Source organism: Athene noctua, chromosome 1 (assembly GCF_965140245.1).
Source record: "Athene noctua chromosome 1, bAthNoc1.hap1.1, whole genome shotgun sequence".
Lineage (NCBI taxonomy): Eukaryota > Metazoa > Chordata > Aves > Strigiformes > Strigidae > Athene > Athene noctua.
In genome coordinates, this window is record NC_134037.1 from 96261342 (window position 1) to 96333430 (window position 72089).

Consider the following 72089-nt stretch of genomic DNA (forward strand, 5'->3'; position numbering starts at 1 on the left):
TAGCGTGGCCAGCAGGGACAGGGAAGGGATCTGACCCCTGTCCTCGGCACTGGTGAGGCCGCACCTCGATTCCTGTGTTCAGTTTTGGGCCCCTCACTACAAAAAGGACATTGAATGACTCGAGCGTGTCCAGAGAAGGACAACAGAGCTGGTGCAGGGTCTGGAGCACAGGTCGTACGGGGAGCGGCTGAGGGAACTGGGGGTGTTTAGTCTGGAGAAGAGGAGGCTGAGGGGAGACCTCATCGCCCTCTACAGCTGCCTGAAAGGAGGTTGCAGAGAGCTGGGGATGAGTCTCTTTAACCAAGTAGTAAGTGACAGGACAAGAGGGAATGGCCTCAAGTTGCACCAGAGAAGGGTTAGACTGGATATTAGGAAGTATTGCTTTACAGAATGGGTTGTTAGGTGTTGGAATGGGCTGCCCAGGGCAGAGTCCCCATCCCTGGAGGTGTTTAAAAGAGTAGAGTCAACATAGCACTGGGGGATATGGTATATTGGGAACTGTCAGTGTGAGGTTAATGATTGGACTGATCTTCAAGGTCTTTTTCAACCTAGATGATTCTGTGAATAAAAAGGGTATTCAAAGTAATGCAAAACATACTCCATTATGACTAGTATTTATTAAAAATGCAGTGGACAAAACAAAAAAGCAAGCCTCCAAAAAGTAGTCATTTCCTCAACATATATTACACCATTGCCCACCCAGCACCACTGAAACAAACAGTGCTATCAGCTCATTTCATTGGCAAGATGTTCTGTTGACCTGTGCTTGGTTTATTATCTATAAATGTGCATAGTTTCAAGACTGGATAATGTAACATGAGCATAAAATGGCACCGAAGTCTGTTTGCCCAAAGCTTCCAGCCACTCTCAACTCAAGGAAGTTGTGAAATGTGCGTAAGTAGTGAAATGTGCGTAGCAGTCATGCATGTGCTCTGTAGTCTCTTGTATGGTCTCATGTCCTTAGAGTGAGCTTTACAGCATGACAGCAAACTTCTCAGAAGCCAAAGAATCATATGCCTCAAAGCATCATTTTATTACTACTCATTTTATTAGTACTGAGTAGGTCTAGTTTCCTTTTTGTTTCCAAAACTAGTTAGAGACTGGCTGAAGGCAGGGAGGGCACGGTGTGTTGTGGGTGGTGGTGGGAATTAAGTGCTTCTGTAAATCAGTTAAATTTAGCAGGTTACACATGCTTCCTTTTCCTGGCAATTTGTTTTCATGCTGAGCTAGGAAAACTTTTGCCCTGCAGGCACAGCAGCTCCACAGATGACCATGGTCTCTCATATATGCAGGGTCAGGGTGGTGGTTGGCGCTCAGTACAGCAGTGCTAGATACATTCCTGGGAAGGAGCAGGAGTGCCCCTACTTACAGACAGATCAGGGGTATCAAGGGAATGGGGACTAGCCACTGAATGTAGGTGTACAAATGTTTATGGAGCTTGGGCAACAAGCTTTCCAGACTCCTTCCTCTTTCAGCTGTAGCTACTGTGTGGCATTGTATGTGCTGTATATCACAGTAACAATGAATAAACAATCAAATTTATTCACCTGCAATGGAAAAGGTAGCTAGTGTATGAGATTTGTAAAGGATCTGGAGTAAAACCTATTGCCTCCTCATCTTAGATCTGTGCTTGCTTTAAGTGAGCAGGATGTGTGTGACTGTTTTGTGCTTTACTGATGCTCACAGTAATCTAACCTTATTTAATGAAACACAGCTACTTGCAAAGTTTAAGATGCTTTTTTGGTAGCCTTTTTGACATTATTAGAGCTGTCTTCAACTCTCTGTGCGTACGGAGAGGGAGCACCCTGAATCATATGCAACTTCACATTAGCCATAAGCATTAGAAAACAAGTAAACCAAAGTTGAAAACACCCTGTTAGGAGAATTTAATTTAACCCTTGAAAAGGGCCCATCAGTATTAATAACAATGTTGAGTAATTTCTTACCTAGGATAGTCAATTATCAAAGCTATTTAATGCTACATGACAGTGGCCGCTGGTATATTTATGGGGACATGTTAAGTGCTCTGAGGCCAGAAGAATTCATGAAGTGAATTAGAGAAATATACAGGAGAACACTCTGGCTGAGGCAACAGCAACTAACTTACTCTTCCAAGTGGCTACTAGTCCTTAAAGTTTGTTTTATCTGTCAGGACTACACAGGTTGCTGGTTTCTAGGAGCTGCACTCCAGGATTAAAAAACTGAGAGTCTTCTGGGAGCTTGGTGTGACATCTATTTCTAAAGTCAGGGAGAGCTGACACCTACTTCCATGCATGGCATAATTAAGCCCTTAAGCATGCAGACACAGGGGCTCAATGTATTTGAGTGCTAAGGTCAAAATGCTGGAACATGCTTCTAACATTGCTGATCTGAAAGATACCTTTTACAAAGTAATTCTTCCAAACCCAGAAATCCTCTGTTTCTACATCATGTTTTACCCAGCACTCAAGGCAGAGAACTGGGCAGCTGCCATCTTTTTGTTCTTTTGAAACTTCCGTGGGTATTTCCCACTTGTAGGCAAGGGAAGCAGTAGCAATGCAAAGGGACAGGAGCTGCCCCTCTGACCCTGGCTGTTCCACAGTTATAATCTCTTGCTATATGGCAAGGTTCCCGAGCTGTGTTCTTCTCACCATCACCTTCTAAATTCAACTAAGGAGGTCAGTGGGACAGATGGACAGACAACTCTGAAATCTTAATCCTTGACTTAAAAGTAGTTGCCAAATAACAGCACTTTCAGCACTTGCTTCTTTTCCAGAGCTCTTTGTTGCATGGTGTGATGACAGCAGCTGTGAATATTTCACAACAAGAAGAAAAAAAACCCAAACACATCTGTGGTATAACTAAGAATCTTTGCTCAAGCTCATGGTGAGAACACTGAAATGAAGGTACTGGTAGAATGGATAAGTCTGTCCTCAAAAACACATATGGTTATCAAGAGGGATGAGTGCCTCCACTGTTCACCCAGCAGTAAGCTGACAGGGTAAGGCAAAACTGGAGTCATAGGGTTGTTGGACGATATACCTGCTGAGGTCTCCAAGCCTGAGGAAAAGTAGTTCTGCAAGAAGCTGAACCGGAGCAGTGGTCACCTGGAGGGCTGGAGGTGTCTGCATGTGATCTAGACCCTTGAGAAGTCTCCCCTCTGCCCGCCTGTCTTACTAAGCAACTTCACCTCTTCAATCACAATGTCATGAGTAACTGCTTTGCACATGTCATACACAGTCAGGGCAGCCAGGCTGGCAGCTGTTAGAGCTTCCATCTCCACACCTGTCCTCCCCCAGGTCTGACAGGAGCTGCGAATCACCACTGCATATCTGGTCTCATCCAGGCTCAAAGACACTTCAACATGGTTCAGGGGGATGTTGTGACACAACGGAATCAACTGGCTGGTCAGCTTGGCTCCCTGAATTCCTGCAATCTGGGCTACTGCCAGCACATCCCCTTTCTTCACCTGGTTCTGCCTCACCATCCCAAATGCCTTCTCACCCAGACAGACCACAGCACCAGCAACAGCACTTCTTCTTGAATCTGGCTTCCCTCCAACATCAACCATTGTGGCCCGCCCCTCCTCATCAGTGTGAGTCAAGTTGTCAGAGGCACGAGGTACCTTGGTGCAAGATCCCAAATCCCTGGTGCAGAATTCAGATCCTGGACTTGCCTCTTTGGACTGACAGTCCACAGAAACTTGGCCAACAGGAGAAGCCTCAAGGCACTTTGTGTCAAATGTGGAGCTTGGGTCCTTCTGGAAGACACAGCAGCCTCTAAGCTGTGTTTGTAGAATTCCTGTCATTATATGGCACTGTTGCTCTGGGTGAGATCCTGGCAGGAAAAGTTGTCCTGTAAGCTTATTTTTCATTAATGCTTTCCCCATTTGTTTGGGTAAATTTGCTCTCAAAGTCAGCCAATGGCTAAATGTGTGGCTGCACTCTCTTGAATTTGGGGGGTTCTGTAGGGCATCTTGGCATAGTGAGAATGACATCAATGCAGGCTCTGGGGGGGAAAAAAAAAAAAAGTAACATGAGAATACATCTTAGTAACTGGAAAGCTAAACTAAGTCTGAGAACCCTGTCATAGCACTGTTTGGGACTTCTGGTATTGCAAAAACCTCAACAGGCCTGCAAACATCCGCTTTTCTCCTCAAGCTCCTTCTCTCCTCTCTCATCAGTTCCCTGCATTTGCTGGTTTGTTATTATAAACCCCAAGACTCAAAACACTTAGTTTAAGGTCCCTGACAAGAAGAAACAACTTGCTTTCAAAATGTATCAACACTTACTGAGAAACACCAGCCAAGAAAACCTACACAAATATCAGTTCTGAAGAACAGCAAGTCACAGCACCTCAGCACCCATTAGACCGTGCCAGCACCAGTCTTCTTTTGAAATCCTGGCGGGGTTAATAGGAAATTCTTGCACTCAGATTCTCAACTCTGCCTTTCCAAACACCTTCCTCCCAGCACAGGCAGCTGCCCTTCCTGCTTTCATCTCCTTCTACAGGGAAGGGTCATGCCAGCACTTGAGGACAGCGGGGACCAGAAGCACCACATCTGCAACTGCACTGTCTACCAGCTCAGAGGGTGGCTCTGTAATGAGTAGTACTGCCAGCTCTTACTGCGTTAATGACAGCTGAAGTTTAAGCTCTGGAAAAACCACGCTCCCCTCACTGACAGATAGATTTTAAACCTACTCAGAAGTATGTTCCAAGTCAAGCTGGCAGAGTTCCCAGCTGGCAGAGAGGTAGTAAGCCCTCCTGCCCCTTTTCACCATTTAATCCCTTGGTTTTGGCATTTGCACAGGAGTCTCTTTCACATAAAAGTGATTTGTTTTGTAAGTAAGGAGAAAGCAGTATAGAGGTAAGTAGCTAAGCCCTAGTTTAATAGCCTCATTGATAAGCATTTTTCTCTTTTTTTCTGAAGCTCCTTCTCTCTGCTCTGAGAAACTTGGAATTAGGTTTTGCTCAACAACCTCCTCTGGTAGCTCTCATGTTCAGGGACTCCCTTACTCATGAGTTTTCAGACTGTCCACAGATGAATCAAAGTAGATTCCTGGCCCCTCTATACCTCACGGAGCTACAGGTATGACCCTGAACTGTAACAGACACAGTGTGGACACGCCCCATTGGTTGTGGCCACCCTCCCCCCTTTTTTAAAAACAAACCAACCAATCTCTTCCTTGTTAATCCTAGCCTCTGCTATAACAAGGCTGATGCACTTACCACCTTTTCATCCAATTTACCATCCAAACATTGATCTGAAAGTGCCCATTACTGAAGCTTAAATCAACCATAGTTTTCATGTTGGTTTTTTTTTTTTTAAATCCTTGCAATAATCTAAATTCAGGCAAAGGCTAATGGACTATCCACTAAAATTAAGATTCCTGCAAGTTTAGTGGTAATGTGTTTACCCTCAGAGGAACAAGATTAAATAGTCATAAATGCTTTGAGTGCAACATCACTCTGCTTTAAAAGAGCACAGACAATTATGCTTATTTCTCCTTTCTTTCCCTCTCTCTTTATATTCCTTTCAAAATCCAGGAACTCAAAGTACTCTGTTCTTCTGGATTCCTTGATTAGTTTTAAACCTGAAGGTAAACCCTTGGCAAGATGTCATATCGTCAGGAGAAGCTGGACTGCAGAGGCAGACAAGTACTTACTTCCACAGAGTACACACACATGGGTGGGAGCAGGGAAGAGAAGTATTGTTTGCTCAAGTAGAATGAATGGTAAGTAAAAAGACAGCAACAGACAGTAACGCATGCAAAGCATCTTTGCTTTTCCTAACCATGTACATTTTCTTCAAGTTGTACCTAGCCCTTTCCATCTTCACCCAAATCGTTCATATAGCAGTCAAAAAATATATTAATGTTTTTCTACAGCATGATATGTAGCACTGAAACCATCTGACAAACTGCATTTCCTTATATTCTAATACTGCACTTGAAGTTTGTGTTAGCTTTCAAGAAGCACAATCTTGGCAGGGGGGGTGTGGGGGAAGAAGGTAGGAGATACTTAAATTAAGGAGGAAATTCCCATAACTGAAGTGAATCCATAAGGAGAATAACCTGCCAAAAAAGGAGTATTTTGATTAAGGGAAATAGGATACAAACAAAAAGTATCAGACAACAGCAGTTCAGGGAAGAAGCCAGGTTTGGTTTACTTGGACTAGCAAAACCAATTAGTGATTTCCACAGCATTCATTAAGTTTCATTAAATTAATTCCATACAGACACCCCCCCACTGACTGCTTGCACGCCAGCATTATTTGAAGTTTGTAAGTAATTTGAAACACAATTAGGAAATCTCCTAATGATTCCCCATGTGTTACAGTGGGATACTCTCCACTCATCTCCAGTCTCTCCACTGATGCAGTGACTGCCAGCAGTGAGTCTCGAAGGGACATAGAACAGCATGGGGAGGATCTGGACAGGCTGCCTCTTTGACTGTATGTCTGACAATGTTAAAACACTTTTCAGAAGGAACTTGGATAGATCTGATCTGTAGACATCCCAACATTGCTATGAATGCTAACTCTGAAGAGTGAAGATTATTTCAAAGGCATCTTGAAAAATTATGTAGGTCCCAGTAAGCTGTCAAGCATTTAATATAGTATTTTTCATCTTAAAAAACCCCAAAATTTTTCCTCATGCAGCAAGTCAATACACACTTTAAACAAAGGATCTTCTTCCCAAACAATGCAGCAGTGGCCAAATACAAAAGAGTTGAGAGAGACAATCTTGCACCACTGAAACCATTCACTTTAAAACTCAACATGGAAAATGATGGCCCTTTAAAGGGGGGGCATCAAGTGAGAAATATTCCTAGTGAAAACCTATATTAAAAGACCTCTGTAGATCCTATTTCCTAATAAAGGTAACAGAAGTACAAGCACTAGGATCTTGGTTTAAAAAAGAGCAATTATTATATTACCTGTAGCAAAGACCTGCAAATTCATGCATGTTACCCTCACCCTCCCCAAGGGCACGTTTTAAAATCTGTGTTTTAAGCTGCACAGCAGCTAACCTGCTCCAGAGTATTAACAGGAGGATGAGAGTTTGGGTTTGAAACATAATGTTCATCTCTTCCACCCTTGCTACATTTCCCCCCCCACACCCCCCTTGTTGATAAGAAACAACTGAAGAACTTCCAAAATGCTTTTTTCTTCCTTGCGCTTAAGAAATGCTTGCAAGAGTTAGCATTGTGAGATTAATTGGAAGATAGCTATCTTACGAAACAGGAAAACATAGGCATGGAGGAGGTAAAAACCACACTGGAGGAGATGTGAAAAATCAGTAAGAGAACCCCAACAGTACCACGCTGCTCAAGAACAGAGCTTCAAGCAAAAGGGAGAGTTAGCAAACACCTTCAACAGACAGAACAAGAAGAAAGGCTCCTTGGATCCACAGGGCTGGTCAGAAATCAGACACTACAGTTATGTTCTGAGACTTTGCAGCAATAAGAGGACATTTTGAAAGAAGGAAGCCCCAAGTTTCAGATTCTTCAGTAAAGTAGTGAAGTGAGAAAACTTGCATTTCTGTCAGGTTACTGGCTCTATATATTATAAAAAAAGTTGAATATCTTAATCCAGAGATAAAAGTCTATCCTGCATTCTTTATGTTTATATGGCAACTTGATCAATTTCACAAAACGCCCCCCAAACTGCCTTGTCCCTTACTACACTACTCTTGTTAAGTACAAAGGAAGCAGACAGGAAATAAGATAGGAAAGCTAGTGATCCCTTTGGAAAATGTAATGAACTTTCAAAATTGGAGAAAACAAAACCAGTGCTGTCAATCAGAGGACTGGGTAAGGCTTGGTAGGGGCATTAAACCTTTCCTCTTCTTCCACTTCAGCATGTTAACCACAGCTGCCTTTTAAGAAACCCGCTTCTTTGTCTAAACTTAGGTTGGTTAAACTGGAACCAAACATGAATTAGACTTAAAAGCCCACTCTGCTCCCGCAAAGAAAGAAACCAAACAAAATTATTTTGTTTATTACGTACTGATTTGTCACCCACCAATCAGGATCATTGGCCGGTTTTTCATCTGGGAAATGTTAAACATGCCTAGAAATAAAATAAGGAACACATAAAAATCCTAGCTTTTTAGGTTTTAAGTCATGCATCTGGTTTATAGATTTAGTTTTCTGCTCTTTACAGTGCAACCTGCATGCTAGGAAAACCAAGACTCAATAAAGACTGAGCAAGCTGGAGAAGGGGGAATCTAGCATGGTATTATTTAAAACCACAGCTGACACAGACTTCAAGCATCCAGCTGCTATAGGTCTATCACACTGTAGAACCCTTTCCCAGAAGGCTTTCCATAATCTGAATTACAGTCTACCTACTACAGAATTCAAACAACTTGGGACTATCTTGTTTCTTAACAATAGCATTTAAATGTATTACTTCTACAGGTAATCTGTTAACAGTGTTTCAGTTCAAAGAAATCCTATCACAGAAGGCCCCAGGGACAATACTGGGATTAACGCAAATCAGATGACAATGTCAGGTAAATGCTGCTGATGGCAAAATGCCTTTACTAGAGGGGAAAACACTCTTCTCCACCCTCCCACCCCTCCCCACCCACACTCTCCCAAATCAGAAATTCAGAAATGAGCAGCCTAAAAGAAAAGGAACCAATCCCTCCACCCCTTCCCATATGTTTATAAGGCACTATTTTATCTGGGTCAGACCAATGTACTTTGCAAATTAATCTATGCTCAGATTTAAAAGCTTCCTTTAAATTTGTTCTACATCATAAAAGAGAGGGCAAAAACAACTGTCAGTAATCTGGTAGAATGTGCAAGAGAACAAAAAGGCCAAAGCATATTTTTAGTGTAAAGGGGACTATTCAATGATCATAAAAGCCAGTTCATGTACAAGAGGTCAGCATTCCCAGCTGCAGTCAGGTTACAAAAATATGGTTAGGTTCAGATGTCTCTGAAATATAGTTTGTATCAACATAAATTCAGAAAGACTAATACAGCCGGAGGATGAGACTGCGTCATCATGGACTTTGTGTTATGACTTTAGGCAGAGCACTAGATGAGTGGCTATGAATTTCTGCATACAAGAGATCTGTTGCTTCTAAAAACATCTTAATGCAGTAGTTGGACTGACAGCTCAATTTTAGCTTTAGTGCTTATTTTACAGCAAACCGATTTTAAGACGACAGAGATCCAGTACTACTCCATCAATTTTTGCTTAGCTTTGCTCACATTGTTATGGTGAGCAGTGGTATTTGCATCTCTCTAAAGACAAATGTCAGTCTGAAAGATTTCTAGATGGTCACTGTGGAAGGTTTGAAGACTCAAACCAGACAGCCAGATTTTGGAGGAACTGCAGGGCTGGTATGTTACCCGCTTTCTACCAGACAAAACTATTATCAGATGGAAAAATGCTTTCCTTAGTTCAGCTTCATTCAAGATTCTTTTCCTTCTGGCAAGTCAATGCCTCCCACAGCAGTACCACGCCATTGTTTTCTCTAGTCATTGCTGTTTTTTCTCAGATACAACAAACATACCAGCATGCTGTTTCTTTTTTCTGCCCACTGCTTCTCCAATGATTTGAACCAACTCTTCCTCTGAGGCACCCGTCCGTAGGTGATCTCTCAAGGACACTTCTGAATTCCCAAAAAGGCACACCTGCAGCCAACCCAGAAAAATGAAAAAAAAAAGGAGAAATAATAAAATAAATGCCCTTACAAGTATTTCGTACTAACCTCAGAGTAAGAGTTCTGAAAAGGCCTATCCTATTGAAGAAAGAGAACGTTTATGGAAACTGTTTTCTTTATCTCTCTTCATGTACACACACAGCCTGGGACATTTATGTAACCTAAGCTCATTGGGCCTTCAGGCTGCCTCAGTCATCTGACATTAGACAGCAGCACAGCTGTTGTCAATATCAGGTGACAATGCGCAAGTGCCAATTTTTAATTGAAAACTTTAATTTTTCCCCCAGAAACTGCCAGTTTCAACGTGGCAGGAAATGGTTATCCCTCCCCTTTCTACAGCCGTTGAGCAAATGTACAGGCTTCTCTTGAAGGGGAAGAGTTGCAAGAAGATGTTTGGTGGAACAAGACCGGATCCTTGTGGAATACAAAAGCCAAGCCCTTACAGATGCTTGGATCCTTTTTTAATGGGAAATCATCTGCTTGTCACATGTTTAAGATGATTTTGAATCAAAGATTAAAATAAATGTTTATATTTACTGGGCTTGCAACCATGTTTTACGACTGAAGTTAACTCTGTTAGCAAAACAGAGAAACCAAAAAAAAAAAAAGGTGATGTAACATCTCCCTAACAGCCCAACAAGCTTGAACAAGAATACATACAGCATAAACAAACAGGAGTTAGCTGGTAATAATTATGGGTCTTTCCATCCTACTTTACATCCCAGCTACTTTTAAGGGAAGAATTTCAACACTGCTTTCACTGCATGAAAGCAAAAGGAATCCTGTCTCACTACCAACCTTTAGGTTCCCATCAGCTGTTATCCTTAGCCGATTGCAGGATCCACAGAAGTGCTCTGACATGGAGGTGATAAAGCTGATCTGTCCCTGGAAATGTGGCACCTTATAACTCTAAAGAAATTCAGAGAGGAGAGGAAGAAAAAACAAAAAAGTCAGACTCCTCATTTTTAAAGCTCTACTTGCCCAAAGACCAGAAGACATTTTAACAGATCTTCTTCAGTCCTAAGGTCACACAAAAGAAAAAAAAGGCAATATCAACTTTGTCAGGGGTTTCAGACTATTCTGCCCTGTTCCTGAAATTTCACAAATTTGTTAATGTTTGCTCTTGTAGTTATCAACTGGCAGGTGATGTCAGTAGACATGTTCTTAACTCGGGCAGCCATGACCCAACAAAAGTTTCAAAAGCTGTAAATACAGGATATAAGCCTGCCATCCTTTATATCTGACCAAGGCATCTAGTAAACACACTATATTTCTAAAGGTAAAGACTACAACCAATGTTTAAGTGTCAAACCACATGCAGGCAGCTTGACCAAAATACCAGTTACTACACTGAGTATATTTTACTTTGCTTGTCAAATATACATGCTGAACTTGGGAGAATTTGGGGATTTAGGGCTGGGGAAGATTGGGGACATATTTCACATGTTCTTTGCCAAACCCCACCTTGGCTGTGCTGGAAGTTTCACAGGGCAATTTCTCCAAATCAGGCCATCGTTGTTTAACTGTATCTAACATTTCTTTGTAGCTCACCATCTTCTTGAAGTTCCATTTATTGCCTAGAATTAACAAAACCAGTGTAACTTTAGACTGTGGTTTTTGAGTTAGCAGAGATGTCCACAAATCTCAGCTTTCCCTGCAGGTGTTACAGCCCCAACTAATCCTGCTACCAGTCCTTTCTCTAGTTTATCCAACGAAGACAGACAAACTTCAAAAGACACAACATAAAACTTAAGGCAATTCCTGATTCTCCAAAAGAGCTCACCAAAATTCCAGAGGCAAACCCACAAGGTGAATAACCACCATCTAGATTCACCTGTCTCCAAGGCACACTCCATGCCATGAAGGATCTCAAAGCAGGACTGCTTACCATCAAAGGGCATGTATTCTATGAACCGCACATCAAGGGGCAGATCCTTTGTGAAATCCACAAAGCCCAGCAGTTCATCCTCATTGAAGCCTCGCATCACCACACAGTTTACCTGCAGGAAGAGCAGACACCTGAAATTAGTAAGCAGAGTATGACTTTCTTCCCTCTTACACAACATTTCATAGTCCTTGCAGAAGGCAAGGTAGGTAGAAAGAACTTTATTTTTTTAAAAATAAAAGATAATGAATTGGCAGGATTGCAATAGTATAGACAATCATTTCTGTCAAACTTGCCTGTAAGTTTTACATCCAACCTAACTAAAGTTGATAAAGTTGCCTTCCTAAATGGAAAACCAATAAAAGCTAGGTAACAAAGGCATCGTCTTACCCATCTAAGGTATGACAGTTTTTACTGTCTAAAATGACAGCTCCACTCCCTAGTCCTAGTTGTATGCCTTCTGTAAAAGTAATGGCAGGGTACCTTCTATAGCACTCTTCATGGCAGATCCTAAGCAAATTCCCCAGACCAGGAAGTGTTCACAGCGCACTCCATAACCATAGGCTGCAGGATGATTAGCTCTTCCTTTTTCCACAAAGAGGTTAAAATTGAGTTTGTCCACACATTCTTCATGAACAATATTTACCTTGGAGCCTGAGGTCATGTGTACTTTATCTAAGAACAACAAGATAGCTGTGCAGTTGCTAAAACACTCCCTGTTAGTAAGGCAGATGTCGATGTCCGAATATCATGCATCTTTAGATCTTTCAGGAAAGCCTATAACCTAGTTTAACTTCCAAGTGTTTTTCATAGCTCTATAGCCTAAACCACTCACACATAATAGATCTTCCAAAACATTGGTGAAACTGAAGAGAACCACAGCTGCAGAACTGCAAACAGCTGAGTTAGGGTGAAGTTTCATGTTACAGTTAAGTTGGTCTATCTGTACTGCCAAAGGAGGACTCCCTTTCCCTTCCACACTGGCACTCATGAGAGATAAACTAGGAGAAAATTAATGTCTTTCTGCAGGGTAGTTTTCTGCCTGTTAGCTCCCTTGCCCAAGTTCACAGCTGGGTCAAACAAACACCAAATCAACAGAGGAGGGGAAGAGGCAAGTACCAAGCAGGACCACCCTGTAGCCTGCAGCTAGGCAACCAACAGGCTATGTGGCAGTATGAACCTGTACCTTCAGCTGTGCAAGGAGAATTTCCCTCATGATGTGATCTTCAATCTGCTAAAATTGTTTTTCAGTTTTACCAAAAATTATTCACAGGGGAGAATAACAAATTGCTCATCAGGTGGACTGTACCTTTTATCACAATTTATGGTAAAACACAACAATTTCAGAGTAAATAAACACTGGCTTTACCTTAACAGGACGGTAGCCAAGTTCAGTGGCTTTGTGGATTCCTTCCATTACCTTATGAAAGCCTAAGATACAAAAAAAAAAAATTTAAAAATCACATTCCTTGTTTAAAAACAGAATGCAAAAGGTTATTAGGTAACAAGACAAAAAGATAACAAATAAAACCCGATCCGATTCAGTAGACACAGCTGAAAGTAAGAAGAGCTGCAACTTCAACTCTACACACACCTCCCTCACAGGCTGTCACTGTTACTGTGGTCAGGTCACTGAGACCAATATTTTAACTGGTATTTGGGTAGTCAAAAGTACTGGTATGCTTTTCTACATCTTTGGACATCCACATGTCATTAGCATATGATTCTCTAGTTGCCCATATTTCAGCTTTGCTTTGTGTTATGTTCTTCTTAAAGGATGTGGAAAACACTTGGGAACTGCATCTAGATGCAACGATGAAAGAATAATAAATTCATGTTTATTTGATAATAATGGCACACATATCTTTGCTACAATGGCAGAATCTCACTGTTCTGAGTCAGATGGCAAAAATGCTAAGTGAACTTTAAAAGGATCTTTTTGAAGTGCATGTGGAGGGTTAGGAACAGACAAAAGCACCTTGATTCCCTGTTCATCCCTGGCTATAGATGTAAGTGGCTTCCCAAAGCTACTGACTATCCATTAGTTTGAAGATCACAGGCAGCATTTTACAGGATCATAATTTTTATGACTAAACATGTGAACTTGGTGAGCACAACACTGTGGGGATTACAGCATTTAACAATTCAGTAGGCTTTGACCCTTGAAAACAAATAAAAGATGTCAAAAACTCCAGTGACTTCCAAGGAATGAAGTGCCCAACCTCACCCTACCATTTAGTGTGGCCTATACTCAGCTGCTCCCAGACACAGAGATACAGTTAATTTAGGGCAAGTATCTTCACCCCTACATGCACCTCTTAAATTTGGAAGAAAAATAAAGCAACAATGCAATTTTGGAATTCCAAAGGCCTTTAGGAAAGCCCCTTAATCATCTCATTCAAACCACACCTTCTGTCAACTTTAAACAAAGTTAAGACCTTTCATCAAGATATCAATTTTAGATTTGACATATTATTCCATCCCTGCCACACTCACCAGCTGGCAGAGAAATAAGGTGGTAGGAGCAAGAAAGAGACAGTAAACTACCAAGCCCTGGGTACACATTTTGTGGTGAATGGCTGTGCTCAGCTGCTAGCACCATGTTTGTGACTGTCTCTCCTACCCTTTCATGTACTAGACTAAATTCCCTTCCTGTTCTGCACACTAAACTCAGGTACAAGAGACAAAACACTGTATGAGACTGAGCTCCCTCTTCCAAAGCTGTAGTCTTTAACAGCAAATACTTTACACATGCTAGCAAAAAAGCACAGTATCCTCCAGAAAATTTGTGCTGACAACCCCTGTGCTGTTCCTAGTCATACATTTTTCTGTGTAGGTCCATCAACCCTCCTTTTCCTATCTCTTTATCTACTGGAAACTCAGATTCTCTACTGCAGAGATCATACCTTCATTAATCTGCAGGTACTTTACCAGAAATAAGCAGTAACTCAGTAATATTCTGTGTGTATTTAATATTGGATGTGTTCAAGATCAGAAAAAAAAAAAAGCAAAACAAGAGGAGACATAAAACTTTCCCTTGACTGCTTTCTGTCTGCAAAAGGCACTGTAACGCATAGACACAGGAAAGCAGGAGATGCTGTTTTATAAACTGGTCCTAAAGCTAGTCCTGGCTGCAAAAAGAGAGGTGAAGAGCAAGCAGAAGACAGTGAAAGAACTCTTGCAAGCAACTGTTTGAAGTTATGATTTGTCACGCTTCTCCTTCACCACCTACTTGTTTTGCATGTGCCCAGGATGTTTGCAGCACCGGTGATAGATTTTATTCCAATTAAGTAAGTTTGCAGAATGAATGTGGCAACAGAGATAATGATACACTTCTGTAAGCATATCCTAGAGCCACAAACTGAATCAAAAAGCTCTGCAACAGCTCAGAAAACCTTATGTGCAACTTCAGAATTTCAGAAAGGTAGAACTGAACTTAACTAAAAAGGTCAGGAAGCAATGACTAGCAAGCAGCAGACCAAAAACTCTGCATGTTTGAGTACTCACATGCTTGGGCTCAGCTCACTGTATAGGTATGGAACAGGACTACAGTTTGCAGTGAGTGTATCTAACCCAGTGGCCTTCCTAGTTCTGCCTCTTAACCTCCTGCGGCACTACCATAAGAGTGTGCTTTAGAACAGCTATCAAAAATCTCTGCAAACAAAAAAAAAGTAAGCTATTTTGATTAAGAACAACCATGAGCACTAAAATATTTTGGGGCCAGGGTGATTATTGAAAATAAAAATTTGTTACAGAAAAAAATCTGTAACTGCATTTCACATTTTGATGTTAATGGTTGTCTGTTTTTTCTATATGAAAAGCTGTTAAGAGTTCATTTGTATTGACATACTTAGTGAAACATGGCTTCTAGATCAAAGTCCTTGTGTGGTTATGAAGCAACAAAAAGAATAAAACCAAAACATTTCAAAATATTAGAGCAGAAATGAATACTAGATGTCATTGTGTAAGGAAGTATTGTCGAGGCTCAGAAGTTCTCTAAGTTTTTGTCTGACATTTCAAAATGACAACGCTTCTCCTCTTCCACCCAATGAAAAATTTCAATATTTTCATAATTTTAGATTTCTTCTGAAATCATAACTTCAGCCAACTTTAAAGCACAGAGAAACTTAGACACATCCAGAACAATCCTATGTGGGACAACACCTGCCAACACTTAATCCTTACAAGAAGAAAGGCTTCAAGCCTATGTTTAATGATACAATTACAATATTATCTCATTTCCTTTGTACTGAACAAAAAAAAAAAGGGACAGGCTGTGAAAAAGGTTAGACTAGCTATCTGCAAGAAAGTATTTTTCATTTTTTCATCCCTTAGAATGTTGTAGATGGGGAGAAGTAGAATTATTACTGTCTTCTAATGTGCTTTCATAAATCAGTGAAATCTCTAATCATCTCACGGTCATTCCCTCTGTCACAACCATTTGGAAATAAAAGCAGGTGTAATGCAGGTCACCTGCACCAAAGACAAAATTCCAGCCTTTTCTTAAAACCCTAGAATGACTTTCCAGAGGAGCAGAAAAATTGATTCCAAGTTTCTTAAGTTCCTGGTTAATTCCATAATCAGATGCCACCTTTACTTTCCACAGAAGTTACCAGCCTGTAGGAGTCTGAGACCAGGAATCCCTCTCACCTTAACAGAGCTATATCTTGTCGCCTCTGGAACTGCCACAGGAGACAGGGTAGCACAGTAGGGCAGGCACTTTATTCTCTGCTCATTCCATACTTGGAAATCTCCTATTAAATAAAAAACCCTCAAAAACAATAAAAAGGTATTTTTACATAATTTCAGCCCTTAATAAAAGAAAAAAAACCAAAACAAAACAACTCAGCATTACTGTTTTACCTGATCTCCACTTGAAAAAAAATTATCTATGATTTGGAGACTTTATTCTCCTCCTCAAAAATACTGAGTCATAGAAACTTCCCTATTCATTCTCTACGCTATTCAGCTAAGCAATTTCTCTCTTTGCGGATAAAGACCTCTTTTTCTTTAAAGGACAAAGAGGTTAAGAGAACATTTATATAAATAAAAGTTACCCTCATCCCCCAGTAACTTTTAGTTTACTTTAGAAGCAGTACATTCCTAACAGCTTCCAATCAGATACGAAGAGCTGTGGCCATAAAAATGCGGGAAGCTGGAGGATCAGGTTTGCCCCTTCAGTAGCAAAGGGCTTGTTTCCAGTGAATGCCACAAACCAGGTAACAGTCAAATGCAGAGAGCAGAAGGAAAGAGCATAGTCAACACCTGCTTGTCATTAGATACTCCCAGATACTTCTCTGGGAGCCAACTGTGCCATGACACAGATTAATGCAATAGCCTATGCTGGAAGGATAATGCTCCAGTCAGATTTATGATAGGAACAGATTTCTGCACCATGATGTAGAAACCTGAAGAGATGCTCTCAGAGAGACCATAGACAAGATCACCTTTCTGCACCTAGCAGCAGAACTTCGATTTGATAGCAAAGTGATTCAAATGTTGAAATTACTTCTCACAGCATCCCAGGTTTTCACATCCCTTGTCCTATATTTATCTTACGTTGTTGCACCATCTAGTGGCTACTTGGAGGTTTTGGCTGAATTAGAAGTTCACAGGCTGTCAAAGTTACATCACTGGACAGAAATAAAATGATACAAGATCAAATCAGTTTTAGGTTGGGAGAAAGCCCAACCCTGAAGCTGAACTTCATGATAAGTTTTAGGATTCATTTAAACAAGAATCTGTAATACTGGGTACGTCCAAGCATTTTTGAAACTGTTTGGAATTACTAGCTCAATCGGAGAGAAGTTACAAAGCTAGCACCCCTCCTTACATGACCTCAGTCACAGTTTATGTTTATTCCTATTAAGTAATAGTGGAGGTAGGGAATGTCACTAGTCACAAGTGAGACCACTGCTAGCATGTCCCAGATATAAATTCCAGAAACTGTCGCTATTCGTGACAAGAAGTTCAGTCCTTCTGGCATCTTAGTCCCTGGCTGCTATAGCAAGAACATCTAGTTTTTGAACAGTATTAAAGAAGAGCAGCACATGAGACCAACACAAGATTTGGAGAGTTCTCTTGATATCCATGACTAAGCAGTGAACTGTCAGTTACTGGCAGCTAATGACTGTAGTCACAGTCCCACTGACTGTGGCGAGCTGAACACCTTCAATTCCGCCAGCTCCAACTAAAGGGGCTCTACCTGCATTACGGTTGTAGGAAGAAGGAAAAAGTCACTATCAAATAAGCTAGTATAGACTACTTTTCCTAGCCTCAAAAGGGTAATAATTCACTCCTTTACCAAAGTAACTGAGTGTGAAAGACATATCGAACAACTCACAACATTACTGCAAGTATTAACACAGTTGCCTTAGAAGATAGGCCTGTACCTTTCCTCCGGACAATGAACTCAAATTTAGCTGGGACCAAAGTATCCAGGCTAATGTTAATGGCATTCAGTCCTGCCTCCTTCAGTCGGGGCAGCAATCTGGCTAAGTTGATCCCATTGGTTGTGACAGCAATGGTTTTCAGCCCTTCTAGCTTGTGCAGTTGACCTAGGAAAATAAAGAGAACACTTTAAAAGAAGTAATTCAACTGTAAGTTACACAGAAAACCCAAAAGATTTATAAAACAAACAAAAAATATCACTGAGGGTGTGAGGAAAACATGGATACTTCAGTGCTTCAGCGTTCTTCCAGCTGTATTGATTTAAGAGACCCATTTTAGCACAAATGCATTTCAAAAGGTATAAAAGACAATAGTTTACTGCAAGCAAAATCGATTACAAAGAACACTGAAAATGCACACTGGCTTTTTCTCCATTTTTTAAGAGTAAATAGCTACTTTATTGTTGGAAGAAGGCCTCTGATTTTGTTTACCTTCCCTTCCTCAATCTAGCTTTGCAAACTGAATTCTATGTTCTGCAATTATATGCAGCAAGCCATCCCTTTCAGACAGGACACCCGAACTAGCTGCGTTTATCTAGCAACACTTGTCCTACCAAAACTGTTTACCAAAAACCAATTCAAATCCAGATGTAGCTGTCAGCAGTAGCGACTTTAAACTGCTGAAATAAATACCACATATACTCCTAACTAAACAGAAAAAGGTTAACACATTAGAGCATTATAGAGAATTCAAGGCAACAACATCGAAGGGACAAAACACTTGCACTTGACAACTGAAGTATTTCCATTACCCACAGCTGTAGCCCAGCCAATTGAAGAGGGCTTACGCAAGACACTAAAAAATAATTAACAAAAGAAAACCATGTAAGAAGCAGTTAATATCATGAGATTAAGATTTAGAAAATAGCTGTCGCCTCATAAGCCAAATGCAGAAATCCTCAGCATACCAGATCTCCAGAGGGCAAGCTTTCAAACTTCCAGTTATCCGTATAATAACAAATAGGAAAAAACCCTCAAACTATTTGCAGAAGCAGATAGATCCATGGCAAAGTAATTTTCTTATTTTGCCTCCTCCCTTCTTTCATAGCCTCCACCCTAACTAGTTGAGAAATATTTGAAGAACCCTTAATGTTGAGGCAGTTTTAATGACAGGACAAATATTTCATAGCCTTTTCTTCTGTCCCTATTTTACCCCTGTTTGTTCCTGTTGATAAGGGCTTTACTTCTGCTTTATCTCATTTCCCAGCTATTCTCAAAATATTCACCCTAAGATGGGCCCAAAACTCCAGAATGGGAGAAGCTGGGTCACACCAAAGATGCTGAAGTTTACAGCAGCAGCGTTTTACAACAGGATTCAAGAGCCCTGGAAAGACATTTGGAACCTGAGGTTGTAACAAAAAAGCAATCTTTACTAAGAACTAGATTTTTCTGGCATTCACCTCTCAAAATAGTCCCCACTGACCAGGAATAACCTCTTCCTAGAGGATGAATGCTATTGGCCCAAGTTTGCCTAATATTATTTAACACTAGCTACCACTAGCAGCCTTGTCTTTGTGATAAGATACACACTGCAGCCAGAGGATAGCGCAGGAACACCATTACTTTTATACAGCCTTGGAACACACAAAATGCTCAACCTCCTAACAACAAAGGAAAAAAAGTCTCACTGCCATACAGGCTTCGTTGCTAGAAACGTAAATGCATAAAGGTGTTAAATAAAACAAAAACCATGCTCCACCCTAAAATAGCAACATTTACAAAAGTAGGACCAACTGATTAGGCCAGTTAGTGCCGGCAGCAGCTGTTACCAACACATCTTCTTCCTCATCAGACAGGATGAGATACAAGATGAGGTACTGGAAAGACAGTAATATGTGCAACTGCCTGTAATAACAAATTGGATAGAAGCCAACTGTGAGAAATCAGAGATGGAGACTTAACACTAATACCAACAAGTTAAAAAGGATAAGTTAGTACACTTTGCCTTATTTGTGAAAACTAAGAAGTAGAACGTTTGCAGCTGCTTAGTTTCTTGACTTATTGACCTCTAGATTCAAGAGGGATTAAAAGACATTTCATGACTTTTTAACTCACCTTGTACCTGTAGTATGTGTTTGCTGACCTTTGGACACTGCTTTAGCAACAATAAGCACAAGCAAAGGCAACTGATAAAACTAAGTAGAAAAGGAAACAGAACAGATTCTATAATTTGATAACATGAAGTCAAAAGGTTACGTGTCAGGCTCAAGCCATCAAGTAAATCCTTTTACATTTACTTTTTCCTTTAGGATCAGGAGCATCTTCTTAAATAGAGAAGTTTCTTACATATTTCCCTCCAATCATTTTCTCAATTGCCCTTCTTCTGATTGAGCCCAGAAGAGGTATGTTTATCTCCTAATACATGAGTTAACAAGTCTACCCTGCATCAAAATGTGTATGTTGCCATATAAAATCATCCAACCATCTGTCCCCCACCCCATGGACAATTGTCAATGAAGATGTGTACTTCTCAGACTATTAATAATACACAGCTATCACACAGTTTATATCTAGTGCTAATTTAAACTTCGAGCATCCCAGAGGAGATGGATTCTATATTCCACTATCAGCTGCTTCAGAAAAGTCTCAAACATATGTTTTCAGCAGTCCCTGGGACGTAATTTAGCTTTCAGCAAGTGTTAGTTGCCAAGTCATAGTTTATGTATGTGCATACGTTAAAAGAAGATTTGAAATAATAATCTAAAGAACTGTAGCAGGTCTCTGAATAGCATGTCTCCTACAGTAGCTTCAAATCACATTTGTTCATTAAAACAACAAAAATGTTTGAACTTGTGTATTAGAAAAATACAGTAATAGTAATCCACCATTACTATTTTTGAGCTCTATTGGTATTTCACAGACCATTTATGGTTAAGAGAAAGGTTTGCTGAAAACAAAACTAACAGATTTCAACCCTGTTCAGCACCTGAGATACTGTAACCAGCTTCTATAAACCATCTAGAAATCCAGATTAACTCTATCCCAGCCCAAACCAGTACATTGTTATAAAATGTCTTCGGTAAAGATGCCCAACTCAAATTCTGCAGAAGACATTTTTGGACTTGTTTTCTCTTCAGTGAGTTTTCCTATAGTTGTTATATGTTATCTATTTAGTTTGGGGACTTTCATCTTGATCCAAAACTTGTACACCATAGACTAACACCAAAGTCTGGGAAGACAGAAAGTGTTTATAGACTTAATTTGACAATTTTTCTATATGTCTTATAAAAAAATCAGCCATGACAGAATGAACTAATGCAACAGGACAATCATATTAACATCTATTACCTTTACCCCAAGATCACTACTCTGTTGTCACCCATTAAAATGATTACTATGAATCTGTCAAAGTTCAGCTGTGAACAAGAACACAAACAGAATAATAAAAGCCCAGTGGTTCAGAAAGATCTCTTTCAGCCACAGAACTAAACCTCTGAGAACTCTTATCCCTGCAGTAAAACAAACAACAGAAAAGCTTTCTATCCTTCCAATATCAATACTTAAGAACTGCAGCAATGTAATGATTATTTTCCAGTGACCTGGCTTCTCAACTTACACCCTCAACATCAGAGTAGCTGTGTTGAGTATAAAAAGCCATCAGCTACTGCTGATAAATCAAAAAGGTGCATACACTAGGAAAGTTCTGCACTGAACTGACAACACTTGATTTCAACTCATTTTCATACTGTATGCTGAACTGTAAAGCTTTATTTAAAATTTATTTTAAATGTTTTACAAATCTGCCTCCCTTTCAGTTGCCATAAGCCAGCTAAAAATAATTATACCTATTTTTAGTAGAAGTGGGGAATGCTTTCTTGAAAGGCACATAGTGCTCTCAATCCTAAATAAAAAATAACCTATCATGCATGGGCAAAACGGCCCAGAGAATGCTATTTCAGAGTTCCAAAAAGATGTAGCGCGGTTTCAGGACTCCTAACAGTCAGGGAGACCCAGACAAACCATTTCACACTAGCCATACCTTTTCCAGCAATAAACAGGTCAGTTCTACCTACTACACAGCTCTGATGATTCCTTTTGAAAAGGCCTTCCAATCCTGAACAAAAGAGAGCAGGAGCAGAGTCCACTAGCTTTCTGCACCAAAGCTCACTGTGTCTGCAGGCAGTTACTCTACTTTCAAGACCTTCAACTACTGTATTTCGTATCTTCATATCTTCAGTACTTATAAGAGTATATCTTTCGTATCTTCAGTACTTATAAGAGTATATGTGCAGAAACAGACAAGTTCAGCTGCCTACACCACACCACAGTGCACCCACCCACATAGCCTTAATCTAATACATTGCCACTACACAAAGCTACTGTAATGTCCATAACATACCAGACTTTGGACAGGGCAAAAAACCACCTGACTCAAGAAAAAAAAACAGCCACAGTCAGTCAACACAATACTAATCAAAGGAGATGTCTAAAAACTACCCAGTAATTTATCTTCCACTGAAGTAATTGTCTTCATCAGTAACTGCAAAAACATATGCATTTCCACCATTCATTATTAAACACAGAGAAGCAAGTGACATCTGTTATCAAGAAAACTAAGCAAACCCACAAAAACAAACGCCCCTCCAAAATCCAAAAGAAAACCTGGGGTTTTTGTAAGCATGTATCAACTGTTCCTCCCCAGCAAGGACCTGGTCAAATCAATTTTTGATTTTTCACCCCAAGGCTGCATTATTGCAAGCTATTCTAGTAGATATTGAATATGAAGACAATACTAATTTCAGCTGTTGTAATATGAAGAGACATTTCCACCAAGCAGGAGAGCAGAACTGGAAGTTTTCTGAAAGGAACTATCTTGCATTTCATGATGCTGGGAAAAAGCACCATCATTTAACATATTATTCTTCACGTTGCTGGACTGTATTAGCCAATAGTTAGAAGTGTAGTTCTTGGATCAATATATAGCAAGTCACTCTGAAACACACTGTATTGGGAACAACTTACCCACAATATCCACCACATCGGGACGGATAAGTGGCTCTCCTCCTGTCAGTCGGATCTTCTCTACACCTTCTTTCATAAACAGTCTGGCTAGGGTGATTATCTCCTTAGCAGTAAGTAGCTCTGATTTTGGGGTCAGTGGAACACCTTCCTCTGGCATACAGTACTGACCTGAAATAAAGAATGCAGAAATACATGTGGAAAAAATAACCAGCTGCAGTTCATGTAATACCGACGGGCACAATGCACCAAGTGCAGCTGTCTTTAATGGATGTCAAACGTCTCTACCTCTCTGAAATACAGGTAAGACCATAGACCAAATCTTAAAAGCAACCTCTTAACAGTCTCCTGTTTTCCTTCAGAAGAAAACTCTAGACTCATTTGATCAATCTCAAAATTACAATGGATCCACTTTGAAGGAAAAGCTGATCTTATTTCTATCTAACCTGCATTCAGACAGACACCAAACTGAATGGGCAAGCGCTGGGCCATTGCCACAAACTTTGCAGACATAACTATTGTTTCACATGGGCACCAGTGATACAGCCAGGAGCAGTCTGAGGAGTATCAAGGGGGATTACAGAGTCCTGGAAGCGGTCGTAAGGGACTCTGAAGCACAGGTAGTTTTTTCATTAATCCTCCTGGTCAAAGGGAAGGGATTTGAAAGGGCCAGTCAAATCTGGGAACTCAACAATTGGTTATCGGACTGCTGCCACAGCCAGGGGTTCAGCTATTTAGACCATGGGACTTGCTTTAAGAAACCTAGTCTAACAAGGGCTGATGGGGTCCACGTGTCAGAGAAGAGCAGCAGTATTTTCGGTCACAGGCTTGCCAAGCTGATGAAGAGGACTTTACTTTAAAGTTGGCAGGGGAGGGGGACCTCAATCCATCCCACTCTTACCAGTTTGATGTCAGTGCCAGAAATAGATGCCCAGAGCCTGGAGAGGGATCACAGTCAGCAGGAGAGCACCTGAAGTGCAGCACAAAGGAATTCCAGCTGCTCCAGCCAGTAAATCAGCTTCACTGGGGGCCCAACTTAAATGCCTCTATGCAAATACACTTACCACGGGCAATAAACAAGAGGAGCTAGAGATGCACTCATGCCTGCAGGGCTACAATCTTACTGGCATCACAGAGACCTGGTGGAATGGCTCTTATGACTGGAGTGTTGGCATGGAAGGATACAGGCTCTTTAGGAAGGACAGGCAGGGGACACAAGGAAGTGGTGTTACCCTCTATGTCAGTGACCAGCTGGAGTGCACAGAGCTCCACCTGGGGATGGACAAGGAGCCAACCAAGAGCTTATGGGTCAGGATTAAAGGGAGGGCAGGGACAGGTGACATTATAGTTGGGGTCTGCTACAGGCCACCCGACCAAGTACACCAAGCAGATGAGGCCCTCTATAGACAGGTAGGAGCAGCCTCATGTTCATAATCCCTGGTCCTCATGGGGGACTTTAACCACCCTGATATCTGCTGGGAGGGACAACACATCAGGGCATAAGCAATCCAGGAGATTCCTGGAATGTGTTGATAACTTCCTTCTCCAAGTGATAGAATAGTCAATGAGGAGAGGTGCTATGCTGGACCTTGTTCTCACCAACAAGGAGGGGCTGGTAAGGAATGCAAAGCTCAAGGGCAGCCTTGGCTGCAGTGATCATGAAATGGTGGAGTTCAATATCCTTAGGGCAGCAAGGAGGGTGCACAGCAAGCTCACTACCCCAGACTTCAAGAGAGCAGATTTTGGCCTCTTCAGGGATCTGCCTGGTGGAGTACCATGGGGAAGAGCCCTGAAGGGAAGAGGGGCCAAGCAAGATGGTTAATATTCAAGGATTACCTCCTCCAAGCTCAGGAGTGATGCATCCCAACAAAGTAGTAGTCAGGTAAGAACGCCAGAAGGCCTGCATGGATGAACAAAGATGCTCCTGGGTAAGCTCAAATATAAAAAGGAGGCCTGCAGAGGGTGGAAGCAAGGACAGGTAGCTTGGGAGGAACAGAGAGAAACTGTCCAAGCAGCCAGGGATCAGGTTAGGAAGGCCAAAGCCCTGACAGAATTACATCTGGCCAGGGACGTCAAGGACAACAAGAAAAGCTTCTATAGGTATGTCAGTGATCAAAAGAAGACTAGGGAAAATGTGGGACCTCTCCAAATGGAAACAGGAGACCTGGTTACACAGGATATGCAGAGGGCTGAGGGACTCAACAACTTTTTTGCCTCAGTCTTCAGTGACAAGTGCTCCAGCCACAACAGCCAAGTAGCAGAAGGCAAAGGCGAAGACTGGGAGAATGAAGAACTGCCCACTGCAGAAGATTCGGTCTAAGACCATCTAAGGAACCTGAAGTTGCACAAGTCCATGGGACCTGATGAGATGCATCTGTGGGTCCTGAGGAAACTGGCAGATTAAGTGGTTAAGCCACTACCCATCATATTTGAGAAGTGGTGGCAGTCCAGTGAAGTTCCTGCTGACTGGAAAATGGGAAACATAACCCTGTTTCTAAAAAGGGAAAAAAGGAAGACCCAGGGAACTACAGGCCACTCAGTCTCACCTCTGTGCCCAGCAAGATCATGGAGCAGATCCTCCCAGAACTAAGCTAGGGTAATGGAAAATAAGGAGGTGATTGGTGACAGCCAACATGGCTTCACTTAAGGACAAATCATGCCTGACGAATTTGGTGGCCTTTTACAACAGGGTTACAGCATTGGTGGATAAGGGCAGAGCAACTGACATCATCTACCTGGTCCCGTGCAAAGCATTTGACACTGTCCCACAGGACATCCTTTTCTCTAAATTGGCAAGACACAGATTTGGTGGATGGACCATTCAGTGAATAAAGAATTGGCTGGATGGTCGCACTCAAAGAGTCGTGGTCAATGGCCCAATGTCCAAGTGGAGAGCAGTAATGAGTGGCGTTCTTCAGGGGGTGGTGCTGGGACCAGCGCTGTTTAACATCTTTGTTGGAGACATGGACAGTGGGATTGAGTGCACCCACAGCAAGTTTGCTGAAGCCACTAAGCTGTGTGGTGACACACTGGAGGGAAAGGATGTGCCATCCAGAGGGACCTTGACAGACTTGAGAGGTGGGACCCTGTGAACCTCATGAAGTTCAACAAGGCCAAGTGCAAGATCCTGAACATGGGCTGGGGCAATCCCAAGCACAAATACAGGCTGGATGATGAGTGGTTTGTGAGCAGCCCTGCGGAGAAGGACTTGGGAGTAGCAGTGGATGGAAAACTATGAACCAGCAACACATACGCAACCCAGACAGCCAACTGTATCCTGGGCTGCATCAAGAAAAGTGTGGCCAGTAGGTCGAGGGAGGTGATTCTCCCACTCTATCTCACTCTTGTGATATCCCACCTGGAATACCATGGGGTCCCCAACATAAGAAGGGCCCAGCGAGTCCAGAGGAGGGCCACAAGGATGATCAGAGGGCTGGAGCACCTCCTTCTCTAAGGACAGGCTGAGAGAATTGGGGTTGTTCAGCCTGGAGAAGAGAAAGCTCCAGGCAGACCTTATAGCAGCCTTCCAGTACCTAAAGGAGGCTACAGGAAAGATGGGCAGGAACTCTATCAGGGAGTGTAGTTATAGGACAAGGGGTAACGGTTTCAAACTGACAGAGGGTAGATTTAGATTAAAGGAAGAAATTCTTTACTGTGAGGGTGGTGAGACACTGGAACAGGTTGCCCAGAGAGGTTGTGGCTGCCCCCTCCCTGGCAGTGTTCAAGGCCAGGTTGGACGGGGCTTTGAGCAGCCTGGTCTAGTAGAAGGTGTCCCTGCCCATGGCAGGGGGGGGTGGAACTAGATGATCTTTAAGGTCCCTTTGAACCCAAACCATTCTCTGATTCTATGAATACCTAAGTATGAGCTCTCATGCTTATCACACACTTTGGGTGTGGTATACAAACATCCACAAGAACAATCATCTAAACTACATCAAGTCTTATGGAAGACCTGTCACTCCCACCTGCCTCTGGCAGATCCCCAGGTTTGCTCCTGCTTCCCCACCGAACCAGCAGGTCAGCCCCGAATCAGTTTCTATCTATCCTTTACCATTATTTTGTGAAGACAAGAAACAGCACAGGCCCAAGAGAGCAATAAGAACTGTAACTCAATTCTTGGCCTTTGCATAATATGGTAAGAGCTTTGTGCGAGAAAGCAAGCAGACACTTACATCTGAGGTTGCATTTCTCGGTCAAGGAAATTCGCAAGTAGTTGTGCTGACGCCCAAAGCTGTCTGTCAAAAAAGCAGAGAAGGGAGCAGCATGTTCCAGTAGAAAGCGTCCTCTTCCTGAACTTTGCAATTCCTGTAATGAAAACAAGCAAGTGCTAAATATTTGAATAGTTATCCTACCAACTTGCTGTATAAATATTAACTTTGAACTTGACTGATAATTATTATTCCGTTTTTCCCCACAGGGACAGCTGCACAAGAAAAACCCATGATTTGTCCTTATGGTGAAAACTGGTCATTTACTGATTACATTTCACACTCTACTTAATTCCATGCAACTGTACTACAATTTTCCCTGTGCATTTTGAGATACAGACTCTTTGCCACATGTGCCTCAGGCTTTTTGTGCAAAATAGGAGGTAGCTTTTTTCAATTTTGTGTCTGCACTTTCCAGAATCAATGACCTGAGACCACCCAATCTCACTACAGCCCTTGGATAAATGAAATCATATAAAAGTGTCCTTCCCTGCATTTCAGCACAAGAGAACTAGAAACCTATGAAACACTACATTGCTGCTTTTGTCCCTACCAACTTTCATGTGCAAGACATAACACCTTGTTAATAGGAAAACCAAATTATTGCTGTGTACAATTATGCTTCATGATGTCTGTATCATGAACATTTCCAACAAGCAGTTCTTGTCCAAATCCATACAACAGAATACTTCCAAAAAGTTTGTCTCAGTTAAAAGATTATAAATAATATAGGGCACAGTGGGACTGGAAGAGAAATGTATGATCCTGAACACTCCACCTGTTCAGGCCTGCACAAAAAGTCAGAATTTTAATAATGTCTTTATTAACTGTCACAAAGTGAATATTAAAAGAGATTTCCATTTACAAATTTTGAGGTTTTTAAAACACAATGTAACATATTCTAGATCAACACAGCTTTCAGGAAGTACTGAGTATTTGCTGTCCAGAATAAGGGCTGATCACTTTAGGTATCAAATGAAATATCTCAAATTAGTAGCTGCTACTGGAAAGGGATACAGTTCAATTTTATACCGGGCATCTTTAAAGCATCACTACCGTCAACACCAGAACACTGTTGGTTATAGCAAGGTCTAAATGCAGGGAGTCCCACTGCCTTTAGCCCATGACTTTCAAATTACCATGTTCTGATTTTTTTGTACACCTGTAAAGCACAGCTGAAAGTGCTCTGCTGCATTTGAAAAATATTTCAATATCTTAAGTGAAACATAAAATAAATGAACCAACTCATCATAGTACAGCAGAAAAGAAAAAGTTTACCAACATACTTGAATCATCTGGTGGATACTTGGTTCAGGCACTACAAACATCTACAAACAGCATCATCCAAACCCTGCCAAGACTGGTTTCTCTTCATCTACAGTATCACAGTTAACATTTTATAGGAGGCCAATTTAATAATTCTAACAGAGGCCAGCTGCATAGCAACACAAAACGAAACTGAGAAAACCCTCACTGTGTCCTTGTTAGTTAACCACATACAGACACTTAATATCCACCTAAGAAAACTAGAAGATACCTAAAGGATTCCTGGATGTACAGCAAACTTAATCTCCAGTGAAAGAGCACATACAAAACTATTTCTGAATACATGGTGTTCACGAAGTTAAAAGGGGGTGGGGGGGTGGGGCGTGTGTGTGTGATGGAAATCAGCTGCAGAATTGTCCTCAAGTGAAAATCACACTGGCTAGTCTTCAGAGGCTGCAGCAGGCAAATGATTAAATCAAGTTTTGACATAAATTTAAGATGTAGAATGAGGAACCGGTCTGAATGATACATTAGCTAGTATTCAAACTGCTTAACTGAGCTAAAGTCGTTATTTCCATCTAGTGAAAATCAAACCCGTGAAATCTCCAGACATACTAAAATTGGCATGTATGGGACAATGCCAAGGGGCTGGGCAGAAACACACATAGTTGTGGCCAACATCTCCCTAGCTCTGGTCACCACCAGTAATCACAGGAGTTAATCCTGCACAGTATTTCGAAACAGCCTTTGCAAGAACTCTGGAAATGGTCAGCTAAAACGTTGAACAAACCAGGTATGCTTCCTCAAAACATTTTATTCTGAAAGCATTTATAAGAAAGCTTTGGGGGGTGGGTGGAAGACAGAGAGAACACCCTCAGTGACCAGATCAGCTTGACAGCAAATGTTATCTGGGGAGAGGCCCAACTTCAGCCATCAGCAGCTGCAGCAATTTTGATTCTAACTGTGCTAACACCATGGCTGCTGCTAAACTTATAAGCAGGAGCAGTCTTTCTTGGCAGCACAATCTTCCCACTAGACTTTAAACAATCCACTGCACTTCTTGATCCAAACAGCTTTATGGTAGCTTTAGAGATAAGATGATCTCTAAAGAACACCCCTAGCAGCTGGGGGGGGTTAGAGAAGATAAAGGAGACACAAAGTGGCTGTTTCAAAGCCCGGAAAGCATCTGTTTACCCCGATAAAACAGCAGTACTAGTTTCTGCGAAAGAAAGCAATCTCTTTCAGTTTCTGTTTTGCAGCGGTGGCCACAACAGCAGAGGGGTAAGAGGCTAACAGCCAGCCCTCCCCAGACCTGGCCTTCCCTCCCTGCAGCACCAAAGGTGCCCGTGGCAATCCCTCCGCAGCCACACTCACACACACAGTCTTAAATCTCCCTCTTCAATATGCACAGGCAGAACAAGTCATCTGGGTTTTAATCCCCCTGGGGAAACATTCCAGCCTGGGCACCTGTGGGTTGTTTGTGAGTTTCACACAGCTTTAGCTACCCCGAGAAATCCCAATTTGGGAGCTTCCTTCGTTAGAAATTAGTTTCTTAGAATACAAACACAGTTAAGACAGAGCCCAGCTAAATACCCTGACTTCATTTCTGCTTCTTCCTGTTAGAAAACTGATCCCTGAACAGACTAAATCTGAAGATATTTTAAATACTGACAAACTCAGAAAAACACCACAAAAAACTTTTCTCTTGAAAACTGCACTTTTTTCTGGCCTGGCTGGATTTCTTATGTTCTCCTTCCTACTATTTTGGAAAGATGTTCATATTTAAGAGGGAAAGCCCTCCTGTGCTTATTGAAATTATTTGAGCCCTTCTTGCAGGAGCACTCTTCTGTCTCTCAGTAACTAATTTTTGCACCTTTTTCAGGATCAGGCTTCCTTATCCACTCCACTTGAAGACAGAACAGTAGGAACCTCTTGCCTCCCCACTTTAGAGTGTGCATTACAAGGAGGGAAAGAAGTGAAAAGTTGTCTTCCCTGACAGAAAGGAGGCAAGAGAGGGAGACTTTAATGTCTGTAATGGATGCCAAAACTGCATACTTCCAAGGACAATAATAAAAGTAATTTCCAGTTTTCAGGAAGGAGCCACCACTGGAGCGGGACGCAGAAGACTGGTTCTGTTCCTGGTCTGCCATCCACCTGCAGAGCTGTCCCAGGCAAGGAAGCTAAAGTAAGAGGACTTACTGGAGGAATAATACTGCCCTTCAGTAATGACTCTGAAGTGAACTGTCAAGAAGCAGTATTAAAAGAACCAGCACTCAGCAGGCAGTTAGTGTCAATATAGAGTTCTTGTTGGAAATAACTAACTTTCACTCTCTTGCTGCAAAATAGTGAGTGTTAGGATGGGAAAAAAAAAGTTTTCCAGAGCTACTAGAGCTTCGTTCCATCAACTTCTTGTCATGCATAGAGACGGGTTTGTCTAGGAGGGAAGAATGACTGGAGGTGGAATTTTTAAGCTGTTTGTGCAGTTTCTGTCCAGTTTATGTCAGCAAGGAGGAACTAGGAGACACCCATAAGGAGTTCAGTAGCATCAGCCTGAGCTCCAGTGGGAGTGGATCCTGTGTTACCAAAACTGCCACTGCACTCAGCACTGAGTCAAATTTTTATCAATTCACAGAATCATTCAGGTTGGAAAAGACCCTTGGGATCATCAAGTCCAACCATCAGCCCTACTCTACATAACGTTCTCCCCTACACCATATCCCCCAGCATCTCACCTAAACGACCTTTAAACACATCCAGGGATGGTGACTCCACCACCTCCCTGGGCAGCCTATTCCACTGTCTGACTATTTCTGTGAAAAATTTTTTCCTAATGTCCAGTCTAAACCTCCCCTTTGCAGTTTAAAGCCATTCCCTCTTGTCCTGTCAGTAATTGCCTGTGAGAAGAAACCAGCACCAACCTCTCTACAATGTCCTTTCAGGTAGTTGTAGAGAGTTGTCCTGGTTTCAACCAGTAGCAATCTCAAAGCACTTAATAAATCACTGCTGCATTTTAACCATTTCTTTTTGGTCTCACTATTGTTACTGTTGTTCTCTTGTTATATTTAGTAAATTCTTTCCTTTTATTCAACCTACGAATTCTCTTCTTTTTGTCCCTCCCCTATTTCACTAGAGGGGGGAGGGGGAGGTGAACGGTGGGCCACAAGGTGCCTGGCTGCTGGCTGAGTTCCAACCTCCACAAGTGTGATGAGGTCTCCCCTCAGCCTTCTCCTCGAACTAAACAGTCCCAGCTCCTTCAGTCACTCCTCATACGATTTGTTCTCCAGGCCCTTCACCAGCTCCGTTCCCTCCTCTGCACTTGCTCCAGCACCTCGATATCTCTCTCATATTGAGGTGCCCAAAACTGGACACAATACTCCAGGTGTGGCCTCACCAGTGCAGAGTACAGGGGGACTATCACCTCCCTGCTTCTGCTGGTCACACTATTTCTAATACAAGCCAGGATGCCGTTGGCTTTCTTGGCCACCCGGGCACACTGCTGGCTCACGTTCAGCTGCTTGTCAATTAGAGCCCCCAGATCCTTCTCTTCCAGACAGCTCCAGCCACACCTCCCCAAGCCTGTAGCCATGCAGGGGGTTGTTGTGGCCCAAGTGCAGGACCTGGCACTTGGCCTTGTTGAAGCTCATCCTGTTAACATTGGCCCACCAATCCAGTCTATCCAAGTCTATCTGTAGAGCCTCCCTATCTTCATGCAGATTGACCCTTCCCCTTAACTTGGTGTCATCTGTGAATTTACTGATGATACAATTCCACAGGGAAGGCCAAATATCAGAGATGGAAACTCAGCTGCCTTCCTGATAACTCAGGGTAAGGATGAAGCACTCTCTAAGGTAGTCGTGTAAGTAGGATTTTCCAAAGAGGAAGAATGGGGTGAGGTTAGACCCAGTCACCTGCAGCCTGCATGAGAGCTATCAGAGCAGGGAGAAAGTAAAAGTTGGCTGCTACAGTTCCCTGGATACAAGGAAAGCGTTATTCAGTTTCCTGCAATTGGAAAAGATGGGTGGTTGTTGTTATTTTAACGTATCAATGCCTGACCACATAACTTTTCACTTAAAAGGGATAGTTATAATCCCCAAGTCCCCACTCCCCTCTCTCCATAGCTGACAGGAGACACTTCTGCATATTGGAGGAGTATGCCCTGTCACACAGTGTGCTTTATCTGATCTGTGAAAAAACAGTTTCACTCTCCAGGCTGTCAATCCTATGTTCTATACTAATACTGAAAGAATGAGATCTTAGATGACTGCACCTAGCAGCTATATTTTGACAAGCTGTCAACCCTTCAGACCTGCCAATTCACCTGTGATTTCCAGGAGAACTCTTCTAACAACACAGCAAAATTGGAAGCTGTCACCAGACGTATTAATAACCACTAGGAGCACCACAAACTGACAGATACTGGAAGGGCTCAGTTAAACACAAGGGGGAAAAGAATAGAGCTCTTACCTATTTATCAAGCTGAAGATCCAGTACTATACCCTTCCACCTTCACGTTATCCCCAGTGATATTTGTGCACTATGAAACAGTAATGCTTGCAAACACTTCTTTGGCAGAAGCCTCAGGAACCACCACAACCTGTGTTACTTATGACACTGTTAGTGCTGCTCCTGCACCTGTTGGCTCCTTCAGCTCCTGCAATCCTGTTGGGTTTGGGCATGAGCGCTGCTGCCTCACCGTAGTACCTAACACTGTTGTACCAGCATCACAGACACAACTCAGCAACAGCTCTTCTGTTTCATGCCTCACCTTTAATATCTTAGTCTTTAGAGAAGTGATGACATAGTGTCCTTGTTCAACCTGGAAATTAGATAACCACAGAGGCTGAAACGGGTCTAACTAGGCCAAGTGCCAGAATGAGGCCTGAGCTGAGAAGTCCAAGACAAATGTTTTTCTGAGGGCTCTGCAGCTGCTGCCCAACAGATGAACCCAAACAGCATACTACAGTTCTGGTTGCTGGCACAAGAGCACTGCTCAGGGACTCTGACCAGCTACCCACAGAATGGAGCTCCAGGACACAGTGTTTCAAACAAGACTAGCCAAGAATAAGGGCCATATGAGGTCCTTCTAGACAAACTGGGCTCTCCCCTTTATCTCAGTGGTGAAGACTTCATTGAGGCTACAGAAAATTTCAGGTGGTTATATTTGACTAACAGAAGCTACTTGAACAGATGGAAGAAGCTGAACTGAAACTTTGTATCAGGATACCCAAGACATTTACTGATAATGATGTAAGACAAAAAAGAAAAAAAAAAAAAAAGCAAGCATGCTGATTTCCTTAATGTTATTGCCTCACAATCTTAAGAGTCTTCTCATCTTCCTCCTTTGTTTCAAAAACCTGGGGTTTTCATATGTAAATGTCCAGCTTAGAATAAATTTTTAAAAACTGTATAAATTATTTTTTCTATTGTACTGGAAAATACAGTTTCTTAGTAGAAATATGTAATCCTATATGATTTTTTTAAAATTCAATAATATTATTTGGACATGTATCATCATGTGTAAAAGATGACAGGATTACATCAGACTTTCTATTGTTAACTGTAAATGGTCAAGAAATGCCTGTTGCTACCTGCCCTTATCTCATCTTAGAAAAAGGGACTCCACCATGCACGTAGCTATGAGACTGACAACTGTGCCTTAAATACTAAGATACAAACAGGCTCAAACATGTGGACTAACCAGTCCAATAATAAGCTGATCAAGTTCTGGATTTTATTTGTAAACAATTTAAGATCAGCTTCCAGGTATATCTGATTTCACCTTCAAAACTGTCATAAATTTTCACAGCCTCAAATTCACCCGGTCAGGTTACCTGGTGAATATCATTTTACTTCTATCAATACATTGATTTTCACCACATATTTCATATAGAGAACGTTATAAGGACTTAATGGACATTCAAAACATGAATAAAAGCTTTTAAGTGTTTCTGATGGAGTCACTTACTAAGCGTTCAAAAAAAGCGTTATTACAGATAACTAATGCAGGATACAGAATGGATAGCATGCACACAGCCATTCTCCCACAGTCTCCAAAAGCAGCATGTAGGAACAGGCTAGAAAGGCCATAAGTGGAACATAGGTTCACCACACAATACCATTACAGTAGCTGTACTGACCCCACTGTTTGCAACCTAACCTAAGACTTAAAATGGATGGCCTTAAACACAGCCTTTTAGTTGTCTCCTAAAGCTCCTGAGTTACAGAATTCTTCCCTCCACAGCTGGAAGGACCGTTTTAAAAAGGGATGAAATACAGAGCCTAGCGCTCCCTTTGCACCCCTCCACAGCCAGCCAAAATCTCATGAAACTAAACAGAACCCATGAACATTTTCTGATCCAACCCAGGAGCGAGTCAAGCAGTATTCACAACTGTTTTGAATGCTTTCAGATGGCAGGATGTTCAAACATGTTTCGCTGTCCCCTACGGCTGTAACACCAATTGCTCCTCTCTACGGATGAATCCCCGGAGAGATTGAGTACAGAAAGAGGCAACGAGCGTATTATCACTGTATAGCTGCTAAGTTTGCACTGCCTTTGCTTTTACATTAGCTTGCTTCTCAGGACCTGCAGGGTATCAGCCAGTGCCCCAGCACACTTGACACAGTTACTACGCCACACACAGAGATCACCCATCCCGCTCTTCCAACCACCGTGGCTTTCATCCCCTAAAGAAGTAGGGCTTACAGAGACAGATGTTGTAATCAAGCTCTCTCAAAAGTACTCCCAAAAGTATGTTACAACTACTCAATTCATAGAAAGTAGTTAAAAGTAATTCGGATCAGAACTTACAGAAAAAGTGCGTGTTTTAGAAAAAACAAAGGAAACTCAATAACCTTTCTAGATTCCCAAACCAAGTAAGCATTCAATAAAGCAATGCACAAATCCATTTGACTTTCTGTAAACAAACGGTAGCGAACACATTCAATTCTGGCGACATAAAGACAGTCACTAGTAGCTTTAGTTTATTTTCTTCTTGTCAAAGCCAGCCATGCAATTTCAAGCAGATCAATAAATCATGCCCCAACTGGGATTACTCTGCGTGTCACGCCCTATTTCTGCTAGACCGCTACAGAACCTTTGCCTTTCTGTGCAACTTCTTCTCCTGCATTTGGACACAAGAGACCGAATCCACCTAGGGGACCTAAAGTTAAACTAGGAGGAGGTAGATCTGGCCAACACCTGTGTTGATTTCATGCCAAGGACGGAACAAACAACTTATGGCAAAGCTCCTGTGACCACTTGGAGTACAACCATCGACAGCTGCCAGACCACTTGGTTTTGACCTGGGCAGCTCAAATGCCGTTGTCATCTGTTCTCTGGGAAGGAACACTGAACTGGTTCGGTCCAAGAGACTCAACGTCCTACTTACCTACCTTCAAAGTTAGGGCGACATTTAGAATTACACATTACGACAGTTTTGTTGACTCTCCTCCCCACCCCCCGCCGTGATCAGGTCATGTTCACCGTACAAGTCACCTATCGGTCTGGGACAGGTTGCAAAATTAAGTATCGCTATCGGAAGGCGGGAGGCAGCGCTCCGGGTCCGTGCAGCCCGGTGGGTTCCAGCTGCAGACGGCTGCGGTGGGGGAACTCTCGAATCCGCCACCCCGGGGAACCCCGCCGGCAAAGCCTGCGGTATCACAGGCACACCGCCCCCCCGCCCCCCCCAAACTACGCTTTCTTAATTTTAAGTGCAAGGCACCGGGCCGGGACTCAAAAATCCCGAACCCAACCTCCGGCGGCCGCACGCCTCCCAAGCACCCCGCCTCCGGGCACCGGCACCTGCCCGTTACCGGGCCCAAGCCCTTCCCTCGCCCCCCGCCGGACCCCTCAGCGCCCCGCCTCACCTGAGCCGCGGCGGCGGGAGCCCTGACAGGCGCCCCGGAGCTGCAGGCGCGGCCCGCGGCTGCCCCGAGCGGTCCCCGCAGCAGCGCGAGGCCGCCGCGCCGCCCCCAGCCCGCCGCCGCCATGGGGCTCGCGGGCCCCCAAGCACGCGGGGGGCGCCGCCGCCGCCAGCCCCGCGGCGTCACGCGGGGGAGGGCGGGGACGGGCGGGGAGATGGCCAATCAGAGCGGCCGCAGGTGCCGCGCTGCCCGCCGGGAGGCGTAGTCCGCTCCCCTCGGCCGGGCGGACGCGAGCGAGCCAGGAGGGGGACGGCGCTGGCAGTGGTGGCCCGCAGGTTCCTCGCCGGCGAGCTGCCCTCTTCGGGAGGGAGCCCCCGGCAGCGCCTGCGAGTCCCGTGTCCCTCAGCAGCAGGGGCAGAACCTGGCTGCCTTTCCCCTCCCTTGCCTCGGCCCTTCCGAGGGCCATGTGTAGAGCCTGAGGCCTGCAGGCTGGCCCTGCCTGCCGGCGGCCTGCGGGGAAACCCGGGCGTTGAAGGACTCTCTCACGAGGGCCGTGCCCCAACGCAGGGACAGGCAGAGCACAGGAAACATAGTTATCCTCAGCTAGGGAACGCTGGCGGTGGAAGTAAGGACTCCAACCTCAGCCCTGCCCAAGTCTTGAGTAAAATCTGTAAAACGTTGTCAGAAGGTAGGCACAGAAAGTAAATGGGGCATAAACCCCCAATATTTCCATTTCCCAGACGAATAAACTTTCCCTCATGCTCCCAGAGTTCCACAGAAGAGAGGCCTGTGATGAAACACGTGGTGGCCCACTGTCCACCTCCTCTGGGTGATAGGTTTGCAGAGTGTGGCTGCTCATTGCCGACCTGAACTTGAGACATTTGTTCTAAACTTGTTTCACACATGAACCGGGCGCTCGTGCCCCAAATTTGTCTAGATCCCCTTCCCCAGATCATGTCAGCTATTCTTCCAATAGACATGTGTTTCCAAAAAAATGACTTTTATTCCTCTTACTCTTGAAACTGTGCAGCAGTCTTATTCCTGTAGATGTTAAGAGTAAAACACAGCTTTATACACCAAGCTGCTTCTATGATAGCTTTACTGCTTTAAATAATTTTTTTTTTGTTACCAAATTGCTGTGTCAGGGGTATTTGCACTTGCAACAAATTGTTGCAAAAACATTAACGATTCTCTGCACCACCTTAATCCTTTAGTGTTTGACCTGTGCAGTACTTGTTGATGTGTAACTAGGCCTTATAATTGCTTGTGTCATTCATTATTTACTTAAATCTTTGCTCTGTAGCAAAACACCTTCTTCTGTCCAATTCAGTCTTAAGCATTTGGACTCTAGACTTCATTTAGTCTTTAGGCTGGGTGGAAACTAACAGAAAAACTTACTGCAACATTGCATTTGTTTTTCCCCAAAGCTGAAGCCATTTGAAAAGAAATACAGACTTGAATGACCTGTGATGTGTCAAGTATCTATTCTGAAACCATTCTTATCAGTATGATGTCAAGGTAACATATACACAGATCAAAACAACAAAGATAAGGCAAAATAAAGTTTTTTTTAACTACAGTTTTCAAAGGATGTAGAAGCAAGCTTAATGTTTACATTTAGTTTTATGAAGCATCACTTCTCCCTATAGAGCTGGAATAACTGTAATTAAATGATTTCCTGAATTTAATTGAACAGCAAGTGATAATGAAGGCTGAAATACAGAAAGCATTTTAGCTTCATACTAAACATAGTAATTGTTCAATTCAGCAAACCTTTCAACTGAAAAAAAAAAAAGTTTAATTGGATGTAAAGTGAATAAAGATCAGAATTTATTAAAAAAAGAAAAAAGTTATGTGCTTAATCAGCATGGCAAAATAGTACTTACCTACATCTATCTGCAGAGACCATTGTCACTCTAGTGAAGCTCAAGACAGCTTTAGGATCCACAGAAACTCTTGCCACTGGTCATTCAATTGTTTTCTGGACATTATGCAGACATCCACTTGTGTTTAACATAGACTAAATCTGTAGTACAAATTCCAAAGAAAGAAATTTCCTGCTCTGCCTACTGCTGCCTTCTGTTTTGACCTAGCCATGCCTTATTTAGCTGTTTATTTATTTCAAGATTTTGCTGAATTCATGTTCAACACCTTACAGGTCTGTTTTGCCAATTATCAGGCCTAGCATAAAGGACACAGCCAACATAAAGATGAAACAATAACCAAATTGTATTTGATACAAAAGGGTCAGTACATGGGTGAGCACTGGGGGTACAAGCAAGTCAATCAGATTATACATAATCAACATCTATCCCACTGACCCCAACAGTGACACCACACAACCAACAATGGGTGGAATAAATGGTGAAATGCAGTTTCCCATAGAAAGGATGGGAGACAACTGAGTCAACAAGCCAAATACATAAAACCAAGGAAGCCACATACTGAATGAATCTCTACACAGCCTGCATTTAGAAAGGCCAGACCTGACTGGAGCCCAGTTCCAGGGAGGCAGGAGGCCCTTCCCCAACAGGGAACTCTGCACAGTGCATCCACCTCACAGACAGACACTGCCCCTGCCTGCAAGTGGTCCCAGCTTTTATCCCTCAGTGGGACACCTGACCCTTGGTTACTTAAAGCAGACACCGGGGGCTCATTTACCCAATGGCTCTCCCTGCCCGGCCGGCCGCACCCTGGAGGGAAGCCTAAAGGCAAACTCACCCCCCTTTGGGAAGGGCTGTGGGAATCACTCATATATCAACCTTAATTTGGGGCTTGGGGTTGAAACCCCAGCATTTCAAGGTCTCATTCAACTAGCTTTCCTCAAGAGACTCTGCACTGTGCCATTTGTAAAAGCTCGTGTGCCTGCCAAGGAGAATTACACCCACATGGGCAGCTGAAGGGCAGAGTCCAGTCCAAGCCTATCCCAGAACAATACAAAAATGCAAAGTGCTGGACTACTTCCAGTGCTATTCATGCTTCAGATAAGCACTGAACAACGTTTTAAAGATATGTTAATAATTAAATAATAATAATTAAAAAGTATCAGGAGAGAGCACAGCATGTGAGCTGGATGAATCTGCCACACTGAATCACAATTGCCTCATTGTCCAAACTAGGCATCTGTTAAGAGTTTCTCAACATCTTTCTGAAACTTTGGACTACATGCCTGAACAGAAACCAGGACAGAGTGGAAGACCTGATCCTGTCCTCATGTGGGGCTGGAAAAGAGCCAGGGCTTATGCTGGGACTGCTGTTAGGAAAGACTGTGGGAGCTCTTAGTCTAAGTGTAAGCCAAGGGAAAGCCTCCATGTCCAGCTTCCTGAAAATTGAGTACAAAATAACTGTTAGACTTTGCAAAGACACGATGATTGTTTTGTCTATTTCTTGCAAGAACAGAACATCCTCTCTCTGCTTTTATCGCTAGTGAGCAATGCAGACACTCCTTTAAAGAAAGTACCGAGGATAGAGATTCACTGTTAAACTTCAGGGCACATGTGAGGTACAAATGACCAGTTTAGGACACCTTAAAGTTGCTTGTGAGTGTCATAGCATTTTTCAGTTCAAAGCACACCACTGCATAATTATTCTTATCTGCACTTGAGAAATCCTAGGGAGCTGATACAGCAGAAGCTTCTGTTATAGTTTGTTTTCCTCATTAGAAAGAGGTATGAGAGCCTTCCTGGTAGCTGGCACAAAATAACATCCATAGTTCTCTAGGACATACTGCTCCCATGGAATTAAAAAGCATGTGTCAAAACCACACAGAGTTACATATATGGATTTTGTAGACATGCTTGCCAAGGCTGCCACAAAATTAGCAGCCTCTCACAAATGCAGAAGAAATCTGAACAAGACCAGCCATTCTAATCAAATTGGTCAGAAAATCATTGGCATGGAATAAGCTAGGCTGATTAGAAAATAGGTGTCAAAGCTGTCTTCTATTCCTCCTTACCTTCTGTGTGCTGGAGAAACCCTGTCTTCCCTCATCTTATTACACTCCTCTTTTGCTGTTTTTTCTTTGATGTTGTACAGTTTTTCTGCTCACAACAATGAGAAAAGAAAAATTGTTTGCTCAATGTCATTAATATTTAATCATGAAATTTTTAGCATTCTCTGTTTGAGCAGTATCTAGAGTAATGGACTGTAGAATACCAAGTAGTCCAACTGATTCTACACATTAAAAGTAAGTCTATGTTTATGCTTCCATGGTTTTGCACAGCCACACTACAGAAAGGAAATGAAGAAATGCATAAAAAAATGGAGGCTGATATAAGTAGAAAAGGGGAAAAAAGGAAGGAAGAAAAGAAAGGAAGGATGGGGAGGAAGGGAGAAAGGGAGGGAGAAAGGAAGGGAGGGAAGGAGTTTTACTGTGAGCTTGACCTTATCATTTATGTATGACCATACCCTTCTCTCTTGGCTTCCTTGCTTTATGTGAAATATCATCACGCCTTCAGCATTACACAATGGAGGAATAGCAGCCCTTTGTGCCCTCCTGTTTTTTATCTAGAAGTTCTGTGCAAGACAGCTGCTGAGCTCTTATTTATCTGGAGCAGGATTGCACAGTTCAACTCTATGCAATGTTCCCGGTAAACAAACTGTTTATGGGCTGACCATGACTTTGCTGGTCTAACTGGGTGCTTATCGTTTTTAATTCCTGAGAACAGTGAGAAGGATGAATATAGTGACAGAACAACCCCATCTAATAAGGTCAGTACAGACATAGCCAAAGGAAAGTATAGACAAAGCCATACATTGTCTCATCTTAACTCTCTGTGGGCTCATTCTGCCCCAGGCAGCTCCAGTTGTAGGTTTGGAGTTAATCTGTTAGCATGCCTGTATTTTTTCATAATTGACTGAATTGAAGGATATGGTAAAAGTGGGTACCTGAGTGTTAGAAAACACCAGGAGATTTCTTTTTCCTCTCCTAGAGACAACCTGGACTGCCAATGCCCTCACCTTCCATGAGTAACTCCTGTTCCTCCTTTCCATGTTAAAGAAATCCTGCTTAACTTTACAGAGTAAGTATATTGGTGGTATATGATTGTACTTTATATATCAGCACCACCAACACTCTAGGCATAAGGCACTGGATCAGTGGGGTGATTCTCAGACCTGAGAATTCAGCTGTATTTGGACAAAATACAGGATCTTCCTTTTTCCTCAAAGTGCATGTCCAGTTCTGGGTCTTAATCTACTCTAAGAGAAGGAATTATACTTTCCCTGCTCCAAGAGACATTTATTGGTCTTCAGATGGAGAGAAGTAAACTCCAAATGGCTGTATATTGACTTTGTTATTAAGCATTACCAAAAAAAAAAAAAAAAAAAAAAAAAAGCACCTCTTTTCCAATACAGGTACTGTCTTTCTTGAATCAGTCCCAGTATTTGGAACAGCAATTAATTTAGCTAAACAGCTGGGCATGTGATCTTATTAAATGAGTATTTCTCATTTAATTTGCTTTGAAGCAAGAAATTTCATAAAAAAAAAAAAAAAGAATGTCTCCACATCCCAATAAAACAATAAGCAAGATCACAGACCTTTAAGACTATTCTTGTGCTGGAAGAGTTTGATGTGAATTGTAAATCGATTAAATTCTGTTGGGGCTGTAAAGTATACCTGCCTTGTCCCTTTCAAAACTAGGTGGTAGTGTTTATAGCCAGGTTCTTATTATACCAAGCATAGGATTTATTTTCTGCTCATTTCTTGGTTTATTTTGCTGAAACAAGCCAACTACCAGTCTGTTAAGCATCCCATTAAGGTAAGTAAAACTGTAACAAACAGCACTCTGAGAAAGTTAATTTGTATCCAAAGAGCTTTATCAAGTTTGAGAGTCACAAGACAGAAAATGGCACAATACAAAATAAAACAAAATAATAAAAACATCAGGGCATCTCTGTGGGCTGTTGGCATTTTTGATTTGCAGATGCTTATAGCAAAGACTATATTTTTTCAGATACTGTTAAATCACTTCCAGATTTTGCATCTGACAGGTATCTCTCTTCCCTGTTATTTCAGATCCCCTGGGCACTTCAGTTCTTTCAAATCACAACAGAGAATTGTGATTAAGCAAACCGAATCTCACTGAATATTTCTCTCTTTCACATCTTTGGCAATCATCTTGTAAAGATAGACAGAGAGGAGCTGTTTGCAGATTCACTCTGTTCTCTCATGTCCTCTTCCCAATGTTTTCTGTGTTTCCAATTTCCAAGCTGCGTTTCCAAAAAGTCTTGGAAGAACTTTATTTGAGTTTTTGGACAGAGAATCATTACTTTGCCGTGCATTGTTTAGTCAGTTAGGTGATGGAAAAATGGGCCTGAGATACTAACTTTAGAGGAGAATTCTTCTCTCCTGGTTCCTGCCACTCATCTTCACGTTGATGATTACAAATAGCCTGTAACGTAAGAAAATCAAGTCCTTGAGAGGTAGTTGTCTGAACAATGGCACTCAGTCTAACCTCAGAGAAGCCATCAGTCCAGAGGTTTCAAAGGTTATGACAACTATGGCCACTACATTTGAGAGGTCATAGGCTTTATTCTCTGTAGTAGCTGCCCTTCTAAAGCTTTTCACTCGCTACAGCGGTAATTGCTCAGACCTTGTGACTGGCTAACCGTTAGGCCTCTGAAATATTCTGTTGTGGGGAATGAGAATGCGTTAGTTATTACACAGGAAAAAGGCATGTAGGACACTCTACTGGCCTTGCATTTCCTCATGGATAGCGATGTATTCATTAGGATCTTAGTCTTGGAAGTCTGGTCTCCTGACCCAGTTATTTCAACTTTAAATGCTGTGAGTGTAAAGAAAACTAATTATAAAATAAAACACAAAAGTGGAACAGGTCTACTGGATGCTGATCTGAATGGGCTCTTATTTGCTGGAATCTCTTTCCATCTTAGCCAGTGGAATGCCTTATTTTTTTAATTTTATTTTTTAAAGCTTGGCAATTAGAGTCAAGGGTTTTTGTTGTTGTGGCTATTCACAAGTTTGTTTCTTCCTCTGGCAGAAGAAAATAATTTTATCTTGATTAAATATTCCTGTTCCAAAAGGCATCCAACAATGTTTGGCAGTACCAGTCTGTTAGTCTGCATCTTGCTGTTGTGCAAGTACTTCATCTCCACATGCAGTACTCGTGATACCCTTGAGGGAGGCTGAGCACTTTGTTAGAAGAAAGAACAGCAGAAAATGGAGAGAAAAAGACAGATAAAACACGGACATAGCAGAGAAGTGGAACTGAGATACCTGATTTTGGTATTTACCTTGAATTTCAGATATAGCTGAAAATGACACCTACAATTAAGAAGCCTGGCATCAGGCACTCTTAAAACCTGTGTGACCTTAAGTTTCTAGAATGATTTTGCAGCTTTTCAATTAAACAATATAATTGCTCTATTAAACTTCCACTGTGCTTTAACAAGAGGTTGTTTTCTCCACATAACTGCAATGCAACATAGTACCTTCTGAAAAACAGTGAGAATGCTTAAGACAGGAGGGGAATATGTGGAAGAAAGACTGTCAGTCCCAAGGTAGAGAGGGAAATAGATGAAATTACTGCTGTGTAATTTTGGATGTCCACTGATGAAAATCAACACCCTGTTGGATAATGGTATTCCCCCCCTTTTTTTTCTTTTTGTCCCCCTGGCCCTGCCAAAGCTTAATAACAGAATTATAGGGTGCTCCCCTCCACAGTCAATCCCTATGTTGTTAAAGTTGCAAAATCAATTCCTTTCAGACAAAGCAAATACCCTAGTTTTGGCACCCATCTCTGCACACAATTAATTCCCTAACATACATGTCTTTCTCAAGGTTTTTTGCCTTCTTATCTTTTCCATTCTCTTAAATTCCTCTCTGAACTTATGCCCACCTGTTCTACTGTCCATCTCCTTTTCTAGCCTCCTTCTTTCTAATCCCCTGTCCTTTTAAATTCCTTCCCTCCCATCTGCTTGCTTTGAATCTGAGATGGGGGAATGAGAAAAATGTGTTTCCACATGAAAATCTATTATTGAGCAGAAACAGATACTCAGAACTACAGAAAAAAAAAATATCAAAAAAACCCCACCCCACCACAAAAACCCACTGCAAATATCTCCAGGACAGCTTTGCTGTCTGAATGATCAGGTGATCACGTATTTCATTAGTTAGGACCCTTGACTTCAATCCTGAGATGTTCCGCTACTGTTGCATGAACAAGTGATGTCTCTTGCAACTGGATTTTTCCCTTGTGTGCAACCCTGCCTTGGACAAAAGGGATTGTTTATAACCTCATTACCTGTAATTTCAGAAGGCTGCACTTGCAACATTAGTTCTAGTCTGGAAATCATTTGACTCTCCCTGTACCTTTCTGTGGCTAGTACATGTACACCAGTCCCAACAGCAGTTAATAACTCTATGTAGTAAGAAGGACTGGTAACTAAACAAAATAACTTACTTCCTGATCCCCTTCTCCCTGCTCAGTTTTCTAAGGAACATTGATTTAATCAGTCTGATCAAATCCTCACATTTCATTATAGTAATCTAATTTACTGTACCTTCACTTACTTGTACAAGCTTTATTATACACTTTTTCTTTGGTCTTTGGCAAAATTACAGACAATAGGAAACCTGAATAGTTCAGATACCTTCTCCAGTACTGAACTTTGAATAAGAGGTGATTTGGGGACAAATACAAAAGCCTCATTTCTCCGCAGTCCAGAGAACCACCTTTTTCAGTTTACACATCCTAAGAAGGCTTAAAAAGCAGCTTGTGGAATCACAAGCTTTCCAAGGAGTAACTTTACTCTTTTCAAGCTGGACAACTATCTATACTGCACAACGCAGCAGGGCCAGGACCCTGCTAATCTGAAGCTAATGGGGCAGATACAATCACACGGTACACTGCCTGGGTCTACAGAGGTACCAGCTCAGATCAAGAGAAACACAGACATAGTGCCACAGCACCTGCATCCTAACAAAAATAATTTGTGTGCATGCAGCAAAATACTGATTAAGTTGTTCTGCTTCTGGAGCTACCCCTTGACTGCTAGCCCAGGAATTTTTGCACTGTGCTTGTTGTATGCTGCTGACATTATTCTGAAAGGACTGAAAAGAGAGATGTAACATAGACCAAACAGTCCTCATTAAGGACGTGAAATAGGAATACTTGTTTAATTTTACTGCTGGTGCTTGCTTCTGCCTTCTGTCATCATTGTAATCCTGTAGATGGGATCCTACAGTCCCTGGCCCACAATGTGTCTGCAACCATCTGCCTACTTGTTAACTGTGCCAGCGTTTCCTTTATTTAGCTCCTAGGGGTGATGAAAAAGTAGTGTTGAAGAGAAACTGCCACAGCACTGTCACAGAGCCAAGGTGTATCCTAAGAGTTCACTGCTCTACCAGCTAGATGTGTGTGAGTCCAGGGTAGGGAACAGAATGCAGATGTCTGAGCCCTTCATTTCCTTCATTAAGAAAATGATCTAGTCACCTTGTGGTCTAGAGCTGCCATGGCACATCAGCCTGCAGGTTCTTGGACTGTGGGTTTGTATTTGCCATCAAGTAGGCATTTGGACATATTCTGTGAAACCAGAAAGAGACTGATCTCCTTGGTTGGTAATAGCAGCATGCAGAATTTTCACATAAGCAGAAGGATAGAAGCAAAAGCACAAGTCCTACTAAAATCTTGTCACAGGCAGAGTCATACTAAAGTCCTCATGCTAAAGCACTCTGTGCCCATATATACCTGGGCTCTACGCCCATATCAGAGGAGACAGTACCCATCCTGAAGCACCTGGTTTTGACTTGGCAAGATGTGTGATGGGCAAGGGAGGTGGGGAAGAGGCATAAATTAAAAAAGGAATGACACCTAAACCTGCAGGACCTCATGATAATCCATGTGTTTCCACCCAGCTGAACTGGCTCCACTTTCTGTAAATCATAATAGTAAGTCATGACAAAGAAATGTTCTGGAAACTTCCATGTATTTTGTTTGTGCTGTCAAAACATTTGACTGGCATAGAAAGTTCAAAGTTAGAATATAGCCGTAATAAATCACTCCCTTTAAGGTGATTAATATGCAAGGAAAATCAAAACCAAATTAAGCCTAGTTTATCAGGACAAAACATAGCTGATTGGATGAAATATTCTGATCTCTGGCTCATTCTAATCTGTCATCTTCAGTCTGTAAATTTGAGTGCCTTGAGGGAGTATTTGGTCTGTTCGTTTCTGTACTGACACTTTAAATGTGTTTGCAGATTTTTTGTGCCATATAATTACTTTACCTTTTTGTGTGTGTGTATTTGCAAAAATATGCAAAATATAACAAAATAGCATTAACCTTTTTCTCAGAAATTTCCCATTAAAAATTTAGACTTAAGAAAAATTTTCAGTAGAACATGCTCCCCTTGGAAAAAAGCAATTCAGCAACAAATTCATCAGCTATTTCAGGCAAACGAAACCATTTAATGATTCACACTATCTGTTATACAATTGATGTTTGAGGGGGAACAAAAAGACCTTATTTAAATAGAAAATATAATCCAAGCAGTTGTTTCATCATTGACTTCTGCCTTGTACAATAATTTGCAATCATATTGTGCAGGTAAATGACTGAATGAGTGAACAAGGCTACAGAGCACTGAGCCCTTTGATCCAATTTTGCTGCTGTTCAAATGAAGGAAAAAGTTTGTCCTTGGATTAACAGGAAGGATATGGCCCTAGTCTCCTAATTTATTTATGATTAGGATATTAACTCAGTCTTGGGGAATTTTACAAAGACTTTATTCAATTGAAATACAGACTGCGAGTCTGGAGAATGAGAATGTGCAGATGTTAATTCTAAGAATAGATACATAGCAACAGAGGTAAAAACAAAAGAAAACCCACCAGCATTTCACACTCTCTGCTCATCTTCCTAAGCATCTCCAACTTATTGTGATTACTAGAGTTTTATAACTGCGTTTCACCACCTGCTAACACTTCTTTGTTTCCTTTTCAGATTGCGATGACCTCCAACAAACTCAGAGGGAAAAAATGAAGTGGGGAGGGGAAAACCTGGCTGGAAATTTTCCCTAAGAAATTTAGTAGGACAGTAAGGGACTTGGAGGATCATTGAGATGAGTCCACTGTTGCTGCAGATGTGCACATCACAAATTTGCACCTTTACTGTTTTTAAGAAGTTTAAAGCCAAGGATTGCTATAAACCTTCTTCTAAGTTTTGACCTAAAAATAATTATCAGTAGTTTACACACAAGTTGGTCTGTGTCTTATATACCTCTTTTCCCAGTTTTCCATTCGTGGGTACCCCTTCTCAGAGCAGATGAGGCACACCTCTTAGATTTCTCTTATTAAATGTGTTGTTAGGGTGAGCATGGAGATGAAAAGCCTTTCTCTGCATTATTCTGCTATAATTAATTTTGCTCTTGGGCAATTAAATCTAGTCTTGCTGTTCTTTAGGTGCTGTGAGCCAGATAAGTGTTGCTACTTTTTGTCAGAGTCATTCCTGGAGGCCCTCAGGTACAGAAGTGCTATAAATTCCCTATGCCATTAGACATGGCACATACGCTGATTGTCTTCCTACATGACCAAACATTCTCCTTGCAACTTTCCAATATTAAGAAAGAAAAAAATCCTTTTGTTCACCTGGTGTGGCTAGCTAGGGATATATTCTAAGATACATCCTTCCAGCAGTTTAAGTCCAAGCTCTGTCTTATATATTAAAATTAATCCTTTTACAATACATTGGCTACTGGAAATCTGTTTCCTGATATGATCCCAAGATGTATTTGTCTTTTTGAAGACTATATCATGTTGGTGGCAATAGACAAGCTATGAGTAACTAGTAAACATAGAATCTTCTGTAATTTCATTACTAAGGAATGAACAATAACATATGACGTAAATGCATGACCTTCTGTTTTGCATGATTTAATCTCACCTCATTTTTATTATTTAGGGCCATGGTAATCCAGTTTATCCTGTTTGATATTCAATACCTCCTGATTTGCTAATCACTGCAAAGTGCATGCAACAAAATTAATCAGAGCACCAGCCAATATCATTAGTGAAAATATTTGACAAAAGAAGTCCACAGACAGATCCTGAAGACCTCCACTAGCCATCACTTTCTAGGCCTTGTCTTTCAGCAAAATAGTCTTTGTAATTTTTAGATAGTGCTTAACCAGCTGAGGTCAAACTAATAATAGACGAGTTGTTGTCTGAATCACACCACTACTCTTTTCTTAAATAGAAAATATAATATCCTATACTCAGATCTCTTGGAACCATTTAAGACCAGAAGGGATAGCTTTTTTAATAACCTTGCCGCCAGCCTTGGGTCAGCTGTTTCCCTGTTGCATGTGTACTTTCCGTATCTATACACTCATTCATATTAATAGTCTTGCCCTTACTGAACTTTCAATAAGAATGTGTATGTAGAACAGAGAACAAGATTTTATTTACTGTTTGAACATATATCGGTTATCTTTAGTCCATACCATCTCCATACATAGCAGCACTGTTTCTTTCATTTATTATTTTTTATTTCTAAAAACAAGCATCATTTTACCATTTATTTTTGTAAACCCTGCAAGCTCTGACACACATTGATGTTTTCCAACTGGTATTGTACTTCCACTTTTGGATCTCCAAAGCATAAATTTCTTTTCTGGTCAAGGTTTTCCTGCTTACTCTGTTTTCATTCCCAATCTTGTTGAAGTGATTCCTGTCTTCAAGGCTCAACCTTAGAGATTTTTCCCCTTGACTGGGATTTAAATAACAGATAGAATTTATCAGCCCAGATGCAACTGTGGTCCGGATAAGGCCTATCCAAACTCATCAGAAACAACTATATCATGTGAAGTACTGCAGGAGTAAGTGCAAAAGGGAGATAATAGCTGTCTTAATTCCCTGAGTACATCCCTTTCTCCTGTTTTTTAGAATAGGAAGAAATTCCATTCCTTTTCAGTATTTTATATACCTGTTGTGCAGCAAATTTCTTTTATCTGTCAAAGTTTGTCCTGTTAAACTAAATAACTAGGGACTTTAATTTTAAATTAATCCATTAATGATCAGTATATGCAGTTATTGGGTTCTTGTAATATCCTCTGTCATACCAAAACCAAGTCTAAACAGCAGCAATCATTTGTTTAGGGACTTGTGAAAAAAAAACCCAAACAAACCCCAAACAAAACAACCCTTGTTTACGGGATCAAGAAATGTCTAGAACAAACTAATATTTAAGTTCTGTTACTCTTTTCCTTAGGGAGTTTACCCTGACTTTCTGGGCAGTGTCTGCCTCTAACCAGGATTCAATATTACAGAACCTCCTGTGAAGTCTTATGACCAACCAACTCTTTTGTGCGTTTTGGTTGGGGATTTTTTTGTTATTGTTGTTGTTTGGGTTTGTGGGGTTTTTTGTTTGTTTGTTTAATTAATGGACATGCAGATAAAGCAGTGTGGAAGGAATAAGGTGCCAAGTACTTTCTGGCAACATAGATAACAATAAAAAGGAGGAAGGGATGGCACATTTCCCCTTACCCCTTTCTTTGGCAGTGTACTGTTTTTAGGGTGCTCTGGCATATTGCTTCTCCTTCCTGAGGACACAGGAGTCCACCTCCCCGGCCATGCTCTAGTCAGAATACTCCCAAGTGGAGCACCATCAGCCCATCTCTGTTGTAGATGCTGTGCTTTGCATGGAAGAATGAGCTTTTGAGCCAGGGGTTAAAAAAAAAGACTCTTCAGTTATACAGCTAAGTCGTTCCCTTCTGTGAGAAGAGGAACATGAATTCCATTTGCCACTCTAATGAACATTTAATAATTATAATTATTATGTTCAGAAGGCAACGACAGCTAGGTCCCAAGCAGATGCCCAATGCACAAAACACACAGATTTTTATTATATGTAGAATTATATTAAGACCTGTCCACTGGATTGGGTTGGATGTGAGCTGTGTACATTTACCAGGTATTCCCTGTCCCCCAGTTTATATTTGGGAAAAGATAGGCATAATTGTATTAGGTTTGCTGAATCAGACCCTGGAAGTAAAATTACTATTTTGTGAATTCTGTTTCTCTGGTGTGAGGTGACAAAACGTATCAGAATCATGCAGCAACTTCCAGCCATACAGCAGAAGCAGCCATGTAGGTTCTGGATATCAGGGAGAAATGTGTGTGGAAAAAGAGGTCTGAGCACCATAAACACCCAAGTACCTTTTCAGGCACCTTCACTAAATGTTTGAGTTCCCCATTGACATGCTTTCCCCTTTCATGTTTGTTTGGCTGTAGCTCTTTGTTCACGCATCCAAAATTTTACTTAAGACTTATATGGGAAATCTCATTAAGGTCCATCCAACCCAACCCAGGGTTCCAAGTACTTTTCTTACTTTTATGCAAGGTTGATTTTAACATAGATCTGTCCTCCAATTCATTGCGCCCCGTTGACCAGGAGACTCATTTCAGAATGTATGAATACAATGCTAACAATAAAATTTCCTGGTGCTTTCTAAGGGTCTGTGCCTTGCTCAATTCTACTGAATAATGGGGAGTAAGGGGGAGAAAAAGCACTATATGCAGATTCTTTGATATGCATCAGAAAGGAGGATAAGGCAAAAAAAGCTATGAATGATGAATAACCCAGGGCACAATTTTCTATTTCTCTGTAATCATGAGACTTTTGCAATGGCTTGTGTGCTTATTATCAGTTACCCTTACTTGTTTAGTCTGTAAGTGTGAGCCATTAAGAACAGTGAATTCAGACCTAAACCTTTGCCTTGAAATTTATCCAAAACTTTCCTGAAGATCAGGAAGATTTCATTATTTATTTGCATGTTTTCTCTTAATTTCTAGGAAACTTTAACAGCAGGGCCTGGGGGACCAAGGCTGTCATGTTGCAATCTTGCACCTAGGAGGGTGAAATAACTTCACTAAGCTTTGGAAAAGCCTTTGTGTATAGTGCAGTTACAGGAACTCAGAAATCAGCATCTGTTTCTAAGTCAGAGAAAGTGATGAAATACAGAGTAGTATTGCCTCTCTGGTTCAAACAGCTCACCTCGCCATGCTGAAAAAAGACTTTCAGTGTGCTTGATAAATAAATCTTATAATTCTCTGGTTAATTGCCAATAGGAAACTTGCTTGGGGAGGAAGTCTGCATCTTTCTCCATGTCTGCAGTAGCATTATTTTAGACCTGGAGCTTGAGGTTTGAGGTGCTGGTGCTATGATTTCTTTTTTTAACCTGCTTTTTCTTCCGCTTCTAAAAGAAATCTGAAGTACTATCCAGAGGACATGTGTGAAGGAGCTAGTCACATGCTGAAAAAGCACAGGTCCAACTGTGCTAAAGCTGTAATCTCAGCTTTTCTGTAGGACCTTTGATAACAACACAGAAAAAGTCTGTGCAGTTTATAAGTGTCTCCAAGTAATTTTGCACAATGGCATAAGTGAATCTTGCATCCATATCGCAAAGAGACAAGAAAGCTGACATGTCTAAAATTCCATCTCTAAGAAAAAGACCCACAAGCTACTCTTTGTTCTCTAAAGCATCTACTGTGTCTTCCTCAAAGGCATTTTTCTGAACTCTGCCTGAGATGAACATTGACAAAGAAAAACATCAGCTTTTTGCTCTTTCACCAAACATAATAACTATTAATGGTATAATGATCATTCAGTCATGAAGACCTTTCCATTCCAACTCAAGCATCTTTTCTGACTGTAAGTGTATCCAAGGCCACCAAGTTCATAAAAGACCCATTTTGTAAATGTCAAATTCTACTTCTTTTATGCCAAGGTTTCTGGGAAAGTTATCAAGAGCAATGAATATATTAATACATCTTGATGTGCTCTGTGGAGTTGGCTAAATAACAAGGTATTTGATTTTGTTCAATGGCTGTAAGAAGTGTCCTAGAAAAGAACAGGAAGGCTTATTGGTTTAGATTAACATAGAATTTAATATATTTTTTTAAAAAATAGACAAAATGCCATTTCATATAGAGTAAGACTGTTTCTTTTGACCACTCTGTTAAGGTAACTGTTTCATTTCTGTTCTTAATTTTTCATTTAAACTTGAAAAATATGGGTGTTTTTAAAACAAAAATATATTTGTTATGTGTTTGAGGAGATGCAGAGAGACCATTTTGGAAGCTTGATATTTCTTACCCCTTTCTGGGAAGTTGAAACTGCCAGATCTGATCCAAAGAAACAAATAGTTTCCACAAAATAACACAGTTTGTTGACTTATTTGCCAACATTTTTTTAAAAGTGCAGCTGTAATTCCTAATGTAAAATATGTATCTTTTTTATTGTGGTTGGGTTTAGATTCCTATTTCTTTTTTCTGTTTGGGGTGATGACACAATGTTGTGATTTAACATACAAATAGCTTCAGCATGCATTCTGGATCAGAAGGAAGAAATATGAGTTAGAGCCTTGGCTCAGATGAGCAGTCTTGTACGTAGAAGTGAGCCCTAGACAGCTGAGTTCTTTCCCCCAAGACAGTGCACATAACTAAGCAGTAATTCACCATCCTATAACAGATCAGTGAGATAAGCCAGCACATGCAGAAGACTTGGAACAGGTCTGGGGAACCACACATCACACGATAAGTAAACTTGTAGTAAATACTCAGCCTACTTAATTCAGTGCTAGCTGAATTAAACAGGTGGTTTTTGAAGTGAAAAAATAAAAAGCAAGTGTTTGCAGCTAGATGGTGCCATAGGTTTGCACAATCCCAACCAAATTAGTGATGCTTCATAAGAGGACTTCCATTCTACATATGATATTGTACAAAATCAGGCTGAGATCTAGGAGTCAGAAACTGCTTCAGCCAGTCTGTTTTGCTGTCTCTAGTACTGCAGAAACAGTAGTTACTTCAGGATTATTTCCTGTCCCATGGCAACTCCCAAATCATGTAGAAATTACAAGCCCCCTCTGTGGAGCAACAGAATTGAGGTAATAATGTGGAACATCAGTGACACAGGAAGAGATGTGTTTCCTGACAAATACTGAAACTCTATGAGCTCTTCGTCAAATTCATGCATAGAAGTGCTAGACACGAAATAAGATCTGCCAAAAACACATGGCAGATTGATTGCTTAAACAGGAGTTGAACAGGAGTATGAAATCCTAAGAGAAATCACAAACACTGATAATTTGCTTTAACACTTGGGGTCTTTAGCTAGTTGTGCACATAGAAGTACATGCTGTAGCTATCCCCTCCTGAATACAATATTAAAATTTTATTCTTTATCGTTAGTAGTTATCCAGTTCTCTCAGCTACTTTTCTTTGTCTTCCCTTAACTCCTAAAAAATAGCAAGTGTTTTATTAAGAAACACCCACAGAAATCTTACGTAGCAGGGGGAAACAGCAATCTAAGTACATTTATAAGGTTTATTTTCCAGATGGTGTACTTTCATACTGCTCCTGAGGTTCACAGAGCTATTTTAGTTGAATCTATTCTGTGCTTCCTAACACTTTAGATTTTGAGGTCAACTTCTAATTTTTACGTTATTATGTAGCACTGTATAAATGAGATTGAGTATAAATGCATCATCACTACATGAATGCATTTGGCAGAGCATTCAGTGTGGCTCACCAGCTTGAACCCAATAGCATAGTCTGAAGAGGAGCAACACAATTATTAGAAGGCAGAGTTCAGCTATACTAAGCATTGTGGTGTTCTTGAATCTCCTTTCATATAACACATGCCTCTCTCTAGAAGTCAAGTTCATTTTCTCTGTTGCTCTGGAGTTGACCGCAGTTCATGTGGTCACAGTTCCTTTAGAAGTTATGATTAACAAACTAGGATTGGGACTCCATTTCAGCTGAGACTTGTCTGAATTTAGGTACCAAAATGTTCAATGAGCTATTGAGACCATCAGTCTTCAAGTGCTACCTGAATATTTTGCCCCCATTTTGGCCCACAAGAAGTACCCTTAGTGTCTAACATTGAAACCACCAAGTGGATTAAAATCCAGGACTTCCCCAACACTAGAAGTGTCTCACAACTGAATTTCTTAGCTAGGGTGCCTTCTCACTAATGTATGCATTTCATTGTCCTCTTGTGATAGAGAGCTGTGTTCTTTCCCCCTCTTTCTACTTCTAGCTTCCCCCCATCCTCCTCTTAAGTCACAACACCATGTGGAACCATATCATTAGAAGAAAAACAATTTATCTTACTGCAGGTGATCCATTCCCTAATGTTCAGTACACTTTTTACACTCCAATAAGTACAAGTTGTATATCTTGCAGCAAGAGGGCTGTTGTGTTTATTCTGGGCTCTTTACTTATTTGTGCCTTGATTATATAGTTCTTTCTTATAGTGACATTTGCAGTGAAAATGTGTACAGAGGAATTGTATGGAAAATTGTTACCTACTGCTTATCTGTACAGTGTCTTGTTTATTTTTATGCCTTTACCAGCCAAAACTCCCTGAATGTAAAGGAATGAGTAATGACATTAGGAATTCCATTATTATTATCACAGGGAGCCTGAGCCAGACAGGCTAGTGATAGGAATGGGGAAGGTTTCCGTTAATGCTTCTCCTAATCATGCTTGCAAGCTAATGTGTGACATTGTGCATAAAAACCTGAGAATGCATCCCTTCACATGTGACTGAGTAAGGCATCAAGTGAAGGCCAAATCCAGTGTTTTTTACTCATCCTCTGGAGGTGCAGCCCTTCACATGTCACAGTACGATGAGGTATGCATCTCTGGGCTGTGACAGGCTGCCCTGACTCTCTTTTCTGTAGTAGCTACACAAGGATGGCCTCAACCACAGCCAGAACACACTGCAGTGGTGTGCTAGCAGCCTGCCAGGCCCACTTACACAAGCATCCATCTTTGAGGTGGCAGGCTGATGAAGTGTCAAACAGAGCATGTATTGAGCCCTACTTGGAGCCTCTTTATCACCGTGTAGCCATTTATTCATCATAGATGGTGCTCTGGTTTTCAGCAAAACTGTTTTTCCACCATCGTCATACAGCTAGGTGTTGGTCAGATGGCTGGGTCACTGGTTATGACTGGTCTTTCATAATGGAGTATTTTGCACAGGCTTTTGCCAGCTGGTTTGAAAGGATCGATTGTACATGTACAGCTGTCAATACAGAGTAAATCAGTTCAAGGTGCTCAAGAACAAATGGACTAGGATTTTTTTTTTTTTCTTTAAAAAAAGAAGAAAAAAGTCCAGGGAAGTCTACTGACAACATGCTCTGTTAATGACTTTCGCTGCTCTTAGTATGATATTAGACTAATTTTAACTCATTTTTAGTGGATCTGGCCAAATGCATTGTACCATTTCAGCATAAGAGTAGGCAATACCCATTTCCCTGCTGCAGTGCAAATTGTTGGGATATCTAAATTTTAAGAAGCCTTCAGAGCTAGCTTGCAGATACCTAACATGGGATACACAGTTGCTATAGATAATAATCCAAACACTAATTGGAAAGTAGATCCCTTAAATAAAATGAGAGCAGCTCATGTATCTTAATGACAGAGGCTTGTTTTCCCCTGCATAAGAGCTTCATGGCATGACACATGTAACTTGCCTCACCTCATGTAGCATTTGGAAGTTCCACACACTGTTGCGGCAGAAGCAGAATTCAGACTCAAGAGTTTTTGTACCATATCTTGTCTGCTGCAACAGAGGCAGCTGTCAAGATGACCAAGGAACTGTTACAAAAATGTAAACTAGCTGAAGGCGAAACCCTAAGACTCTGTTTCTAGGCTGTAGGAATCTGGTAAGAATAGTCAGCATACAGGTATAGCACATGTCATACCTGTTCTATCCTTCTTTGCCTACAAGGACAAATATTTGAAGTCATCAATAACAGAGTCACTGAAATACTTCAGAGAATGACTGCTAAACAGGTAGGCACAGGTGAAACAATTGTGTGTCAATAGTCCTTCAAAAGACCAACAAAACTCTCTAAAAAGCAGTTTCCGCTTGAAGAAGGGTGTGCAAACGCACAAAAACAAAACAAGAAAACTACCCCAAAGAAAAATATATGGAAAAAACTAAAAGTTCCTTGCATAATAGGATTCATAAAAAGTGATAACTGTTTAATTGGTACAGACAGCTAGTTTTTGTGCCTCCTAAAATGTTTCTGGAGTAGCAGCAGATGTTCTTCTGCCTTCTGCCACACCTTTTGAGAGGCTATGCTCCTACTAGAACCCTGCATTTCCAATGAACTGTGCAAAACCGTCAGGGAATTTTATACACGCATTTTGTAAACTCATTCAGAAGTTCCCTCCACATATATTTTACTAATTTCAACTTTCCCTCTACTACCTCAGTGCAAGACTGTTCTCTACCATCATGTGAGATTTGAAAACTTGACTGTATCTTTCCATCTCATCAGTTGAAAAATATTTTCTAATTTCCTCGCCTGCTTGGCTTTTAATTTCTCCATCCTTCTAACCAATTTAAATTCATAAAACACTTTGAGATCACATTTACATCAAAGACACTCCACAGGATATCTCTCTATTGTGTTCATGTTCTGTTCATTCATCAAATGCTCGCCCACTCCATTTGGAACATACACTATTGAGTTTCTCCTTCCTTTCAAAATACCAGGAGTTAAAGAAAGAGAACCTGCTTTTTAAAGCCCAAATGTTTATGTGTTTTCAACAAGATACTTCACATTATTTTGATGGTTTCTCCTGTTTATCAGGAAAGTTTACATCAACTGGAAATGAAAACAACATCAAACTCCAATGGACTGAGATGGTGACAAAAATTGAAAGAGATATAGAAACCTTTCAAAGACAGTAATAAATGAAGTGACACTTGTCTCCTATCATTTGAATGACTCTTCTAGAAGTCTAATATATCTATGCCCAAGTCCTGATTAGAATTTTTTTTTTAAAGAGGAAAAACAATAGTCAGGTTTCAAATGCTCTTGTTTGTTTTTTGTTTGTTTTTTTTTTTTCCTCCTCTCCCCCTCTAAAGACTACATGAAAGCTATTTCCAGCATCACATTTTTCTATATGACCTTTCCTTCTGCCCCCACATGTGCATCATGTTACGTTAAATTCCCTGAGATCCGTACACCCTGGAAGTGCAATAATAAGTCAATGTTTTATTTATAAGTGTGGCAAATGCATATACCATTATATTATCTCAGCTGGGCTAGTTCATTTCATTTCACCTCATTTCCTATATAACTGAAGTTTTGTTTCCATCTACCCTCCAGTTTTGGCAGCTGCCTGCTAATCACATTCTCTTTTGCTGTAATTCTCCTGTGGGTACATAGGAAGCTTATCAGAAGCAGTTGTTTATGTTCCTATTATCATTCATTTACTAATGACATTTTACTTTTTAAAAGGGGGACTGGTCATTGTGGCTTCAGCTTTGTACAGCATGGGGAATTTGGCAAGTTACCCTATACTGCATCTCTCATCTTTGTCTTGCAGCACTTTATTATTTGAGTCTAGGAATTTCTTATAGTTTACCTCTATAGTTGTGATTTGTATTTTTCTGTTCCATATGTAGTACTTTTATAACTCCTTTTATCTGACTGAAATAATCCATAAGCTGTTTTAACCTTCCCCTCCTGTAGATCACAATTATAATCTCCATTTTAGAGGTGAACTGAAACAGAACAGAGAGCAGAGGAATGTCCCTAGATACTGGGAGGGGAAGCAGATCCATGTGACCAAATGCATTGATCATGGTCCTGTTTTCTTCCTAATGGAAGCATGGGCCATCAAGAAGGCAGTACACAGAATTCGCTGACATTTAAAAGAAAATGTTTTCAGTGAGCTGCTGTCAGTAATGAGATGGTCAGCAAAAGAGGCAGCAGAAATGAAAACTTCAAATAAGGGAAAGAAAAAGCCTTCTAATAGCTAGGCTTTTTGGCTTAATAGAAGAATGGCACAAGAAATGACTAGCTGACATGAGAGAATGGGATGGGAGTAATCCAGATTTAGACAGAAAGCTAGAAGCAGAGTACAACAGTTTGAATATATAAAGGCAATCTGTAAGTTAATAATTAGAAGGAAGAGAAAATACTCAGCTTTGATGGCCAGAAATGGGATATATGATAGTTTCTTACATAAATTTGTAAGTTTGGAATATTTCCTTCTTTTTATGTTAATATGCCTGATGTTTTCCATATTGTTTTATCTCCAGATAAATGGCTGACAGTCAGAAAGACAGCAGAGAATGTAATTCACTTTTGATTATTCTAGGGGTTGCATCAGCTGACTTAAAATTCCCCTGCCAAATCATACACTCACCTAACACAACTCTAATGTGTAGAGTCACTTGTTGCATATTTAACTTACACTTATTTGTCACCACAATATTCAGGCTGGGACTGTATGATGAAATATATCAGCCTGGTGTCCCTAATCCATGTGATTTAAAATAAAAAATAAAATGAAAGAATGAAGCAGAGAAAATATTTTTAGCTGGGTACCATTTATTCTGTCCTATACTAATCACTCCCTGCCTTTGTTAATTAAATGACTCATTTTTAACACTGTGCTGTTAAACTCACGCTGCTTAATACTCCATGTGACCAGAATCTAGCTTGTGTTAGTCATTGAATCCCACAGTTTAGAAGTTACTGAAATTCAGCAATACTCTCCCCCTAAAATAAACACTTATCAATGTATCCAAATATGCAATAAGAAAGGGGACAAGCTTGATTCTGGTGCAAATTCAACAAAGTCAATGAATGAGTCCTGTGCAAAACCAGCGTGCAACCAGAGTACAAACAGATCTAAGTCCCAGAGTACATTGCACTAGTATTTGCTGACCTCTTGGTCCAGATTAATCTTCAGGGTAAATCCAGTGATGTCGGTAGGATTTAACACAAGTTGTAATGGTAGGAACGCACACTGAGTAATACACAGCAATTTGTAAAATTGAGTTAGATACCATTGTGCAAAGTTCAAAAGATAGAGGCTTCAGGGGGCACATACATTTGGATCATGAGAATTCACAGAATTCCTTTTCCAAAACAGAAAAAAAACCCATCCTCTAGACTTCCCATTAAAGGCACTGATTCAGGAAGACTTTTAATGAATGTTAAAGATTTAAGTTTCCTCACTGAAGCCAATGGACTTACCATAGTACTTAAAATTATAGACACGTTTATTAGGTATTTCCTAATCAGAACTATCATAACTAGAACACATATTTACTTTTTGCATTGTACTCTTGAATCTGCTTCTATATAAATCAACAAAAGCAGTGTATTCAGTAAGCCACTTGAATGCATGTTCTTTTTCCTTCCTATAATGAAGCCAAGATCACAGCTAAATGTTTCATGGCACATCATTCAAAAAACCAACGCAAACCCACCATTGGCAGAATTCATTTATTCCAAAGTAAAACTGAAGACAATTGCAGAGACGGCTTCTCCTTATTTGTATGTTATCAAAATGGTTGAAATGATTTCAATAAGAATTTATCTTGAAATGTCTTGCATCTTTGCTTGTATCTTGAAATTCATGTGCTTTATCAAATATCACACCTCCTATATCAGGTTGTACTGCTTATTGTTGATGAAAAGAACTCATGGGATTCATTTTAGTATATCACACAGCAGGGGGGAACCAAACCCAAACCATTCCAAACTCCAACTCTCATATAAGACCGATACCTGGAAACCATCCTCAGATTGTTTAGCTTCTCCTTCAAGCTGCTACTGGATTCCACATTTCTAGACTGCCTGGTCTAGCACTTCATTCATCTGCCTTATAGCATGCAACTCCTTATATTCAATCTAAAACTCTGTTAAAAAATAAAGTCAACTTTTCTCAATTTCCCTTGGTATATACAGAAAATCTTTTATTCATTAGGAAGTTCATATCTCTCTTTACATTTTCTTAAAAGGATGAAAACAAATTCAAGTCTTTGAAAATTTTCTCATAGTTGTTATTTTCTCAGCCTGAGACTATTCTATTTTGCCTTCTTTAGGCTTTTCACCACAACTATCTTATTTGTTTTAAGATTATCAGTGGTTTTGTGATTGCTTGTAACATTTTATCTGTTTGTTATAAACAACGAAAAGACTTGACTAGCTTCATCTGCCTGTGTTAAGCAGGATTACAAACAGAATGGACTGATTTTTGTAAGGAAGGAAGAAGGCCACAGAAGAATTACAACAGGGATGAAAAAAACCTTCCTATACTTAAAAGCTGTATTTCAAAACTGTGCTGTTGCCAAGACCAACAAGGCATGTATAGGATAACCTGGTTTTCATTTGGGTGGCTTTTACTTCCCTCAGAGTACAGGGAATGCATAAACCAGTCCATGGTCTGACCATGCTCTATCTACCTATTTTTGCATGCAATTGTGTGATCTGATGAGTGTTGAAGACCTTGACTGTGCTATTTACATATTTGACCTGTTAGGTCTCAACTGTGTGCTTGAAAGATTGTGTGAAGGCCTCCCTACCCTCAGTACAGCAGACAAACCTGCTACCTAATCTGCATATAAACATAAAACTAGTATTAGACCTTTTAACCCTTATCTCTAAAGTGTACAAGCCCTCACTGTCAGAACTAAGAGACAACTTTGATGGCCAGAGTTAAGTGTTCTTTGTGCCAGGGGCTAGGAGGAGACATCACTTGTAGGTAGAAAGATGACATAATTCCACAGCCATGGGGAGAAAGACTTACTTTCTCACATATTTGGATTCTGACCAGAATACGCCTTTTCTCGAACACCTATGATAAAATTTAAAAAAGCACGCATTTGTGTCATTAAGTCCTAGGTTACCCTTACATGCACTGCAACTTTCGCACTCAGGCTAATGTATAAGTAGAAGATGTTGAAGACAGGATGATATTATTAGAAGCACAAGCAAACCAGCAGGCTTTGCTTTATCTAAATTGTAGTGATGTATCTATCCCCACATTTTATCTTCTTTCACATATTGTGAATAAAGCAGGTTAGCCTTGAGAAATGTGTGTTTATTCTGCAAGATAACAATGCTTTGAATTTCAATACAGACCCACATTTAAGGCTTTCAAAGAGCTTTACAAATGTTAATCCATTAAGTATCAGTGTAAGCATTCCCATGAGACAAGTGTTTTTAATTACCTCCATTTTACAGAGCAGAAGCAAGCAAGGCACAGGGAGATCTAACCACCCTATTTGTAAGGTAACACAGCAAATCAGAGCACTATCAGGGAGAGAATCAAAGAGTTTTGACACTCAGCTCTGCTGAAAATCTCCGTTTCAAAACTTTCAAAAATTTTTGTGTCTTAAGAAGAGGGGAAGGAGGGAAGTTCTAGTAAGGGATTGAACTGGTTGAAATGAGGAGCTAGGAAATTAAAATAGGATATAGAAATTAGGCACTCAAGAAATGAAGGTATAACAGTTTAGAGATAAAGATGGAAGACTTAGAGATTAGGCTAGGGACTAGAGGCCTATTAGTTAAAAGATAACTAAGATTAAAATAGGATAATAGATCATAGTTGATGGGCCAGAGAGCAGAACAATATGGAAACCTTGATTGATGGAAGCTGCAAGAGAACACTTCCTGATGGAATAGGAAGACAGCCCTAAAAACTGGTCAAAACCAACCCTATGGTCCAGCCTGAGTCCAGAAGGCTACAGAGACTGCGCAAGAAACCAAGGTAAAAAGTTCAACAGTGAGGAAGAGGAGCTACTTCATCTCTGCGACCCCAGCCCACGACCACTGGGACACACTGCGCAGACGCAACTAGGAGGAGACCTGGGCGGAACATATGAAGATGACTTTCAGGCTCATTATAATACAAAGTGGGGATAGATTATGCATATGTATAGGTGTATTATGAATATGTAATGTTTTGTAGCATAAAGCTAAGACAAGGTGCCACGAGAGGTGCGCACGTTTGTGGTGGAGCTATTCCCTGTGCACCTCAGTGCTGAATAAACATACCTACTTTATAACCTTAGAGGTTGTGGAGTCATTTTTCCACAAGTCATGGTTAGATTTTGACATGAGGTTACACCATAGAAGAACAGGACAGAATCTTTGCCCTGTGGACTGCTGCCCTGAATGTCATTAAGCCTGTGGGGGGAAAAAAAAATAAAGAGGAACTAAAAATAAAAATAAGCAGTATCTGAGTTCCCTAAAGGATAATGCAGTAGTTGGCCTCACTTCTTCACCTGAAGCAAGTAGCATGTATTTTTGGAGCCAGTTCATTCATCTGACATGAAACCTGCCATCAGGAAATATGGCATCTCTCTAGGCTCTGCCTGTGGGGACCTTCTTAAGCAATCTTTTTTGATGCAGTTGTAGAGCAACATCATTGTAGAAGAAGCAGCAACATCCTAGATTCATTCGGGTTGGAAAAGATGCTGGGATCATGGAGTCCAACCATCAGCCCTACTCTACAAAGTTCTCCCCTACACCATATCCCCCAACATCTTATCTAAACGACCTTTAAATACATCCAGGGATGGTGACTCCACCCCCTCCCTGGGCAGCCTTACTATCTCACTCTCTCCTTCCTGTCATCAGGAGTTACATATATTCCAGAGGAGGCAAAAGCTATCAGAAGGCAACATGTAGTGCTGTTTATGCTTTTACAGAAAAAGACAAAACAGTTTTGATGAAGAAATGGGCCTTGGCTATTCTCTTCTAATAGAGCCATTGGAAGGTTCCCTTTCCCCAATATTTGTTTTCATAATCTTGTGGAAAAGTAGATGCTCACAATATAAAAACAACTTTCTCTCCTCTCCCAAGGAGAAGGAAATTGCTCTACAGAGCAGCTATTTGAAGATTCATTGACACTTTTCCCCCTGAATTCCTCACCCAGCAATGTGTGATGGATAAAAAGATGCTGCTTCTTCTTTGAAATTATTGGAAATCAATTAGCAGAGTACTCAAGTTGAAGTTACAAAAGAGGGCAATATATCAATAATAATATGCACAAGTCTTCCTCAGATAACCTGTGAATAGACATGGATACTTATGGGCAGGAGTACTCCTACCCATGCAAGTAGAGTATTCCTCTTCAGTGATCTTACCAGGATCTTTTTTTGTTGTTGTTGTTAAGTATCCTGGAGCAGGGATACAAACTCTCTTCCCAGTTTTCATCCTAGCAGGGACATTCATTGTTAAAACACAACTCTTAATAATGTTATTCTTTGTAAGAACTCCGAATAATCTTATTATTTATTATATCTAACATTATCTTAAATATCTTCATCTTCCTCAAGTAGCTTTCCTGTGATTGAATCACTAAACCCTTCATAGCTGCAATCATTTTTTCTTTTAGGTGTATGTCATGATGTGTCTTTCTCACTCCTTTTAAACATTTCTACTACCCAGATTACTTTAACTTTGAAATTAAATCAAGTACTCTGGTTTGCACAGCACTGCTGTCTCTCCTTGGTATTTGCCATCAACCTGGACTCTGTAGTCTGAATAAGATAAGTATGTTCCATCTCTCATCTCATGCTGCTTAACATGGTGAAGAGCAATCTACTGATAGTGACATTTAAATGCAGTAACATTTATTAAAATTACTTGCTGAAAATGCAAATTTATGATCACTTGGGAATTCAGGGAAGCCTTGTTGTGTGTTATGCCAGAGAAGGAACACATCTTTGAACTATCTACTCCAAGAACAAATAGCCCTTAAGAGAAATTGTACTAATTGCTGGTGATAATGCAGCTCTGGCTGAATTAGTCATCACTACTCACCTTTACCCTGCATGCCTTTTCCAGCCTATGCATCTGAGATCTTCCTTGCCACAGACTTGAATTAGTATCAGACCTACCATTTAGATATTTTTATTTTAGTAATGGCAAACACCAAGCAGCACAAGTATGTTCCTGAGCAAACAATGACCAAGAGCATTTAATCCCATAGCTAGAATCCAGTGTACACTAGCCATGACTTCCTTTACACAAAAGCATATGTTCTGTGACTTCATGATGCATTCCTAAGGGGCTCCAAACATGTTTACGTATTAGACTATCCACAGTCTGATAAACACGTTGATCATGTATTTGGCAGAGGTCTTTCCTGTTAGCTCAGAGGACTTCTGAGACACAAATGCAGTTTTGGAAAATTGTGCATATACACTGATCATAACTCTAACCTTGTTCAAGTGAACTATAGGCATCTCATTTTTGCTGGTCTTACTGAATTCATTGTAGATCTCTCCAGTAGCTGACAGCTTCCCTGCTAGTTGCCATGCATAATTTTGATGATCAGTTCAGCCCAGGTCTGCAGTATATGTCAAGGGGATGCTGAGAAAAATAGCATGCAGTCAAGGAACTGAAGTGTGCCATAATAGACACACGAGAGGAGTGAACAGAAATTCTGTGTACTGTCACTTTCTAACTTTACACTGCAAAGTTGCAACCTTAATAAAATGCTTTTCACTTCTTACAGTGTGTAGAACTAATCTACAATTAAGAGACAAGTGTACTTGTTGCTTTCCCATCTATGGCATTTAAATCAGAGAGGCTGTGCTTTGTCTTGTACTACAAAAAACCAGAGCTACCCTTCAAGCATGGGAAGCTCTGGAGAGGCCTTTGCTGGAAGTGATGGACATAGAAGTAACAGTTGATTTCCATTTATTTATTTATCCTCCCTGCTCATATCTATCCTGTGTTATTTCCTTGTACTAAAGTGTCTTTGTCCTGGTTTGAGTGATTGGCAGGGATTTTTGGTAGCAGGGGAGGGGTCTACAGCCATGGCCCCTTGTGAGAAGCTTCGACACATGAATTGCCTTTCCTTTCATCTCAGTTTCTTTCAAAGTTTTAACTTGGATGTGGGGCTGTCATCTATTTACTCAGTGGTTGGCACAGCAAAACTCTGGTCTCATCTAGGTCCCCTGGAAACTTAAAATTTAACTGTTGCATTCCAGATGCGGAGTTTAGAAAGAAGCCTCCTGTAGTCTAGCTTTAGGCCATATGAAAAATACCCTTAGAAAAGTCCTTAATAGTCTGCAAAATGATCTCTGTTAGCTAAGCTATCTGCACTTACATGGACAAGAATGAGAAACTGAATAATACATATGTGCTATTGCAGCTACACTCTATCTCCTGTGCTTCTGTACTCAGAGGCAGTTCTTGTGGGAGTAAGCAGTATTTCCATATTGTAAACACTCAATTTTTAATACATGACATTAATCATGTAAGGAAAACCAAGGCAGAAATCCACATTTAGCTTTGTATCACATTAATCACAAGGCCAGTCCTCCATTTTTATGCCCTGTTAGGATGGGTCTGTTCTATCTCAATGAACAGATGCAGAGGGCAAATTTCTGCATTTCTCCAACCTGCCTGATGCCTGTCACTGCTAGTTGATGGTGAAGGTTGGGCAGCGACACATGCAGAGCTTTTAAGAGACTGAATTTTTGTGACTGAGGCCAAATGCTCAGGGCTGGACCGGGGTTGGAATAGATGACACTTCCCCCCTAGCACTCCTTACCGCTTCCTCTCTTGTTAATGCTCCCAGTTCATCCTCACCCAAACGGCTGGCAGGAAGATGCAGTTTTCCCTCTGAACCACTAGATGCCCTGAGATCTCTTTGATTCAACATTTCTTTCAATAACCAAAACTGTTACAAGGGAGAAGAAAGAAAGGAACAGCATCCCAGCTAAGCCATGAGAACAATAGCGTGTTCACTGGTGGGGAATATTTTCCAGATTAAAGTAATATCTGCTTTATAAATGTATTCAGTTCAGGCACTGAAAATGAAAGCTGTACACGTATTAGAGAATTTATCAATATCTCTCTTGAAAGAGGCTGAAAGAAGGTTCCTCAGGGCCATGCTGCTAGAAGCCAAGAAATTAATATTACAGAGATTGAAATCTCTCAATTGCCTCAAATAACAGCCAGCTCTGCAGAAATTTAGCATTTCTGGCAAAGGTATCCTCAGAAGTGCACAGCACAATAACAAACAGTTAATACAGTCCAGTTCTTGTGTTAGTGCACAGTAGTATAAACTAATCTCAGTGGAGTTATTCTAGTTTACATCAGTGTTAAATGAAAGCAGAATATGACTCCTCAAGTACAGGACTCGTGCTGGATCAGAGCTCAACCCCTCAAGGCATGGAGCAAGCTTTACCTAGATACAGCAAAGCTCTTAAGTACATGTTAGCCTTTAATGCCTTGCAGGGAGGCCCTTACTGACTATGGCAAGACTACTTAAGCATGTACAAGCTTTGCTCTGGCCTGACTGAGCCCTTCAGCACACAGCAACAAGGACTGTGAAAGGGCTGTGATTCAGCAAGCAGGCCCTGCCTTGCCAAACTGCCAAACGTAGATTATCAGTAGCTACCAATACAACATGCTTGTCCTGCAGCTGAGTTATATATCTCCTTTTTTTAAGCATGAATTCATCCTCAGTTTACTCATTGGGCACTTTGGAGTAGATTTTAGTGAGGTAAAGATCAGACATCAGCTATTTCTCAAGACATTTAAAGATAAATGCTATATGCACCTTCATCTCAGGTTAGAGGGTTCTGTCTGAACTAGTGTAAGCTGACAGAGCTTCCTAGACTTCCTCATGATCTTGGCACTCCATTTAATGAGGGGGCATTCATCTTTCATAACATAAGTGCTTCTACCCAAGCATTTCAGAAGTTTTCACATAGTAAGAAAATGATGGGAAGCCTGTTTTTTTAAAAAGTGGCGCTTGCAATAATCAACTCTGCTGCTCAAAGATACCCAGCAAATTAATACTAGAGGTGGAAAAACAGCAAAAGTATCTGGACTACCTTTTTGTTTTGAGTGCTACATGTCCCCACTACATCAGTACACCTGCAAAAGATCACCTCACTTACCCTCTGGGTTCTCTGAAGAGCTCTGTGAAACAGCTTGGGGGATCCCCACTATGACATAAAGTTCTTCTGATAAAATAGGTAAAACTGCTCTTAACTGAACAGTCGTTCCTCATTTCTACTAAAACACACATATTATAGGAAGCAGTTTTGTCTCCTATTGCAAAAAAGGATGTTGAGACAGGCTTTAAGACACCACCTCTCACCCTCTCTGTTTTTTCCTGATACTTGAATGCATTTGCTCTAGACTGTAGCTTCAGGGGCTTGTAAGGCCTCACTTTTCTAGGTAGGGAACTCTGACAATGAATCACAAGGCGATCAGTTCTCAGAATTAGCTAACACAGAGACAAAACTCAACCAGGCACAATGTTGTTGTATAATCACTGTAATCAGGTTTATGCTTGTGAGTTTATGCATTATGCATTCACCCACCTGGATTCTTCTCGAAATCTGACCTTTCTGAGTGTGAGAGGTGAAAGCAGCTTGGTGACCTGAAGACTGTTTTTTTTCATCATGACTCAGAATGTACTGTCCCTTTGAAAAAGTGTTATACTGAAACTGGACTTCACAAAGAGTGATTAGCTAATTTAGAAATTGCTTTGGATGCCTAGATGTCTTCAGTCCTGAATATAAATGCACTGAAACGCTTGCTATGTTGATGCCTTATGCTTGTCACATACCGAAATAATTCTATTTCACAGAATCATTGAGGTTGAAAAAGGGCCTTAAGATCGAGTCCAACTGTAAACCTAACACTGCCAAGACCACCACTAAACTATATTGCCACAAACCACACCTATGTGTCTTTAGAATACTTCCAGGGATGGTGTCTCAACTGCTTCTCTAGGCAGTCTCTTCCAGTGCTTAACAACCATTTCTGTGAAGTTTTTCCTGATATGCAATTTCCCCCACCGCAACTTGAGACTATTTCCTCTTGTCCTATCACTTGTAACTTGGGAAAAGAAAACAACACCCACCTCTCTACAACTACCTGAAAGGAGGTTGTAGAGAGCAATTAGATCTCCCTTGAGCCTCCTTTTCTCCAGACGGAACAACCCCAATTCCTTCAGCTTCTCCTCATAAGGCTTGTTCCCTAAAGCCTTCACTAGCTTCACTGCTCTTCTTTGGACACACTCATTTCCTCATAGTCATGCAGAGATTTGGGCCAAACTGTTCACAATCCTCCCTCTCCTCACCCCAACACTTTCGTCCAACTTTACTTGTGTACTCCCCACACAGCCCCTCTTTTTTTTTCTTTCTATATTATTCACTTCCTATAGAAGCTTAAGGGAGCTATAAGGCAGGGTGACCATGTGCTCAAATAGCAGCACCATACAGAAGACACTGCTCTGTAACTGGAACCATCAGTAAGAACCACAGATAGGATCTTAAACCCCAAATGCCTACTACATTTTTAGCTAAAGGATTACCTCTGTTCATAGCCACTACAGTAAAGTCTTAGCCGTTCTAACCAAGAAAAGCAAACAATGACTCACCTCTTTCCAAACCCTCTCATCCCTGTGAAACTGTAGAAAACCCAGTTGCTATGCTTATGCAAACCACTCTGTAAAATCTGTTGCTGCCTGTAGAGGACCACATGGAGTATTTAATGGCTCTGATGAGCAGAGACCCTGTTAACTCAGGTGTTTCCTCTTTGAGATTTCATTTGTTTATGAACACCGTATTTTATAAGAGCAAAAGCAAAGACAGGCCTCTTCTACAGTTAGAGGGTCCTTTCTGCATCAAAAAGACAGAGATACTAGAAGGAACTTAAGACAAATTTTGCTTGATGCCCTTTGCCACTAGGAAGGGAAATGTTGGTTTTATTGTAGCTCTTGCCTTGTGAAATGAGTGGTCAATATTTATAGATTTTTCACTTCCAGCGAAAGAGGTGGAATCTTAGATTCTCATAGATTTTAATACCAGACTGGACCATAGTAGTTACTCTGTGTGGCTTTCTGTATCTCAGTGGGCTAGGACTTCTGTCCCAGTGTGAGGCGATGCTAGAATCAAAATAAACTATGTCATCCTGTGATCTGAATTTCTTCTCAGAGGCTTCACTCAGGCTTCAGAAATAGCCTTTTTCCATTGGCATTTAACTCATCTTAGGGTCTGCTGTTTTGTGTTCCCTGACTGAGGTCTGCTCAGGCAGAAGCTTTACTCAGCTACAAATAGCTGAATTTTTACATGTATCTGTGCTTCCTTTAGGATGCATTGGTAAGTCCACTATGAATAAATAAGATGACAGAGTCTGAACTTTGATGTTAGTTGGGAATCAGGGAGTAGGACCCTTTACCTGGGAAAAGCCTATAGTAGACACTGTTTTGATGCAATTGTAATGTCCACAGTAACATACACCTCATAAAGCATCTTGTCCACACCTGTTCCTTAGCCAAGCATAGCACAGCCCTGATCCCTTCTGGATAACCAAAGCACGGAGAAGAGAACAATGCTGTCTCTCTTTCTGATCACTACAAAAGGGATGAAATTAATCTTTAAGCAAGTGTAGGGAAAGAAATCTTGGAGTATCTAGAAGTGAGGAACCCAAATAGTCTCACAAAAGAGAGATTTTAAAGTGAATACAAGAGGGTAGAATGAGGATAAATACATTAAGATAGAACACTTTAGAGATCAGCAAGAAATTAGAGCTGTTAGGTCATGGGATAGTTACCAAGGGATGTGATGGAGGCTCTGTTACATAGCCTGTTTGAAAAAGCAGACTAGACAGAGTGCTATTGAGTATACTCCAAGGAGCCATCCTGTCTCTGCAGGAAGCCTGACTGTTACCTGGTTAATGGCCTGACTTTCCAGATGTAACATGTGGCTATTTCTAACACTGACTTTAGCAAGATTTCTGGGTATTGAATTCTTCAAGAAAATAACAGGTTATTGATCATCAGCAACCTCATTCTCATTTTGGCGACTATGAAAACTGTGTTGGATTTTTGTAGTCATGCAATGTGCAGGACATTCATGTCTTTTCCTGGCTGCAGCAGACCATGGCACTCTTTTGGAAGGGCTGGTGTCCCACTGGCTTTTGCTTATATCTGAGATAAAATAAAGTGCACCAGCAGAAGCACCTGGTACCACCTGCCTCATCTGTATGGCATTTGAGCCACCATCTGCTGCTGCCTGGGTCTAGTAGAGCTGCCATGAGCAGAAGAGGTGGGCACATTGCAGAGTCAAGCAGCCCCATGGAGTGGAGAGCAGCAGGGCTGCTTTAGTTCTGCTCTGCCTCTCCTGGGCAGGGGACGGCATGTGCTGCAGGCATTTTGGTGCCAGTTCTCCAGTTAAATATTTAATTCTCATTTACTAGAACAACAGGTGAAACTACAATTATGTTTTATAGGGAAAATGATTTTCCAGCATACAGGTTAATTTTTAATTTGTCAGATTTTTTCCCTACCCTTTTCTCCACCTTTAGCCGTCATCCTTCTTGAACTTCAATTTTTAATTCCCTTTTAATTTGAGTGACAGAGCAAAAGGAGGAGAGCTGGAGGTAAAAAGCACTTGACTAAACACTTTTTGCTTCTCAGTAAAGGTAAGCTTGAGTTTATGTAAGTTCTCTGCACCAGACCTTACAGCTTTAAGGACTCCCACTGTTCAGATATACCCACTCTGCTATGCAACTCCTCTTAGTGTACATAGTCTCTCTCAGACTCCTTGTGGACTAAGAAACATTACTTCCCACCTGCATGGTAACAAAAAATAAATAAATCTGCAATGCAGTCAATAAATTAAAAACATTACAAGTAGGCCACTTTCTGAGCTATTTAAAATATGGGCTGCTGGTGCCCTGTATGGCAGTATATATACAGAGAGCAGGATTTATGATGGTTTGCTATGCACTTTAAATATCATGAAAACCAGTCAATTTCATTTTGTTACAGCCTAAATCTATCTTGGCAGCTCCTGCTACAGCCTAGTTCTTATTGCAACAGGGGGCATTGAAAATGATACAGCCTATTTACTACACAGATTTAATAAGAGCTTCTAGTAAGGACAATGGTTCTTAGTTTTTTAAAAAAATGTCAGTAACTGATACAGAGCTTTACAGTTCAGTCACTGTAAGGGACTGTCTGAGCTGATCTAAATGAATGTTCTCATCTCTCTGTCTACATATGCTAACGTGCATGATCTGGCTTCTTGTGCTAGTCCTTCACAGTGGTATCCAAGCAGTTCTGTAGAGGAATGAGCATGCTACACAATGTGCAATATGTGTTGCTCCTGCCTGAAACTAAATTAATTTTACTGTATCTTTTCTTTCTCAGTTTCTCTACCTTCCCTGAGACAATCCTGTAAAGCAGATCTGCAGGCTGTAGTTATGTGGTAGGCAAGAGGGAAAGGCACTGTTTGGGTGGTACCTAGGAAACATCTAAAGGAAAATTCAGTCTGAGCACCAGAAATATATTCTCTCTGGTGAACTGTGGATTCAGCAGAATGTCCAGGCACATCTCGAGGCCTAAAACTGAAGCCTACTCAATGCCTTAACTCTGTGCAGCCCTCATAAAACCACCCCCAATGGAAAAGCAGAAACATTGGCTACTCCTTTTTGCCTTTTGGAGAACTTCACAAAAGTGAGTTCAGTGCCAAAGTGATGAATACAAGAGAACTTCACTGTAGTGTTTACAGGACTGCACTCAAAACAGTTTTCCTGCTGATAATTATATATCTATATTTCACAGCTGCAAGAATCCTTCCAGACAGTCACTGACAGAGAGATGGAGGACTCTGCAGGGTAAAACTCTAGGGAGCAGCTTCAAGTAGGTTAGTTACACTGATCCTCCAAGAAGCTTTAAATCACTTGTTGGGTAGAAAGAGTACACTTCTGCATTGACCAGAGGTGTCAGTCAGGAGAAGTCTTGTGAGTTTACTGTTCTGCAGCAGGGTGGATCCATGCTGCACTGCAGCAAGGCATAGTGGCAGTCAGCATGCCTGCCTGGTTTGGAGCCATTTCTCTGTCTTCATCATATATGGTTTCTAGATGTCTTCTCTTTAATGTCCCAGTCAGTGCCAGAAAAGGAGGAGTGCAGCTGTGGATGTAAGGAATTGCCAGGAAAACATAACAGTTTTTATAGCCACTGTGTGC

General features: G+C 41.1%; 1 protein-coding gene across 3 annotated transcripts; it reads right to left on the reverse strand.

The window, feature by feature from the left end:
• Window positions 1–598: 598 nt before the first annotated feature.
• Window positions 599–36422, reverse strand: MOCS1 (molybdenum cofactor synthesis 1). 3 transcript variants are annotated; one of them, XM_074897036.1, is made up of 11 exons: window positions 36297–36422; window positions 27128–27260; window positions 22959–23126; window positions 17940–18104; window positions 12917–12978; window positions 11551–11662; window positions 11127–11239; window positions 10461–10571; window positions 9513–9633; window positions 8006–8053; window positions 599–3987 (listed from the first exon to the last, which is right to left on the reverse strand). In XM_074897036.1, exons 1-11 carry the CDS (start codon window positions 36417–36419, stop codon window positions 3116–3118), a joined length of 2028 nt encoding a protein of 675 aa, XP_074753137.1. In that variant the 5' UTR covers window positions 36420–36422; the 3' UTR covers window positions 599–3115. The 3 variants fall into 3 exon arrangements, with proteins under 3 accessions (XP_074753137.1, XP_074753138.1, XP_074753139.1); XM_074897038.1 differs by having other exon boundaries at window positions 3851–3987; window positions 7991–8053; XM_074897037.1 differs by lacking the exon at window positions 8006–8053.
• Between the last annotated feature and the right edge of the window lie 35667 nt (window positions 36423–72089).

Bases quoted from the DNA above. Each gene is read 5' to 3' on its own strand.
- MOCS1 (XM_074897036.1), bottom strand. From the start codon at position 36,419: ATGGCGGCGGCGGGCTGGGGGCGGCGCGGCGGCCTCGCGCTGCTGCGG. The intron at 12,979-17,939 runs GTACAGGCCTAT...TTTGTATCTTAG, and splicing joins GTTCATTGTCCGGAGGAAAG to GCTTTCATAAGGTAATGGAA. The intron at 11,240-11,550 runs GTAAGCAGTCCT...TGTTAATTCTAG, and splicing joins AGAATACATGCCCTTTGATG to GCAATAAATGGAACTTCAAG.